The sequence below is a fragment of the Pelmatolapia mariae genome, linkage group LG10_11 (assembly GCF_036321145.2).
Source record: "Pelmatolapia mariae isolate MD_Pm_ZW linkage group LG10_11, Pm_UMD_F_2, whole genome shotgun sequence".
Lineage (NCBI taxonomy): Eukaryota > Metazoa > Chordata > Actinopteri > Cichliformes > Cichlidae > Pelmatolapia > Pelmatolapia mariae.
The window spans coordinates 61,627,952-61,700,040 of record NC_086236.1 but is presented as its reverse complement, the minus strand read 5'-3'; the positions used below and the strand labels follow the sequence as shown (position 1 = coordinate 61,700,040).

The 72,089-nt window shown below is 41.3% G+C and overlaps 2 protein-coding genes across 2 annotated transcripts; both read right to left on the bottom strand.

Annotated features, from left to right (window-relative positions):
- Nucleotides 1-36,250: 36,250 nt before the first annotated feature.
- LOC134636355 (oocyte zinc finger protein XlCOF6) lies at nucleotides 36,251-41,860 on the bottom strand. Its single transcript, XM_063486301.1, has 3 exons — nucleotides 41,744-41,860; nucleotides 41,023-41,492; nucleotides 36,251-38,772 (listed from the first exon to the last, which is right to left on the bottom strand). The coding sequence occupies exons 2-3, from the start codon at nucleotides 41,459-41,461 to the stop codon at nucleotides 37,388-37,390; spliced, it is 1,824 nt and encodes a 607-aa protein (XP_063342371.1). The 5' UTR covers nucleotides 41,462-41,492; nucleotides 41,744-41,860; the 3' UTR covers nucleotides 36,251-37,387.
- A 1,307-nt stretch (nucleotides 41,861-43,167) lies between these two features.
- megf8 (multiple EGF-like-domains 8) lies at nucleotides 43,168-65,679 on the bottom strand. Its single transcript, XM_063485307.1, has 44 exons — nucleotides 65,259-65,679; nucleotides 64,351-64,540; nucleotides 64,100-64,263; nucleotides 63,781-63,990; nucleotides 63,443-63,623; nucleotides 63,082-63,170; nucleotides 61,446-61,659; nucleotides 61,164-61,347; nucleotides 60,566-60,711; nucleotides 60,378-60,482; nucleotides 59,009-59,160; nucleotides 58,772-58,873; nucleotides 58,447-58,594; nucleotides 57,898-58,061; nucleotides 57,363-57,566; nucleotides 56,890-57,087; nucleotides 56,506-56,766; nucleotides 56,285-56,403; nucleotides 56,057-56,188; nucleotides 54,950-55,063; nucleotides 54,711-54,794; nucleotides 54,362-54,601; nucleotides 54,045-54,229; nucleotides 53,685-53,898; nucleotides 53,343-53,583; nucleotides 53,126-53,258; nucleotides 52,776-53,020; nucleotides 52,348-52,458; nucleotides 52,133-52,251; nucleotides 51,097-51,322; nucleotides 50,837-51,008; nucleotides 50,504-50,667; nucleotides 50,272-50,407; nucleotides 49,958-50,189; nucleotides 49,733-49,859; nucleotides 49,432-49,642; nucleotides 49,100-49,314; nucleotides 47,850-48,045; nucleotides 47,563-47,731; nucleotides 47,284-47,476; nucleotides 47,019-47,189; nucleotides 46,736-46,866; nucleotides 46,413-46,545; nucleotides 43,168-46,274 (listed from the first exon to the last, which is right to left on the bottom strand). The coding sequence occupies exons 1-44, from the start codon at nucleotides 65,280-65,282 to the stop codon at nucleotides 44,784-44,786; spliced, it is 8,640 nt and encodes a 2,879-aa protein (XP_063341377.1). The 5' UTR covers nucleotides 65,283-65,679; the 3' UTR covers nucleotides 43,168-44,783.
- Between the last annotated feature and the right edge of the window lie 6,410 nt (nucleotides 65,680-72,089).

Below are 72,089 nucleotides of genomic sequence, written 5' to 3'. Positions count from 1 at the left end.
GTGTTTTTGGGGCGTCTGCTTGGATCTTTCAGTGGAGTAGGTGACTGCACCTTTTTGGCATTTATTAGAAAACCTCTATGGATCCCTGTGCAATATGATGGCCTATAATCTAGCGTTTTATAACCAACAGGGGACAATGGAGTTTGCGGGTTTGAGACTTTAGACCAAAAGACAAACAGGTAGGCTCCATTCCTTTCCAACAAACTCCTTTTGTTGATTGACGGGGACCCTGGATTTGTGCAGCTCGTGACAAGACTGCCAGAGGAGTGGCATTATGTTGGACTTATAAGTCTTGAGCACGCCAATGCCAACTTTCCAAACGAACTGCACAACTATCAAAAGTTTCTCCATCATTGTCGTTGTGTCTTCTCTCACTCCTCTTTATATTTTTTTCCGCCTCAGAACTTCTCTCTGCTCGCACCCAAACCATTCAATTTCTATTTATTTCACCCCTCCACTCCTCAAGCTCTCCCACCCCCGCCACCCAACACCTCCCCCGTCTCCCTCATCCTCCTTCTCATCTCTCCCTTTTCACACCTCTCCGCATCTCCCCGCTCGCCATTAAAACCTATTCTTCCCCCTGTTGTCGCCCTAATTCTCCACCCCGCTGTCTTTTCCCTTTCCTTATACTTGCCTCCACCTCGTTATCTCCCCCATTTGGCTTTAATTAGTTAATGCATTAATTATCTACGCCCCAATACCTGCACCATTAACATAGCCTCTCCTTCCCGTGGCTCCATCACTGCCTCACCCCGAGGCCTCTGGGCTGGAGATGCCGTATGGACACACGGCTATACCCGCGCACACGCACAGACACACAAAACCGCTCTCTCTTTCTCTCCCTGTTCCTTTTTTACCCCATGCCTCTTTTTCACTCTATTTCTCGCTCTTCCACTCTTTGCCCCCTACCTATTTCCCCCCAAGTCATCTCTCTCCCCCCGTCTATCTTTCTTCTGCCCCCCTATACTCTCCCCTTTTTCTCTCTGTGCCTTGCAGTCGCCTCTGCCGGCTGGTCTCTCTCCCCGGCGACGGAATTATGAAAAATGCGCCCATCGACAGAGCGCCTCAGCTTCGATTAGCCGAGATGGGACATGACAGGCCGCGATCAATACTTATACCGTCCTATAACGTGTCAACTAATGAATCAATCTCGGCTAAATTTTCCATTTTTCAAAAGCCGACGCGAGAGACTGGAATATCCTCTTTTGTAAAGATATTATTATCGATTTCGTCGGCAATTTGACATCGGGGGTAGTTAATTCCACTCTAGAATAAAATTGAAAACACTTGAGATTGAAGTGAGAGAGGGAGAGAGAGTGAGAGAGGGAGTGAGCAAGAGAGAAGCGAGAGGAGGGAGGCAAGGGCAGGCAGGAGGGGAGGGGGAGACGGCTGTTGACTTGATAAAAGAGAATGGGAAGATGGAAGGAAGGGGAAAGGGGGTAGGAAGAAGAGATACTACTGGTGGTGTTGCAGAAACAGCAGCAGTCTATCTATCTATCTATCCATCTTTAAAAGCAGAAGATAAAGGCAGATCTACACAAAGGTGGATAAAATTAGACGTACAATCCACTTGAAATAAAAACTGCCATATTTGAGAATCTTATGTGTGTCTCTATTTTGTTAAAGATATGTTGAAATAGCTCTGTAGTTATTTTTGATGATGTTTCCTGTTATTTTCTCCCTGCCTAGATTTAGATGCTAGGGTAGATGGATGGTACACTGATTAAATGTTGTTTGGGGGTTTTTTTTGTGCATTTTAAAATGTTACGTGGTAAACTTTGCAGTGAGTCACCATCATTCAAGTAACGTGTATGGACTTAAGGATCACTACAAATGAGAAATACTCTTGGAAGTGGGAAGTTGCTATTCAGTGATCATTCATATGACAGTAGCTTAAAATCATTTCAACAGCACTCTTAACATGCGCATTTAATATAACATAAGCAAACTTGTGCGCATGCCATTCATGCCATTCATGTGCATAAATGTGTGTGTGTTTGTTTGTGTGTGTGTGTGTGTGTGTGTAAGCAGAGACATGAGAGAGGCAGAGAGTCAGCATGTGTGTCAGAGTGAAATATAGATGGAGGAGGCCGGTGTGTGTGAGGGTCAGCGAGGTGCAGTGTAACTGTCGACAATCACAGCCTTATTTACCTGTCAAAAACACTATCATCCCACACAGCCCCAGCCAAGCAATTTCTGCTGTCTCTTCCTCCCTCCTCTCCCTCACTCTCTTTCTCTCCCTCTGTCCCTCTCTCTACCTCCAATTACAACCTAGAGGGCTATTTCTCTCCAGGACAAAAACACTCCCCGCAAGCCCTCCCTCTACTTTCCGATAGCCCCCTTCTCTCTCCCCATCGTTTCTACCCTTCTCTCTTTTTTCCCACTCTCCCCCGTTCTTTTTCCTCTGCTGAGAGCTGGAGAGTGGAAATGAACAAGCTGTAAACACACACCACTTATCACAGTGTATGCTGTTGTGTATTTGTTGGTGAAGGCTGGAGAGGTGAAGGCTGTGGTATATGAGGCCAGAGGTGTCGGCTGCCTTAGCAGACGGACAGACGTGAAATAAAGATGCACAACAGGTTGAAAAGCAGTTTGATCAGTGCACTGCCGGTCACTCTTGACACCCTTTTGCTCTAAAACTGCAACTACCGCAATGTGCGTGGTTACAAGGAACGCTGAATATTTATACAGACGCTGTGGAATAAGGCTTGTGGTGTCTGCACTTTTATACTGTCTGTGAGCCTCGTCTGGCCTTAAAGGACGTACTTAGCTGTCAACGTTATGTGCGTTTCACACTTTTTACACATCACAACTAAAAGCTCAAAATATTAAAAAGACATTTTTAAAAAACACTTGTGTTCTTTAATGAGAGGTTTTTTGTTGTTTTTTAAAACTAGGTCCTGGTGATGTAAATATTGTTTCACGCATGTTAATCTGGAGTAAATGCGAGCTATATTTATTAAAATGGCAAAAGCATTACTAGCCTCAACCTTTAAATAGCTAAAAGCAACTGCATCATTACATTAAAGATACATTTCCCTGATCACATTACGAGGCACGTCATAATACTGTAAACACACTAGAAAAATTAGGATGTATGTACTGTTTCCACAGTTTATAGCATCCAGTTTTGGCCCCACAGCAATGACAGTTCTAAGTGGGATCATAGCACTACACCGCAGAGACGTAAACTCTAACTTATGTGATGCAGATTTGTTAAGTGACCTGGTTTGGGAAGTAATTTTGCTTTTAGAGGAAGAATGTATCAGACATATTCCTCAGTGCGATGGCAGGTTGAATGACAGTGACAGAAAAGAATAACCGTTCTGTGGCCTGACTGAAAAGCCACTCTGAGGAATTTTGTTGATACATGACTGGCAGATATTTGGGTGGTCTTTTATTTCCTGAACAGATGCCAGTGAGTGAAACATACACATTTACACGCACGAACACAGGAACGCACACGCACGAACAGATAGAAGGTCCCGTCTGTCTTTGTGAGTGGCTCTGTGAAAAGGCCATCTGACAAAGCCATTAACAGGGTGGTGTAATGCCTGTGTCTGTAGTGAGCTGAATGACACAGATAGACATTTATGGGCACTGCCATGACAGGAGAAGCACTGTGACATCTGACTGACTGAGTGAGTGGACTGCAAGCTGGTTGACAGATAAAGGCACACAGAGACACCGACACCACCGAAACAGCGATGGAGACAAGAGATGGGACATGGATCATGTCCGAGTAAGGGAAGAGTCACATGTTCTACAAGGCTACACATGGGATAGCAACACACAGGAATATGTCAACATAATTTTACTTATTGTATTGACACGCCAACTCCAAGTTTTTTCAAATCGATCAAAAAAAGAGTGGGCCAAGATTTCACACAGCTCGGGTCAAGTTTGAGCACACAAGGTTTCCAGTTAATGGATCACTGAGTGTTGTATCTTGAAATTTCACCACAAAATGAATTTTCATTATCAGTAAGTGTAGCACTTTGCTGTAAATTATGGGGAATTTCGTTGCCATTTTAGGATTCAGAGAGAATGGATTCGCCACCACAAAGAGTAAACCAGAGAAGGCTGTAGAGAGCGTTAGAGACAGTGAGACAAAGAGAAAGTCCAAACAAAAATGTAAAGTGGGAGACAGAGACAAAGCATGAGACTGAGAGAGAGAGAAAAAAGAATGATCTTGAATTTAGTGTGTGTGTGTTATAGTGTGTGCAGCCAGGGCAGCAGACAGAGGCAGCTAAGCAGAACCAGCCAGCCCTCACAAACCAATCAGGCCTTCATTAGGCTGGGCGGGAGGGATCGATGGCCAGCCCGCATCAATTAAACAGCACCCGCACCGCACTATATATACACACACACATATACCTATTCTATCTACTACCATCACCACCACATACAAACACACACACCTTCCACACACATGCCTTTTCTGTTACCGCAACACTCAACATAGGCGTGTGCACAAATACAGCATACACGCATATCAAAACTAACACAAAAAAAGCAAAATGCAAAAAATAAATGACTCTATCTCTAGTGATCTATATCTTTCATAGCTATGCTGGTTTGTTATATGTTCCCAGCGCAATTGATTTCTAAATATATACAAAAAAAGACTAACTGACTTTGAAATGTACCTGTTCTTAAGTCTTTTGTGTTATATGATAAATTAGTCATTGCCATGTTCCCACGCAAACAGAGCACAGAGTAAAGGTTACTGCTATTATTTCTAATCTGTTAACTGTAAGTTCAAGAAGATAATAAAATATTCCTTCCTGGAAAATATAAAAATATCCTTCCAACTATATATAAATAAAAATAAACTTTCGACTTTTCACACAGCAATCACACTGTAACCTGTCCATTTGGTCTTTCATCCCCGACATACTCTCACAACATCGATAACACCCAATTACACACAAGCTCACACATGGTGGGTCTTGAAAACACACAATTACACGCGCTCCGGACACACTTTTTATTAACACTCAATTACACACAAGCATAAATCACTGACGAACCGTGCACCCATGAGTCCCCACACAGACATTTGAGGGATGGATCATTTTCTTTTTCCATTCTTTTTTTCTTCTTCTTCTGCAGCTAGAAAAGAACAAAAATTTTCAGATGTATATACAGTAGAAGGAAGAGCACGGCTGTAGGCAAAGTTGGAATGGTGTGAGCTTACAAAGTATTTATTAAGTGCATTCTTGGTTTGAAAATACGAGACCATGTATATATAACATATGTAATAATATGTTATTTGTCTGGCAGTGTCCCAAAATCAAAGTTCCAGTGCAAACGAAGTTCACCTTCTAAATAAAAACAATTGTTGGATTTATCACCAAAATGACCTATAAACCTTTACGAAGGGAGGTTTTACTGACTCTCTGTCCCACTGTCTTCCTAAAATGCAAAGATATGGGGCTTAGATAAAAACAATATGGAAAAAATATGGAGTCACTGCAGATAGACTGGTTTGGGAATCAAAATGCTGTATCAAAATATTGTGTATAACATTACACCACGTACCTGATTTACAGAGTAAGCAGTCTATATACCTAGCATGCAGCAAGTTATGAAATGCAACATATGATGCCTCTTTGTTAGGCATGCCTATTTGTCTGCTCATTAATACATATATGTAATCAGCCAATCACATGGCAGAAACTCAGTGCATCTAGGCTTGTAGACATGGTCAAGAAAACCTGCTGAAGTGCAAGCCCAGCATCAGAATGGGGAAGAAAGGTAATTACAGTGACTTTAAGCGTCGTGTGGTTGTTGTTGTCAGATGGGGTGGAAAACTGAGGCTACAATCTGCTCAGGCTCACCATATTGAACAACAGAAGATTGGAAAAACATTACCTGATCTGATGAATCTCGATTTCTGCTGCAACAGAATTTGACGTAAACAGCATTAAAGCACAGATCATCCTGCCTTGTATCAGTGCCTCATATGGTGTAATGATTCTTAGCGCACTTCGAGCCCCTTAGCACCAAGTGAGGATTATTTAAACTCCACAGCCTACCAGGTATTTGTCCTTACCTGTCCATCCCATATTCTGATGGCTATACTTCCAGTAAGATAACACACCACGGCAGAAAGCACAAATCATCCGAAACTGGTTTCTAGAACATGATAATGTACTTAAATGCCCTCCACAGTTATTAATCCAATCCAACAGAGCACCTTTGGGAGAAGGGGCGTCAAGGTGATTCATATTGTAAAGTAAAAACCCTACAATAATAGAGCGAAAACCCCAACAATCAGACAATCCTCTATGAGCAAGCAATTGGTGACAAGGACAAGGAAATCTTCTTTTTAACATGAAGAAACCTCCGATAGAACCAGGTTCAGGAAACAGGAGCTATCTGGTGCAACTGGTTGGGGGTGAGGGGAGAGAGACAGGCCAAAAGTAGAGAGTCAGATTATTACCAATAATCACGTCAGTATGTGAGTACAAAACCAAAACCTCTGAGGAATGTTTTCAGCACCTTGCTGAAAAGGGGGTCCAACTCAGTACCAACATTAGTACCTAATAAAGTGTCCCATGAGTGTATATTGCACTACTTAATATTGAATGTGAAGAACTTTGCAAGACTCACCAACAAATATGATTTCTCAAACACCCCCAACAATCAATATTAAAGTATGAAATGTATCCTGTTACATGTTATCTTATCTGGTAGAGCACCAGCTGATAGTTTTAGGAGTTGATACTGCTTTTAAATCTTTGGATGGATAAGGTGAAAAGAACAAAAAATGATAGCGTCATTGTGTATAAACTTACTAAATTGCTGTGAAGACAACACTTTGCTCTATATCACCGTCTGTTCAGCTGTAATGCTACACTGCTACATGTGCTGCAGCCTGGGAATGTTGTAAACAATGAAATCAGGAGCCTAAGTAGACAAATTATGGGATGAGACCATTTTTAAATAATTACTCCACGGGTTATTTTTCTGCATTATGTATGTATGTAAGGAAAATGTTTGTATCTGTAAATAGCACTATCGCTATGTGTGTGATAATACTGTATATTAGTCCAGATTTAATACCGCCTGTTTCCTTCTGTACATGTTGTCATCTGCAGTGTTTAAACATACTAGGAGTGACACAATTTAACCAAAAACAGCACAGCCTTTTAAGGTCTTCTGATGCTGATGATGTTTTGCGTAAAATAACGGTATTAGCACTACATGAAAATCTAAAGAATCACAAAGATTTTGCTCTTTTTTTTCAGCAAAATCAGGCAGAATTCACCATTTGTGAATTTTTCAATCTAAAATACAATTACAGCAATATTTTACATTACAGGACCTAAAGTTGGGCGTTGGATTTTTATCAACATGAAAAAGCAAAAATGATAACCAGGCTGCTGCATTTCTTGATTCAAAAATTCAGTTTCAGACCTGTAAAATACAAATGTTGTTATAATTTCTGATACTCTATAAATCCTGTAGTTATTATAGTAATCTGCATTCACAGCACCACCTATGCACTGCAGAGAAATCACAGAGATTTCAATTTTAACCAGCTCAAGAAAACAGAAACCTATTTCAGAGCAGCTAAAAAGTTTATACCAGAAGGTGCTGTGCCTCATCCCTGGACAGGCTGACACAAGTTTCCCCACAAATACCTGCTGCGCTCCTGCAAAAGCAGCGTGGCGAAATATTCAACTCTAAAATAAATGTGTCTGTATTGGACGATTACCGGGCCACGCTTCCTGAGCCCCGCGCGTCACCTGCTCGCCGTGGCATTGACACGTCAGTCTCCCTCAGCTAACGCAATGTGACAGTGTTGAGATTATAATATCTGGCCCGTATTACCGGGCATTAACGCCATTATCGCGCTCCGCCCGCTCAGGTGGGCCACTCCGGGACCAAAAGAGAGAGATCAGGAAATTGAGAGAAGGCGCTGTGGAGAAGGAGGGAGGGTAACGATGAGATAGATGAATTTGAGAAAATGGGAGAAGCAGTTTAGATTCAGTAAAGGCCTCTACAGTTGTGCAGAGGAGGTATAAACATCTGACAATCAAATGGGGAAGATGGGGCGTTTGTCTGATTTTATGGCATTTGTGCAGGATGCGTTCAAAGAGGAACTGTGGCTTATTGTGATACTGCCTGTGGCAAGTAAACCATTTACTGAATAATGATGATGAAATCTGCCATCCCCATCGCCAGAGTACAAGTGTTTGGGAATGTGTGTGTGCTCCTCATGACTGAGGAGGGGCTGCCGTGTGGTATAATAACAAAGAAAAAGGGTAAGAGGGGGCAGCCCAATTGGATAAAGCTATTCTAATAATGAACAGCTGAACAAGCACCATCACTTCACATGATTTAATGTTTACACCATGCCACGCCTGGTTTCATATCGCTTTTCCAGGGCCTTCATTTGTTTCACCCAAAGAAAACACTTCTATTCCACAGCCTTGTTGTTTTAATTAGGGAAATTAATAAATAAGAATAAATTAATGTGGCCTCCTCGCCTCCTCCTGTACCCCCCAGAACAGTGGCAAGCACCATCCCTGCTCGCTCGCCTGCATGGGATGTATTTGCATGCCATAATTAACGCTTAATAAGTAAGTGATTCATTATGATTAGCGTGCGGATTCGCCGTAATGGCCCCTCTCTGTGCTAGCAATCAAACTCACTCTGTTTATCCACACATAAGCCCCCCTGATCCATCTCTGTCTGCGCTCCCCCCAATCTACATATCCGCCACTGTACTCCATTCTTCTGGTCCTGAAGCTGGGCCATTTATTGGGCTGCTGGTGGAGGTCTCTATCAATCTGAGTGTCATTAGGCAAGCTCAGAGGAGGAAGGGGCCCCACTGTCATCAGAAAGTGGGGGACTGTCAGCAGACAGGAGGATCACTCATTTTTGTGATGAGGTTTAGATGCGGAGGTCAAAGATTTGTTTATGTATGAAGGAATTAATATATTTACCAAGTGCAGCAATAAGTTGGTAGAAAGAAGACTTTGTGTGTCAAGGGATCACTCATCATCCCTCATCAAATCCACAACATAAACAAGAATGAGATTAATTCATTATGTTGTAATTTTAGGTGTGGGGTTTAATGGGGGAGCGCTCAAGGAGTGTGACTCTTGTAATGTGATGAAAACGAATTCATTTGAAGTCTCATGGGAGCAGTTTGTTTATCGTTTCGCATTCATGATGGAGGTGTTTAATACAACACTGATAGCTAAATTACATGAGCAATACTAGTGATACCACTCTGGGCCTTTGTTAGTAAAGACATATGTATAGTGAAAGACCCAGTTGCCATTGTGATCATTCTCACCTGAGTTCCCTTACTAGTGCAACTCCAGGGAAAATGCAGAAAATACTTGGAGGTAGAAGCAGCCGATGATAAAGATGTTCATAGCTTTTCCAAAAGGACCACAGTTAAAGGATCGTCAAACAAAAGAGCCACGATATGTTCAGATGGGGATAAAACTGCACACATGTGGACATGTTGGAAATAGCTTTTATGATGACTAAAAAGGGAGCAAAGTTAAAACCATGTAAGAGTCACAGCAAAAAGCTGTTGAGGTTATTGTATTTTCTTTAAAGAATAGCAAGTGCAGCATCACTGTTTGATGTCTGAAAGTAAATGGTAAGTGGACTAGTTCTTATACAGCACTCTTCTACTCTACCTGTGCACTCAAACAGCTAAAACATAGATTATATGGCAAATCAAAATTCATACTCCTTGGAATTTATAAAAATATAGCCTATAGTTCACCCAAAGCAAATATTTCAGCAGTGAGATTTCTCCCACATTTGCACTACATTAACAGGCATGTTTGCCCTGTCCTTCTGTGAAAAGAAAAGTTTTAACTGTTTCCACAAATTTAAACTCAGGCTTAACTTATTCTGTGCTTAAATAAACCTAAACCGCAGCAGTGTCCGTGGATTTATGTTGGGAAAAATGATCTGTAAAATTTCAGAAGGTGCTGACAATTCAGTTGTCACATGAGTTACAAAAGATAGATGCTATTTAATACCAAGGCTCTGCTGCAGTTTGGATGAGGTATCTGTTAATAGAAGACCCCACACAGTCTTTTTAGACATCACACCACCTGGTGTGTATATGTACTGTACATACACACACTTACACACATACATGCCCTAACAACCTGAGCTTGTTGGGGATCTACCTGAAGATACACTCATTGGGCTTTCTCACCAACAACTGCACTTGACAGCAGCTTGCTTGAGCCATTTTGTACCCTTTGAGAAAGGTTTGCACTTTCCCCCAGCGCTCCCCCCACCACCACCACCATACCTCCTAGAATGTTCATTGCCCAGAAAATAATTTCTCTAGTCATTTTAGTGCCTTTGTGAGCGGCAATCAATTTCTCTTCTCTTCATGATGGTCCCGCGTGTGGGCACAGAAGTTTGACCTTCTCTAAAAGATCTATCAATTTATCCGTCCATCCTGCAACCTATCCATTAATGTTTTCATCTTTCCCTGTTGTTTTTTTCCCCCCTTCTCTCTGGGTGCCGACTGTTGGGTAGTAAAGTGGCTTTAAGCTCATGTGCTCATCAAGACACAAGGTGTGTGTTTGTGCAATTATACCACAGTCTTAGAGCTGGACCAAAATCAGCTGTTGGAGAAAATTAGGGTCATTTTGACAGAGGAGAATATGCACTTGAGACAAAGGGAAGGGAAGCCCATTTGGAACATAGTGATGATGGTGAACCCTGGGAGGGGACAGGGTCAGGCTAAGGCTAAATGACATATCACATTACCAGCTAGGGGTCACCCAATTTCTCCCAATCTAGTAGCAGCATTTCTGTGGCAACAGCTCTGTTCAAAACTAATGTCTCGTTTATATGACTGTCTTTTAGTGTTCTTCTATTCTTCTGCCCATGAAATCATCTGATGTGCTATAAAAAATAAAAGCAGAGCATCTTTGGTCCGTAAAATGACTTATGAAAAAAAAGGTGTGAATATAATTGGTCTACTTTAGAGCAATTTTATACTTTACTGTAAATTTCTCTCACTAAAGACAAATCCTGCCAGTATCAGAAATACTGATGAAATTACCCAAAGATGGATATAATCGATGATCACATTATGTTGTTTGAAAAGCAGCACCTTACTTTGTGTCCGTTCCACCGGGAAAGCGCTGATAACATAAGGAGCTTCTAAGATGCCCGAGAAGGGTCATGAACCCAGGAAGTAAAACCAGACGACAACTGTTTCAAAACGTCCTGCCTGGAACTTAAAGCCAGACAACCAGGCATTTTTGACAAATAAATAAATGGAAGTGCCCAAAAGTTTGTTTTCACTAAAGAAGTTTCCAAAGAGACAAAACTGTCCTAATTGTTAAAGTGTTTTCTTGTTTAAAATAGAGATATAATCCCTTTAAAGATACAATTTAATCTGTGCATTTCCATTGAGCTGCAGGATAAATAAAACTTTTATTTTACAGAGCCTCCTCCTCTCTATGGGCCTATTCTGCTGCATCCTCTGCATCTCACCCATCTCCCCCCCGATCCCATCCACCTACCCTGAACCTTTCCATTCTCATCTCTCTCCCTCACTCGTTTTTTCTTTCCCTCATTCACACTCCTCGCTCTGTCCCTTCCAATCTCTCTCCTCCCCTTGCATCCCCCCCTCTCTAGCTCACAGGACAGTATTATATATTCCAGTCTCATGCTTTGCATGATTTGGGCAATAGATGAAGCCATATCCCTCTCTCCTCTTCAGGCTCTCCCCTCCCTCTCTCTCTCGCCTTGTTGTTTAATGTTTCAATTTGGAGGAAGCAAACATTCAATCAGACAGATTAACTGTTTAATGCATGTCATCAGTCAAACTGTCTACGAGAGGGGGGCCCCTCGGCCTGGCCTGCCTCTCCCCCCCCCCCCAACTGCCGCTACGTCCTTCTCACTCCCCTGCTCTCCTCGCGCACACTGTCTACTCTCATATACACAGGCCCATCCAGGCTTGAGCCCAGACGCGGGGGCATCTGTGCGCACACACACACGCATGCACACAAGTACAAAAACACACAGATTTACTCCTGCATTTACACACGCACGTTGGTAAACACAGACATATGCACGACACAATCGCATATGCACGGATGGACTCGCAGACATGCATATATATATGGAGACATACACATATGTATTCATGAAAAGCTCTCTCGCTGATATCAATATCAACTCTTTTTAAACAAAGCAGAAAATGCTTTGGGACATCTGCGAGCAAAATAAAAACGTGAGCGTGTGTGTTTCTGGGGTACATGGATTACACAAGACTTTCCATGTAATTCCAATGCCACGTCTACTGATGTGCTAAAGGACACATCCACTGATTCACTTACAATTGTGAAACTGCTTTACACAATTAAGTCTTGCTCTCTTAACACACAATACACATGCACACTCTTTCCTTCCTCTCTCTCTGACTCACTCACTCACTCACACACACACACGCCACAGGCCAGTGGATAGGGAAATCAAAGTGACATGGAGGTAGAGCAAGGGGGAGCGAGAGATTAGAGGAAATGAAAAGAGTAAAGAGGAAAGAGGGGAAGAGGGAATGGGAGGCCGAGCGTGTTGCAGATGGAGTAGACTGTAAAACAGGGAGTGACGCCCACATAGTTTATAAATGATACTTTATGAATTTACAATGACCACCGTAAACCATGATTTGGGATACCTCATACCGGATACATATCATTGTTTACCTCAGCGTACAACATGAATGTCTGTCAAATCAGTGTGAACAATAAATACATTACCAGCAATCATTATCTTTGGCTTTCACTTATTCTCAGTATTGGTTTCTTCTGTGTGGATGTGTTTCACTTTGGTTTGTCCACCAATAACAACAGAATCTCCAAACATTGACAAATATTTTATAATTTTTATTTATTTTTTTCTGACCGATCTTGCACATTTGGATTCTTAGACTGCATTACTCCAAGATTTTTAGCTTAACCAAAATATACATGTTTAAGTTCTTCAGATATACTTGAAGATTAAATTACATTTAGCCAATTTTCCAGTACTGATTTATTTCCATGAGACAACATCACAAAATATATGATTTTTAAGGTATTTTCATATATAAGAAAGATGAATGGGGGGGTGGGGGATTATTTGCGTTCAACGACTAAGTGAATCTAAGCTAACTGTAGTTTAGGTGAGCAAAAATACAGACTAGCCAATAGGAATCCAATCATTTGACCAATCATTAATAAGCAATATAACAGCCGTTTGACTTGTAACAGTAATTTTAAAATAAATATTGACTAAATGCAGCTGTCTGCCCATAAACTGGCTAAGTTAATTGCAGTTTTAATTATTTTAAAAATGGTCGATGTCATATTTCTTCATTACATTTTTATGTGCCAGACATAGTCTGCTGCAGGGTAAGAAGATGTAGAGTTACAGTTTGCCACCAAAGTGTAACAGCCTTATAAGGTTGCTGACCAGCTGTTTCACACACAGCCTCACCCTGTCATTTTCTTTGCCATCGCTCTTTGTTTTACTCTCCCTCACATTCATTTTTATTTTATCTCCCGGTGCTGTGGAGCATCTCGTGTATCTCCCTCTCTCCCCGACTCTCTGACCACAGCGCAGAGGGTGGCCAAACCTGGTAAGTATTGACAGGGAGCTCCAGTGACACGGAGAGAGCCAGTCAATGCCCAGACACCCAGGGCAGGGGGTCAATGACAAAAGGTAGGCCGCCTGGAAAGAGGGAACACAGAAAGGAGGGAGAAAGCTGAGGGGATAGGAGGGGAAGAAGGTTCAGAGATAGGGAGGCACAAGATATGCACTGAGATAATACAGCTGAAGCAAAAGACGTAAAAGGTGAAAGACAAAAGAAACAAATGGGAAGATGGCAGACAGAGGAAAGGAAGAGAAACATGAAGTAGAGATGGCAAAATAATGAAATGTAAGCTCATAGCTCAAAGGTGTCAAGACCAAACAAGACAATATTTAGTGATGGTTCAGACTGTAGTAAAATGTTGTGATTTGACTATTTTTATTGCCAAAAAGATTTGAGCAGGAGGCAACAAATGATGAAAATTTTGTTTTGCCGGGTCTTTTCTTTAAATTCAAGGTGGCAATGTGGAAGTTTGAGTAGGAACTGAAGAGCAGGGATCAAGCAAGGCTGACATGAAGGTTCTTGGAGAGTCTGGATGGGACAGCGATGAGATAGGATGCTAGACTAAGATTAACATACCTATACCAGCGCGCGCACACACACAGTGTGTATTGACACACAGAGAGAGTGTCAGCATGTATCGAACGGCGGGCGGTAAGTGAGCCCTCCTCTCCCGCCCATTCTCTCCTCCATGCTCCTTCTTTCTATCGGATATCAGTCCCTTCTCCTCTAATCATTTCCTTCCTTTTGGCCCTCTCTTCTTTCTAATGCAATTATCCCTCATTCATTCTTTCCTACCTCTTTCCCTCTCTTTATACGACTTCTATCCTTCTCCTCCAGGTGCTACTCAGATTCACTTTCTGAGATTTTCTTTTCTTTTTTTTTAGTGTCTCTTTCCTCTTTTTCTTTGTCTCTCCAGTCATGTTCTGCTAACAACACCGTGTCTACCATTGTCAGTTGTACTTATTGTTCCTGGTTGTTTGCTCTTACCTGGCTCTCTTCTTTGTTTTGATCTTTAGTGATCAGTCTCCCGTATCCTCTGTGTGTGACAACAAGGTTCTCATTAATCAATATCACTCTCCAAATGTGATAACATTCTTCTCTGAGCCTCTGCAATCTGGCCAAGAAAAAAAACAAAACAAAAAACATACATTACACTTGTGAACAAATGTAGAGGTGAGAAAAACAACCACCAATTTACTACTCAAGATTTAGCACCGAAAAGGTATGCTACTTTAGGATACATGACCATCTGCAGTGTCTGCTAGGTCTATATAAATATATTCATCACATCCCTTTGTTAAATAAGTAATTATTTGATGCTATTTGTCCAGATTTTAAGTTGTTTCTGAAGCGGTTAAATCATTTTGCAGTTTTGTTGACTGAAATGCTTTTTTTTTTTTTTCACAGATAGCCTGACTTTTCTGTTAGCTGCCTCGTGTTTCTTTGAAAACTCACAGATCACAGCGTTAATTGCCAGACCTGTTTTTGGCTGAGGATATCTGCTAATTGGCATTGTACCTGCAATGATTGTTGCAGCATTTGTAATTGTGATTAAGCTATTTACAGGTTGTGTGTATTTAAAGTCTGTTTCATTATAAGTTTGCACTGTTTTATCTAAACCCTGTCATTTATAGGTTTAAAAAGAAATCTAATTTTCATGTTTTTTTTTCCTAATTCTGCTTAAAAAAATCTGTACAGTTTAAAACAAGAGCACTGTGTGAATTCTGTATGTGGTAATTTGAATTATTTAATTAAAAAAGCAGCAAATACAACAATGAAATCCATTCACAGCACATCACATAGGAATAATGTGTTCTGTTGAATATACATTAATAGGCACTGCACGCTTTGACCTCAGGCTACGGACCTGTTAACACTTTCCACTCACTGTTAAAGTGTCTGTAGGTTACTTTGGTCTCAGGTGACACTTCTGCAGGGCACAATCAACCCGAGTAGAAAAAAACTTGCCTCCTAAAGAGAGAATGAACAAATTTTCCTGGATTAGTCCCAAATCCAGCAACAGAATGCAAAAGAGATGAGGACACAAAGGCTTTATTGCTGTATGCTGAAACAAGCATGTTATTAGTCATCTTGTTGCTGACAGTACTCTCCGTATGTGCGTAAGCAGATCCACAGAGCAGAAACATGGATCATATGTTTCTTGCATTGATGGACTGGATGTTGCAAATGAGGGGACTTCATTTGAAGTGGATTTATGCCCATGTGTAATATCGTTAGCAACCTAGGATTTGCCCTAACACCTGTTCTGTGTTTGCCTGGAGGAAGCCAAACTGCCATTAACAGGTTAGTTGCTCACGACTGTATGCAGTCATCTACTCTGTAATATACTGCACTGTGCTTTCACCCTCTCTCCTCCTGCAGAGTTATTAGGCCGATGCTCTGTTCTGCAGCACTTCATTGCTCCTGTTAGGTTTATAACAAGACTGATAAGAATTCAAGGGGAGGGGTATTTCTCAACAAGCACATTGGCAGACAACCACCCTTTCCTCGCAAATTTGTGAGCCTTGCTTCCTGTATGCCTCGCGCCCGGCGCTCTCCCGGAAACAGATGGTTCCCGGAATGTCCTCGAGCAGACTTCAGAGGAGCTGCGACTAGCCCCCGAGGCGCGTGAAGGAGGGAGGGAGCGCAATGTCTCTCAGACAAACTTAACTTCTCGTGTCTCTCTCTCTCTGTAGCTCTCCATCTTCCCGCTCCATTAGGATACTTAATAATAGTTCAATGTGATTATGTTGCCACGCAGTGAGCTCTTAAAGCAGATTCAGTTCACTGTTATCTTACTCACTTTACCTTATCATCTAACCTAATAGAACACCATTGTTGTTTAGACTACAAACAGTGATATGCAGAGCTGTAGTGGAAGCACCTACACAACATTTTCCCAACTCATAAAATCTGGGAAAAAGACCCCCCCCCCCCCCCCCCCCCAATCTACATGTCAGCACCAGCAGTTGAGCTATCCTGCCACCAGTTCACCACCCCTTTGTGCTATCATCACTTAAAAACAACCTCAAGAGTCACTACCATGGGGCCAAAAGAGTGAGAAGTCTGTCAGTTGGCCTGCAAATGGAGGGCCTAAAGTTATCGTTCAGTTTATCATTGGTGTCGCTGCTGTGTTGGCACATCTGCAGCTCCACGATACAGCCACATTTGAAAACTTTCTTTTATTTTGATGCAGTGATTGAAGAAATTGTGGGATGGGAAACAGAAAAGATTTTTTTAAATGCAACAGTAGAAACAGAAACAGTAACCTGGCAGAAGACAAAACCCAAAAGTCTTGATCAAAAGACACCACTTATTTTCTTTCTATAAATCACGGCTAAGCTCACTCATTCTTCAAGTCTATGAGTATTTTTTTTATTCTGGTATATTGCAAACAGCCCCAAACAGAGGTAGCTATATTATGTCTTAGACTGGGAATGATAAGCCACTCTGTCAGGTTAAGTTTACCAGTTTTTATTTCACCACTGCATCCCCGCTGATATGAACTGCAGCATGACAGATTTCAGCAGGAAGCATGTCTTGTTTCATGGGTCGCTGATATGACAAAGCTAGAGAAGCTTGGAGTTAAATGACGTGACCTCTTCAAGGTGAGATGTGGTTTCCGGGTACTTGGTTACAGATGGGTATTTATTGGTTGTTTTAGTCTAACCTTTTTTTGTTATTAAAAAAACAACCCTGGGGAGATAAACTGGCATTCTTCATCTGCGTCGAACTCAAAAGGTGGCTAAAAGAAGAAAAGAAGGCGAGAGTTTGAACTTGAAGAGTGTGTGCTGCGGTGGTTTCAGCACCTCGGACAGCAAACTTTATGTTCACGGTGGGGTCGGCAAATTCAGCACCGTGGACAGCGAAGCGAAAAACACCGATAAGTGCTGACCTTGGTGAGGTAATCACAGTACTGAAGTTGTGTCATTTACGGACAGAGGCGAACTAAATACAGGAGAGCGACGATTGAATGATTGCGTGTCAGACAGAGTGATGCCACTGTAACAAGACAAATCACAGTAAAACGAGAGAATTAAAAAACAAAATCTGTTAAAAAAAAAAACCGAATCCAGGTATATTAAATATCATTTTAGATACATTTTCACTCAACAGAGCATTTTACGACGTGGTAATTCCACTAAAGAGTTTCAGCACTTCGTCCACAATTGCCTGCAAATCACCAAACGCTTATGCTGCGAAATGCAGCATATTTCCGGACCCTTATTCAAAATCTTTGCAAAAGGAAAAGAAACATCAACAATTAAGGAACCCTGATCCATATAAGAGTACCAGCAAAGGGAAAGTACCCTCTCCAATTAGCCCCCTATAATCCACAGCTCATCCCTGTCTTATGGCAGCCTTGTTTTACAACCAGTACTTTGATCCGAACTTTGAGGTACCTGACGATCAGGCCCTTTGTTACACAGCACGCCGGGGGTAATCTCACTGACCCGGCGCAACCTTGACCACCCACTCCCCCCAGCATTGTGCCTGGTTCATCGCCGCCCCGGACACACAAGCTTCCCAGGAGAGACAAAAGAGCCCGCTTGATCGTTTCATCAAATGCGTCCCCGCTTAAGCGCAAGTGCGCGCCGCCGACCTCCCACACGTCCCAGCAGCGGGGAGAAGGGGGGGTCGATGCAACATAGTCAATGATCCATAAACAGGAGCCAATAGGCGAGCGGGTAATGAGGGACTTTATTTGAACTTTATATAACAATAAGAAGCTATATTTGGCTTGCTGGGAGAATGAGGCAGATATGGAGCTGCTTGATGGATAGACAAGTAAAGATCCAGAGTCTGCTTTAAGATATAAAGACTAGTGTCACTGTAGACTCGCAGCTTATAAAACAAACAAAACAGGCGTACGAATGTATAAATAATAATAATAATAACAATTTCAGGACATATGCTTTTGCTCTAGCGATGGACAATAAAATGCACACAACACTTTAACTCAAACAGAGAGAGAAAGAGAGGAGTGAAGCACCTTTCACCCCCCCCCCCCCCTCCTCTCCTCCTCCGTCTCCCCTCTATCTCTCGTTTTCGCCCCCCTCCTCCTCTCCCCCAACTCCCTCTCTCTTTCTCTCTGGAAAAAAAACGGCAAGGAGGCGCGACTCGCAGGGCCGCACATAGCTGATCAATATTCGATTTAGTTGCTAATTTAGGGCCTTTCTATAGCTGTCATCCCGTGATGTATGAGTCCTAACCCGAGGTCGCCGCGGAAAAGAAGAAGAAGAAAAAAAAATAAGAAAAAAATCAAACACCAGTCAACTTTTCACTTAACAATAGAGGGACTTGAATATTATTTATGGGCGAAAGACCCACTTTATGGGTGAATTGCTCCTATCGCTGGTGGGATGATGAAGCGCCTTGTAAGTACATGCCACACAGGCTTTGACACCGGGGTAAACAGACATGCAGGCCGGGGAGAAACATGTAAACACGCGGGGAAGCGCGCCGCTTTTAAAACAGGCGCAAACAGGGAAATATTCATATCAGCAGACGTCAATATTTCAGTCTGGCGGAGTTCACGGCGCAATTTGAACGCACGCATTTGATTAATGGCGTTCGCGTGATAAAGAGATGCCTCCGCCCCGCACTCAGTCACCCGCGTGCATGTGCGCGTGCACGGCGCGCGGTTTCGCACGCGCACGCAGGCAAGTTTAGAATGACACAGAAGATATCCTCTTTGACACGCGGACTAATATTATGTATTATGGGCCTAATTGTTTTTGCACATTGCTTTGCGCGCGCACGCAAGGACACCCATCACATCTGAATGCTGCTGCTTTATTTTGCCACTTAATGTCTTCCCGATCGATCACTGTACTAAGGATGTTATCAATAATTTGAAAGCTTGATTAACTTCAACGTTTCCATAACAATCCTACCACGTTTATTCTCTCTCTCGAATTTTTAATTAACGCTTGCTTAATTAGTTCGAGATCGTTTGAGAGTGAGATACTTTGTTTTGGGGGGGAGGGGGAGGAAATTAACATAAAAATCTCTGCTGATAAATTGATATATTATCAGGAAAGAAATGTTGTAGGAATTTCTAGGCGGAACGAGTCATAAACAGACATCCATCAAAACAAGACAGCTTGAGACAATGTATAATTCTTTGGCAGTATAATTTAATTATTTAATGACTATACCATTCTAATTTCTTCAAATAATGAGGTTGTATGTTCTTTCTGCCTGAATTACTCATAGACAAAGAGAACAATGCAGCATAAACAGGAAACTAACTTCCTCAGGTGACAAATTATTTTTAGGAAAAGCCAGCCAGTGGCAACATTCACGCTTCATGTTGTCCTGGCCTGCTACTCGCTTGAACCAGCATCATCTCACTTAATTAAATAGTGAATTGCAAAACAAGGGTACAAACAAACAAAAAAATCTGTACAAATGCAGAGCTTTACCAAAAAAAAACAAACAAACCACCAGGCAGACAAGCAGACACTGAAATTGTTGACAGAAATTTCTGTATATCTGAGTGGCAATTGATCTTTAAATGCAAGCAGTAGGCTGGCATGTAAACCACTGAATGAATAAAAGGCATTTTAATTAGAGTGATTAGTTAAGGAATCAATGAGCTGGCACTAGCAGAGCTCACGGGGAGACCTGGGATCAGTTAATGGAGCAGTAGAACTCCAAAGTAAGCTTTTACACCCCTGCTCTGACTACAAACTCCTTTTGTTATTGGCTCGTTTCTGCAAGCGTAACCTCCCGATCCAGAAAGCAAGGGATGTTTTAAAAAGCCACTCAAGTGCCAAATAAAACTTCCAATAAATATTAACAATAATGGATGAAGCCCTGGATGCATTTGGGTTCCCTTCTCCGGTGTGTTTGAGAAACAGAACCAGTGGCTGTTTCTGGCAGAGGAGCCACATATCATTTTTTACATAGTCTATACATAGCAGATCAAGTGTGTTTACCAATCTCTTTGCATATAAACTAGAATATGGAGAGTGGGAGTGTGCTTATTGGCTGTTGCCAGCTGCCATGCAGCCTCCTTGTTGTTTGGTGAAAGTGAGAGTGTGATTTCCCCAGACCCTGCTCCCCAGGGATGCCTGGCTCCCACTGCCATCTCCCCAGAACCCCACCGGTTAAACGGACAGGTCATTGATACACACAGGCGCACACACACCCCCTCTCTGCCTATCTTTCAATCTCCCTTCCCCTAGATAGGCCCCCACTCCCACATAAAGGCCACATTTCCCTGGTCATTACTAGTGAGTCAAAGAGAATCTCTCACCTCACTGTATGCACAATAATCAGATCAAACCTGGGATTACCATCATTAGAAATATTGCAGGAGGCGAATCATAAGGAAAAGACTCCGTGAATAATAACCAACACTGCCAATGAGAGTTGTAATTGTAAATCTGATTCTACCCCTAAACCACACGCTGTAATGAACACCCGGCATTTTTTAAATGACTCAAATTAAATTGATGCCGATTCACCAAGCATGAATGACAGCTCATATGAAGATGTGTGCTGGGAATGAGATATGATGGGGGATCTGAGAATGTGGGTGTGTGGATTTCGGTTGTGTGCGATAGCGCGTGCGGATAGTGGTGGCCCTTGAATGGGGTGTTTAACAGTGGTATTAATAATCTCCATGATCTATGAGCTCGTCTGATGTCAGTCAGCCATTAGAGAGACAGACTCTCTGTGTTCTCCACACCTCGTTTCCTCCCCCTCGCCCGTGTCGCCGCCCCCCCCCCCAGAATAATTGTGTGTTAATGGGTGAGAAGGGTGGGCGTGAGGGGGATTAGAGCCTGGGGAGGGAGGAATAGAAGGATTATCAGGGAGATGGGTCATTGTTAACAGACGAGATGATTAGGTGCAATGAGTGGCCCTTCCTGGTCACAGAAACAGTGGAAGAGTTGTTTGGCAATAATTAGAGGTCAAACTCTGCACCAGAACTGGAAAAAATGACAAAGGTGAGTACAAGGCATATCTGAGGCTGTGATAATGAGGGAGTAAAAGGTAATAGTTTGCTTGTGTTCCTGTGAAATGGGGAAATCCAAAGCCAGGTGAGGTAGCCTAAAGCCATTTACAGGTCCTAATCTGGGTGGAATGAGCCGTGAGAGGAAGAAGGAACTAAAGTACACCGACTAACAGGTCTCCCCTGACCCTTCTCCAACTCCCGCTCTCCCAACTCTACTTTTCCTCTTCCTCATTTCCTCTCTCCTTCCAAGCCTCCTTTCCACCAATAACATCTACAAAACAAAGTTGCCTGGCATTGACGGGACCCGAGAGGCTGTCAGCAGGGAAAGGAGGGACTCACCCCCAGCCAAGAGAAAGAGGTAAGAAAGGAAATGAGTGTGTGTGTGTGAGAGCGAGGGGGGAGAGATGGGAAAGGGGGGTGAGGAGACTGAAGCGTTTCTAATTTAAATAAACCCTTTGGCAGACTGAAACTGGCAGCGAGCTTCCCCTTTGCTTGCAAGGAAAAGATGGAGAAGAAAGCAAAAAGGGAAAAAAGGGAGGGCAAAAGGAAAGGAGCGATAGATAGATGGATATTGAGATGTCTCTGTGCTGGTTTGCTTATCCGCATGGGATCGTTAGAGGCCAGAGGAGAGGAAAGGAGAGTGGAGGAATATATAGACTGAAGTGGAATAAGATAGGGAGCTAGAAGGAGCAGAGATAGGACACAAATAATGGGGAAAAACACTGACAAGATACACAGGTTAAGGGAGAGGAGAATAGGAAAGAGCGGTGAAAGTTAGGTAATAGAGGTGTGTGTGTGTGAATAGATAGAGGTACGATCCATCTGTTGGGAAGAGTTCATCCATCCTCCCCCTATTGAAGAAACAGAGAGAAACAAAGAGAAAGAAAGAAAGTAAAACAGGGTTTCTCAGCAGTGGGTCCCATCAGTCTCATCTCATCAAAACTTGGCTGAAGTTTTTTGGATGGCTCCCAGCTCCAATCTACTCAAGGCGCCACACTCTTCTCCGTCACACTGTCTCCCCCTGTCTGTCCCTTTGGCTCGTCACAGCAGTGGCCTGCTTACTGGGCTATACGCTCCTAATCAGCTGCCACAGAGAGAGGAGCTGCAGCAATACAGGCTATAATCGAAAGTCTCACTTCTGAACGGCAGAGGATCCCCGTGTTAGTTTGTCTGCTGTTTGTTGTTGTGTTGGACGAGAAATATGTGGCAATAGGAAATCTGCACAGGCAGTGGATGAGAAGGAGAAATGAAAGATCTGAAAACACAGAAAAGGAGCAAAAACAACAATTCAAAGCAGCAAATCAAGTGTTGGCAACATTTTCTGTTCTGATCTAATGGGATAAGAAAAACACACTTATCCACAAAAAAAAGTTTTTTCTTAAATAAAGAAAATGTGGTTGTTTTTTTTCTAATGCCCGACTTACTGTTTATAGTTTACCTTACATCATCTGAAGGTCATCTAGATCCTTTTTTTATTTCCCACCACATCACTTAACATAATGTTTGATTAAGGAGCATGCTCATATGCATATAGACTGGCTATTACAGGTATATTACTTGACATGAATGACTTGACATGAATGTTGACAATATATGACAAGATGCGATTACACAGTCCCTGGATTAAAGATGCAGTGTGTGTGTGTCTGTGTGTGTGTGTGTGTGTGTGTGCGTGTTTGTGTGTGTAGGCCCACAGGTAGGGGCAAAGTCTACAGGATAGATGGAAAGGAAGGAGAGAGAAAGAAGGGGAGAGAGACTCCCGACCCCCTCCTTCAAACATACACACCGAGAACTGGCTCCAGCTCCGGCTTCGCTGGAGTGGAGAACCATAAATCTTCATATAGCGGCTGTTTTGATTAATGCAGCCGAGTCGAGCTAGGGGGCTGGACCTATCCCATTACGGCCTAATGGAAGATGGAGCGGCGCTGTCTCCACCACTAGGCCCCTGTCATTTGTTCCACTTTGCAGTCCATTTGGCCGAGAGACTACAAGCCACTCCATCAAAAATATTTTCAGAGTTAATTTCCGCCCGCTTAATTCGCCTTGATTCGGATTGCGTATCGAATGGCAGGATCGATTTTCGCCTGGCGTCTAAATTAAATAAAAGAGAGGGGGGTATACTTTAAGTCTGCATTTTCTTTCTTTTCTCTTTTCCATTCCATTCTTCCACCTCTTTTCCAGCCATCCTTTACCGTGGGCCCGCTCATTCCTTTTTTACGATGCATCTCATTTCCTCTTTTCTCTTAGATTTTGATAGACCTGCGTTTGCGAAGCTGGAGGCGGCGTGGATCTGACTGTAGTTACAGATGAAGGTAGGATGAGTTAGGTTGGATGGATTTACAGGTTTTCCATTCATGGGAAATTCATTTAAGAAAGAAAGAAAGAAAGAAAAAAGAACGAACGAAAGAAAGAAAGACTCAATGATGTCTCCACAATGTGTAGATCCTGAAGAAGATTTGGAAAACATGAAGTGAAGAAGAATTGGACAGGCCTGCATGAGAAAAGTGGGGTAAATTAGGGGCATCGGGGTATAGAGGGGGTGAAAAATAATAGGGGGGCAAAGTATCAAAAAAGAAATGAAAAGAGGCAAAAAGCACAGTGACAAATTGGTCGAGTGTGTCGTGAATTCCCTTTTAGATTTAAAGCCGCGTGTAGCCTATCGTCATATCTTTCCAGAGTAATTTATTTTCTCATTTCTCTCTCTCTCCCCTCACTACCCTTCTCCCTCTCTGTGTGAATTTATCTGGTAGTCACGTGGCCAGAGGAGGGGGGAAAAAGTCAATAAAAGTCTCTGGCGACAACTGTTTCCCCCCTTGGTCTCTCGTCTCCTTCTTGCATTATCTCTCTTGCTTTGCTTTCTATTTGTTTATTCACTGAAGGTGCATTGCTCCTCCCTATTTCCTCATCCTTCGCCTGCGTTTCCTGTTTCGGATCCTCTCTCATATCATAGGAGTACAAGCCTATACCTATTCCTCTCAAGAGAGGCCTATTGATTTTATTCTTCCACTAACAGCAAGCCCCACACTTTGAAATTACAAAATCAGGAAGCTGTAGAATCCATCTCTCGTATCCACCTCAGAAATATTTCGATAATCATCAGAAAGTTCTCAAAGGCTTACAGGTTGGAGATGAAGGCCAGTAAGTTTTGTCTCGGAGAAATGAATCCACTTTCCGATCCACTTTTATATCAACAAAGTAATTAATGTTGAACTAATTTGATTTTATTACACTGATAAATTTAGGAGTTCATTTATAGCCCTGAAAGGCAATCTATGGCCAGGCAAAGGGACCACAGTTACCAGTACTTTGATATATCGCAAAATAATTGTCATTCAGCTAAAACATCATCAATCCTTGATTAAAGATCCAAAATCATGTATAAACAGCATATTCATTCATTTATATTTATAGACAGATTTTTATGGCAGTTCTTGGTGAAAGTGAAGTTCATTTGAGATGTAACTGAGTCATTTAAAAACTGTGACACGATTAAACTGTTCACTCACTTTATATTATCTTTAAAATGTGTTAAAGCTCAACTCTTATTAAAAATGTGTGTTTCTCTTTATAAAAGGTGCACTGGCAGATACATTTGTATGAGAATATTTTAAATTCAAACACCAACTTCAAAGAAATCTGGTCCATATCAGTCTTGCTTCATAGTTATTGTGTTAAAATACATTTGATCTTTTGCTCAGACTCTTAATATAATATATTATTGACTATAACTGCCAAATACATGTATTAAAAGTCCAATATGTGGCTATGAAGGGAGTAAATCAGTCTATAACAGAAAATTAAATAATTGTAAAACATGCAGGTTCTATGTTATAATGATACACTGCTACATTAAGTTCAAACTAAAGCATTTATGCATGGAAACTACTGTAGGACAAGATGTCCAGAAGCTTAAGGCTCGTGCTACTGATGAGCTGAAAGGCTTGATAAGATGGAAAGGTCTCTGTACTCTGGATATCCTCGGGGGCTTTGCACTTCCACAGCAAACAGGACTGATGGCCGACCCACCCAATATGACTTGCTCACTCAGCCCCTCCAATATCGCTGTCTCTATTTCAGTCGCCACATCTGTTATTGTCTGATTCTTAAGAAAAAAGTGGCTGAGCAGAGGATAATGAAATCAAAGCCCAACACACACAGTCAACAAGCCCCAAGAAACACAATGTGTCAATATTAATCTCCCTGACAGAAAGTCGAAATATGGCATCTGTCACACATCATCTTCCCTCTCTCCTGTCTTTCTTTGGAGTGGAAAAAGATGGAAAGGAGGTGGTGCTGGTGAGAGTGAAGACGGGGAAGTTGTTGGAAATTGCAGACATGGACCGGAAAGGGCAAAGGACTATATGGGGTTTCCAAGAAATATTTTGTTTGAGGCATATAAAGTACTGGGAGTGCTTTATGCATGACTTACTGACAAAAATAAAACCTGGAGCATTGTTAGCCTTAAACTTTAAAAACATGAAATTTAGATATAGACAGCTAGTACATTCTCCTGACTGAGGCCTAACTGGAAATATACTCATAATATGGATGAAAAAAAAAATCATTGTTTCCAGTGATGAAATATGACCTAATATCCAAGCGCATACACAATGTTTGTCAACCCTTTAATATTTTCTATATTTCTGCAAAGATATAACCTAAAGCATCCTTAAAGTACAACAAACGAGAAAACCAGAATGTCAGTGATGTAGTGGCTCACCCTGCTCATGATCCATCACAATTCACAGGTTTGTAATTTGTGGACTACAGAAAGAAAGTTATAAGTTTAGTTATCACTAGTTTGCTGAATTGTTCAAAATGATGAGAATTAAAATCCACTGAGAAGTGAAGGAGGCTCACAAACAGTCATTTCTGTAGTAGGAGTAGCAATTCTTGTGAAACTCCAAATGTGACTTTCCCCTTTAAGTGCAGTTTGGGTGAAGACCCAAACTATGTGAGAAGAAGTGATTCCTGTGAATTGTAGAGATGATGGCAGATGGATACATTGTCATTGCATAATCTTAGTCTTCAAGAATGAAATATAGCATATCTGTGTGGGGGGAAAAGATATTTCAGTACCTTTGTGAAGCAATAAATGCATTTAAATATCTGTTAGTCAGCCCTGGATATAAGACAGCCTTTATGGTTGTTGTGCTCTCATGGACTGCTTACTTCAAATATTTTCAAAAGTCCAAATCTTTCAGCTAGATTACTGTCAGGACTTTGATTTTACATTTCCAAAGCATTATCTTCATTAAAAGCACTAAGGTAAAACACTGTCTTTCTACATGACCAACTTTTTTCTTTTTAGTTAAAAGACATTTTCCATTAAAAGGTGCTGGTATATTTCACAATTCATTACTCCACCATGATACTACAACCACCCCATTTCACAGATGAGATAAGGTATTTACCTTCCTCCCAACAGAATGTTTCTTATTGGTCTCATTCATTAACATAGTTAAAACAACCCTCCAATTTATTCCTCTGATATTTAGCAAGATGCAGATGGCCAATGATGTTCTTTTCTGCTCAGACTGACTTTATCTTTGAAGCTCATTGTTGTTTAGGGTTCTCCTGATGGGTCACCATAAGCATGATCAAATATGACAGAGGACTTCAGTGGCTTGAATTAGCCTTGTTCCTTTAGTGACCTCTAAAACTATTACACAAGGATCACATACTTCAATCTAATAACTTTTTTTTTTTTTTTTGGGGGGGGGGGGGGGGGGGCATGTTTATGCAGAAATTAATACACTCACTATGTAGTACAACTACATATTTAAGGTAAAAAAGGCTAAAAACAACAAGTCTGTGTGAGACGCAAGCTATCTGACTGCAGGGCAGAAAAACTAATATTTCTGTTGTAACAAGATGCTTAAGGGCACCGATCACAACACAAGATCTCTTGGTGATGAGATATAAAATGTCCTCCTATATTTCATCAGTTTTCCCATGCTTGAGGTTTCTCCTCCCTTGCACATCCTTTCCTCCATCCTTTATTTATCCTTCAATCATCCAAGACACTCTCTTCTTTTTCAGCCTGTTATCCCTTTCTCCCACTCACTTCTCCCAGAACACTTTCCTTTCTTTCATTCTCTCTCCATCTGCTTCCTATTCCTCCCACCTCTCCTCTTCCTCCCTCTGTCTTTCTGTCTTTTGGACACTTCTTTTGGTCCTTTCGGTATCCCTCCACCCTGCCTCTACACCCTCTTTCCCCCCTCTTTCCCCTGTGATGAATGAGTCTGTCTGCTGGGTGCAGTTCATATTTACTGAGCAGGGGAGCGCACACTGTCAGTCTCTCTTGCCCTCCACATCTCTATTCCTCCACTAAAGAGACAGAGAGAGCAAGAGGTTACAGTGGGATGAGAGGAGGAGGGAGGCCAATGCAAAGAGATCCACTTCAGCAGTCAGCACGATAGCAGCTGGCCTGGTGGGGACCACGTTAGTATGGACTAGCATAGTTTGTCAATGCTAGCGTTTGGCGTCGGAGTGAGAGAGAAATCCCGCGTACCTCTCGACCAAGCTGTCAATGTGGTGATGCTAATAGGGAATAAACAGCGTCTTTCCATCCTTTTATGTGTAACTCGGCAGCCCACTCTCAGTTTTCTCTCTCCTTCCTTTGTGTGAGCCATGCTTTTAGGCAAAGTGGACTTGAGAGGGAGAGAAATAAGAGCCGCTACCAGCAGCAGCTTACCAAAGGCCCACAAAATACCTGGTTTCATCTACGCCCACATGTAGCAGTGTGTTGCAGCGAGTCAAACTGTGTGTTTTGACCCGTGTGTTGACCCCTTCATGAATGAGAGGAATGGATGTGGGCCTACCAGAGCCCAAAGGGACAGGCCAAGAGCCGCCGCAAAGCCCTGCAGAGCCACCATCTCTTCCCACACACTGACCTCGGAGGCCAACCAACACCAAAACCACTGTAGCATGACGACATCAGTGACACGCAGCGCCAACGCGCGCAATGTGTTCCTCTGCCAAATTGACAAAAATATAGACAGTAAATACAAGGAAAATTGGATAGCTCAAATTACATCACAAAAAGAAAATCCTCTCAACTGGACTTTTATAAGATTCAATATGGGGTAATTTAATTCTCAGTCTGCAACCTAAAACACTACCAAGTGTCTGTCAAAGGTGGCTGATTGAAAATGTTTTTTGCCATTTGGCTTTCAGACGGGGAAACCTAAATAAATGTAAGGTTTTACGTTGTCAATTTGTTGATGATTTGCAGTAGATTCTTGGCCATTTTAGTGCTTCTATATCTTCCCTGATAAAATGTAATGTCACTGTAAACATTGAAATAATACAGCTGTATGTTAGAATCCAAGAAGGACAGTGAAAGAGAATGAAGGGAAAATAGAAGCAGGAGAGGAAAAGAGCAGAACGCTGAGAGGGGGGGGAAGGAAAGCATCATGCCATAATCATCTGAATATTAGGGAAAATTGGACATAGGAAAGGCGAAAATTGGATATGGGAAAGATTTCTGAAGAGCAGAGGAAAGCCTGAATGCATCAAATGTGAAAACAATGACGGATATCAAAACGGATGGAAACAAATGCGGGCCCCTGTGGATAAATCACTGCTGTAAAATCTCTTTTAGAGATCCTAAAAGCCATCTTCAGCCGACAAATGACAAGGTCAGAGGTCTTTCACGGAGAGCGCTGTAAGATGAAGCAGCACTGTTTATGATGAGGGAGGAGGTAAAATGTTGCTTTACAATGAAACATAAAACATATTTTCTACATACAGTGCCAACCACAAGCTCATTCCATACGGTAGTTCAAACAAATGGCCTAAACTTCTGAGCAGGAGACATTTCCTGAGCTCACTCATTCCCCGAAGCATCCTTTCCACAGCTATCCATTTCCCCCTGGTGTCTCAAGAGAGGAACTACTGCCATTTCAAAAGGTGGTCTCTTTGGGGAGAAATCTTCAGCCAGCTTGCCCGGTCTAAGACTGGTGTAGGCCTCGAACTGTGACGCATCCAGCTGTCACTCAACTGGGGATAAGATACGCATAACACTGTATGGAAAGGGTAAACAGTAACACCATTATTTATCAGGACCCATTCTCTCCCATCCTGTGTTTGTGTGCTGCATCGCTCCCCCCACCACCTTCTCATCCCTGGATCATATTTGTCCATCTGCCTGCCACGCCGATGGAACATTCCAAAAATGGCTGCTGTGCAATCTATCTCAATTTTCCAAATCTATTAACTTTCTTTGTGTGGCCTGCCTCTCCTCGAGCCCGATCTTTAAAAACCGTGGTTGTTCAACAATTATGATAACTGCAACAGGGGGAATTAGAGAATCCACCCATTCATCTCTCTGCCCCTCCCCCACACAGACATGACGCGGCTAAATGAAAAATGGACACGCTTTAAGAAGTATTGATTCCAGCTTTAAACAAAGGTACAGTCAATATTATTTACTCCTAAATATATCTTTGTTATCTGTGCTGGAATCGTAGTTACTACTCTGTCCCTGTAATTGCGGACATAAAAATAATAGACCAATTCCCACTGAATTGACCGAGACAGGTTTGGTTGTGGCCCGTGTCCTAGTGATGCATATCCTGGGTGTAAATGAACGTGAACAAGGTTTTCCTCTGATGACTACCTTACTAGAGGTAGATATACAAACATATTTATATATATAACAATCCAAATAAGAAGTAAAGTGAAAAAGACACAAAGCAATGCATTTTACACATCTGAAAGATATAAATGGAGCTTTTCTTTTCTATGCATTGTTTTCAGAATATGTTTCCCTCTCACAGAGCTTTGTCATTTATTAAGTTTATCATTTATTTTTTTTCCTACTAAACATTTCATTAGGCCCACTGGGGTTTCTTTTCTCATGTTCAAAATATACTTTTGTTTTGGGCTTTTAAATCAGATGTCTTTGTGCCCTATAATAATCTAACATTTCTAACTGGCAAAACAGGCCTTTATTATGCTAGTCTGTTAATCTTTTGCAGATATAATTATCATAATCAAACCCTTTGCATTCAATGACTGCCTGAACTTGAGACCCATGGACAACATCAAATTCTACATTTCCTACTGTGAGATGCTCAACTGGGCCTTTAATGCAGTTACACCTTTAGGTCTGTCACCATCCGTGTGCCGTCTTACCACTGCGTCACCTCACAGATTGAATAAATCCCACAGCCTGTCATGCACCTTGCAGTGATAAGGCCTTTTCTCTGGTATTTTCATGCAAATATACTTTCAACTCCTGCACCTTTCTATCATTTTTTGTAAACACACTCATGAGGTTTGTGTCACCAGGAACTATAGATATTACCTGTACAATGGGAGCAGTGTAGTTACCACTATTCCCAATATCATGCTATACCTGGTGACAGCAACACCTCAAAACAAACTGGGCATGTGTGATTTCCCAGAAACGACATGAAAACGGGAAACATTCTTCTTCTTGTTTCTTATAGCCTGTTGATCTGTTTTTACATGCTGGTCAGCGCCTTTCTGGTTTCCTACACAACAAACATCAAATATCAGTGCTGGCATTTAGTCCTTTGGTATTTGCAAAAATAAAAACCCTCTTTCATTTCAGGAAACTGATTTTTTTCTCTTAGGTGTTTTTATTTTAGATGAAAGTTAAAACCTTGTGATGGTGAAGTTATAAAGAACTGCTTGAAGACTGAACATTTTAATAATTCAGCTCTGCTTTTTATTGTAGTGCAACAATAGTGGCAGCATTAGGAGTTTTCTCCTCAATCTGGGTCTGAGAGACCAGACAAATTACAGCATTCAAATCTTACTGTTCAGAAAATAATAACTTTGTGTTGACCAGCACAATCCAACTACTCTGTTTGAAAAGGGATTTAGATGAGGAGTTGCATGAGTGTATATGGTTTACTTGTAATGAATGGTTTGAAAAGGTATCAAATGTGATTGTATGAGTTCTCCTGAACTTCATCTACAGTCAGCAGTAGGGATTGACTGTTTGCTACAGCAGGAAATATAACACAAAATAAGCAGAAATGGCAAAACAAAAGCTGAATCTTCAAAACGACCCTGCTCTGATCTGAACAAATAAAAAAAAAAGATATTCCAATGAGAGTTCCAATTGTTTAAAGCTTAAAATACCTTATCATACATCTAGCTGAAAGACAAGGATCAGTAAAAGATTATGTATGAAGCAACTTACCAATGTTGCTTTCCACTGCCTCAGCTTGTGGTGTCACCTCATAGAGTCCAGTTAAGCATGCATCAGTATCTTCCTTAACAAATGCCTCCAAGCCTTTAAATTCCCAATACCCAAACTTTGTTAAAAGGCACGTTTCATGCATCTCGGTTTCTGCTGGCACCTCTTTGAATTGTTTACAGTTAACATTATTCCAGCCTGAGCTCTCTTGTTCACTCCTCAGCTCTCCTTTATATTTTGTACAATGTGATTCTAGCTCATTTTGCAGACTTGACCAAGTTGTTATTAATGGTGTGTACTTCACTGCACTGTAAAGTATTCTTTTCAGTGCAAGATAATGTCTGTCATTCTTCCAAAGCGTGTAATGTTTTTTTTAGAACTGCTTGGAGGCAATCCTGGTCAACATACCTCAGTTTTTGTGGGATTGAAAACTGTAGTTTTGGTTTTGGGTCAAAAAATGATTTTGGGGAACAGAGTCTGGCCAAAGATCTGCCTCATCTCCTGCAGTCTCAGGCTTATAATGGCAGTCTTGTATGTCTTTGAATTCTGCATGGTGTTTGCAATCTGTCTGACTGCAGATCTGTCTTAGCAGGCTTGGTCATCTTACCAGCTGCCTTCTCATCAGTGTAGACAAAACTAACTGCAGTGTACAGAAATTTAATGTCATATATTAACTTAAAAAGGGATTTTATTATTATGTCATTGTAATGTAAAGTAAATGCTTACATTATTACAAAGAGTAGTACTGAGGTATGTCATAAACAGGACCGACTCAAACTGAACTTCTGTGGCTTGTTACTTAATGCTTAAATCCCATGAGGTTTCAGTCTCTGAGGTTTTTGTTTGCTGAGATTATTTTCAGTGTTTCTACATCATCTGTGTAGTTATGAAAGCAGAAGTGTGAACTAAAAACATATCAAATGAAAATGTGTCACATCCCCTCGCTTCATTTTAAGTACAAAGGGAAAGTTATTGATTATATGACAAACTGAAGAGGCCAATTTAAGCATATGATGCTCAACAGCACAATCTTGGACATGTCTTGGAGGCAATCCTGGCCGGCATACCTTTTTTTCACAGCTGACAATCTGACATATCATAGCAGGAAAAGCACAGGTGTATTAACAGTGGTGCATGCCACTTAATGGGTAGCCGTGGTTTATGCATACTAGATTAAGGTCATTTTAAGGACCTAACGCAAATGCCTACTTCAAATGCCTGTACTGTGAAAAAGTCTTGAGCCATCCCTGATTTCTAGATAGTCTGCTTTCAAGGAGCCAGACTTTGTGAGTTTTTTAAAAGTGGCCTCGATTTATAGTTCTCCAGGCTTTCTACGGGTCCTTTAATGTTGGTCTTTGGATTTGGTTGCTTTTTCACTCATTTTCAGTTGACTCCTTGCACCTGACCATTTTCCGAGGAATGTCTTGTTTGTTAAGCCACTTAATGCTGACATATTCAAGCATATATTTAGGGCTGAACAAGGTAACCCTGGATTCTCCCTCTGCACTAGGCCAAGACTGGGGCCTTCCTACCTACCTTTTTCACTCACTATGTGCTTACACACCACTCTGCATGTAATCATTAGTCATTATTAATCTTGGGCTCTCTTCCATAGTGTGTATTTGGGCCTGTCTTTCTCCCCTAGCCCTCAACCAGTCGTGGCAAATGTCTGCCTCTCTCTGAGCCTGGTTCTGCTGAAGGTTTCTTCCTGTTAAAAGTGAGTTTTTCCCTCCCACTGTCATTAAGTGCTTGCTCAAAGGGGGTCATTTGATTGTTGGGGTTACAATATAAAGCCCCTTGACTGCTGTTGTGATTGACACTAAATAAAAAGAAAATAAAACGACATCTAACTCAAGGGATGAACGAGTATTTTGTCTATGCATAACAGACAACCTAGCAAAGAACCAAAAATGCCAAAGACAACACAGAAAAATGCTTAAAGAAGCATTTTCTCTGCCATACTTGAGAAAATGCTCCAGTATGCCGAATCACACTAGAACTGGACTGAAAATTAGTGGCAATAGGTCTTATGGAGTGATTAATCCAATTTTGAAAAATTATGGTTTAAATCATCTGAAGTCCAGAGAAAGTGGGGAGAAAAGTACAACAGCCATCTAGTGTCTACAGCGAGCCCGTTCTCAGGCATCTATTACTTTACATGGACGTGTCTTCAGCTAACGTTAGCCTATAAAAGCCAGCTTGTCTGTTTGTCCATCTATCAATTTTGCAATACATAACACATTTGGTTATGAAAATATTTTTTTCTGCTTACTAATTTTTATATTTTGTTTTTATTTTAAATTAGATTATATGGATAGAAAGGTAATTAAAGGTATTAAATGCTACTTTCCTCAGCAATAAAACTGATAGACTTAACTTCACTTGTTGATAAAAACTAAACCCACTTAACTGACCTACTGCGTCATTCACTATATTGCTTATTACTCCGGACTTGGTTTTTTTTTGGTGTTCCTTGAAGCTTTAATGATGGGTGCAGTACTTCGTACATACCTAAAATGAACTCGCATCTGGACACGGTTTTCTTGAGCCTGGTTATTAATGAAGCTGGAATATCTCGGAAGGAGCGTCATTTCACTTGTAAGCTACACTGGCTTGTGTTATTGTATTTTATCCAAACTCTACCTGCCGGAGCTCTCGGCTAAGCGGAAAAGGAAGCGGTCGTTTTAAATTCCCTCCAGCACCGCAGAGGCGTGGCGTTTATGTTGAACGCTTGAAGGTTGGTGGAGAAAAGCACAAACTTAGTTTAGTTTCACATTATATGAGAAGATTATAGAGATTAATGACAGAAAAAAACATTATGACGCATAAACTTGCACACGAAAACCCTTAAATATGAGTTATTTACTGAGCATTTTACTGATTGCTGTGGATCGGTCTTCCAGGCAGCTACGTTTGTGATGGACAGATGCTATAAGATAAAAAAAACAATATTAACCGAAAATAACATTATGTTATGCAATGTATTCCGGAGAAGTGCGGATTTTAATGCAGGGTGGATTTGTGGTGTAACACTTATTCACCTGTTTTCACTTTGGTAAATAAAAATAACAAAAGTTCATCTGCACTAAATCCTGCCTCTGCCCCTCTTAAAGTGCCTCTATAATGTACTTTAAAAACAGCGAGCACTGACCAAAGTGCTGAACATAAAATAAGAAAAAATATCAAAACAAATCTAAATACTAAAAATAAAAATACAGTAAACAAATAGAACACTAACATCAAAAATAACACCCAAAAAAATTTAACATTTCTATACTGGGTTAAAAGGCAAACTGAAAAGGTGGGTCTTTGATCGCTTGAGGAGGCCTTTCTAATTTGTAATGGCAGTGCGTTCCACAATTTGGGAGACGCAACTGTGAAAGCCCGATCCGCCGGTGCTTCTGATGCGTCTTCGGCACATCCAATAACAACTGCTCAGCTGATCGAAGAGACCACGAGGGGGTGTGCAGGTGCTGTAGCTCAGAGAGATAGTGAGAAAAATCAAATAAAAGAATTTTAGAATGAACTCTAAAATGGAAAGGCAGCCAGTCTAGTGAGGATAAAATAGGAGTAATATGCTCCCTTCAACATGTACCAGCTGAAGACGTGACAAGGATGACTGGCTAATACCAAGGTACCATGAGTTACAGTAATCCAGCTGAGTCGGATGGATTACTTAGCATGGATTACTGTTCTGAAATCATCTTTTGACAAGATGTGCTAGAGGGCCCATGTCCACAAGAAAGAACCCACCAGTGACACCTGACCCAAAGAGCCAACCAAGCTTTCACTTCCTCAAGACAGTCAAGGACATTATTTTCATTTAAAAAGGTTTTCAGCTGATTATATGTAATTTTCTCCAGAATTTTAGAGAAAAAGGAAGCTTGGAAATAGGCCTAAAATTTGATAAAACAGAGGGATCCAGGCTAGTTTTCTAAAGCAGAGGTTGAACTGTAGCGCTTCAAAAATTTAGGAAAAATACCAGATGAGAAACTGGTAATAACAATAACAAGAATGAACAGCCCAAGAGTAGAAACGACCTCTTTAAATAATTGAAGTAGAACAACATCAGTAGGGGAACCTGAGGGCTTCAGATGACTAACAACCTCATAGAATAAAGAGAAAGTTACAGGCTTAAACTGGTAGAAAACAGCAGAGCAAGAAACAGGGACTGAAGGGTCAAGAGCAGGTGGTGTTTTCTGAGCCCTGGCGTTATTCACCTTTTCCACAAAGAAATTCAGAAATTTCTTACATACCTCAGAGGAAGCTTCAATACCGTCAGACTGAGGAACATTAAACTAAAACCAAAAAAATGTCTTAAAAAAAACTTTAGCACAACAAATTATTCTCAAAATTCTTTCAATTTTATTAAGATTGGTGGGACAAGTGGCTGCCCACACAACATTGCAGTATAAGGATAAAAGAAACTGTAATAAGGCATTAAAATGCAAGACTGATTTAATAATAATCCAACTGTACAGGAAGAATATCCAGAATTTTTGGATGTGTCCTACACGTGCAATAAGTTTTCAAGAATACAATCATCTCCCAAAATAATTACACAATTTTGGCCAATGAATTAGCCAGCTACTAAAAAAATAACAGTCTACACTCTTACTTCTACTTCTGCTTATTATTTTTAAGATGGTGAAGTAATTACTGTAGATTCCTTTTTTTTCAGTGCAAAAAATAAAAACCAAAACAAAAAAAACAAACCTAATGTAACCCATTTACTGCCAAGTCGGGGGGGGGGGGAGGCAAAACACCAATCATAAGCTAATTCTGCATTTGTAAGATGATCTGTTCTGCGTGTGTTAGGTTGATGCTAGATCTCACACGTGACTCAGTGTTAATGCGTTCGTCACATAAACTGACTCAACTTCACTTTATTTACACACAAACATTCAGACAAACATGCAGCTTAAAGCGCTTCACACAGCAAAACCAAAACGACACAGAATGACATTAAAACCATTCACAACATTAATTATATAAATTAAAGACAATAAAACATAATACTAAAAATAAATATATAAAAGCAATAAATACAGGGATACACCTTGCACTTCAAACTTTCATTGATGTATTACAGATAATTTAGTAATCAACAAGTGGAAGAACAAAAACAATCCATTAGCAGAATTTCATATGATTTGTTCAAGCTATCTTTATAGTGTTTTGCAAAAACAGATTATTGTTGCGACAGTGCTGTTAAAAGAAAAACTACTGGCAACCGCCAGTTCTACCCATCAGCCTCCTTGTAGATGGACCTATGGCATACATTTGAAAATACTAGATGATTTTCAGAAATGCTGACCGCTGACCTTTACATTGAGCTCACTGAGATTTGAACTCAGATTTTTACACAAACTTGGTTCCCCACGCCGCTCCGCTGCCTGCACGGCAGCGTGAAGACAGCTTTTTACTTTTGATGGGTAAAAAATTTCATGCATTACATTTACAGTTAAGAGTTTGTTTTAACACATTCATTTAAAAAAAAAGTAAAAAAACAAACAAACAAAAACAGACTGGGTAGTGTACTTTTACTTGCAACTTAAAGTCAGCACTGTCCTATTTACAATCTTCTCATTGAAGCTTAGCGGCATTTGGCAACGTGACCGGAAAGATGGTGAGAGCGGGCAAACCTGCGGAGGCATTTAGGGCAAGAATACGGCTTCTCGCCCGTGTGAGTTAACATGTGAGTTTTCAAATGGCCCGACAGGCGAAAGCTTTTCCCACATTCTTGACATGTGTAGGGGCGCAGGTTAGTGTGACTCCTCCTGTGCTTCCCCAGATCACCAGATGAAGTGTAACAGCGGTGGCACTCGGGACATTCAAAGGGCTTTTCCCCAGAGTGTATCCGTTTGTGTTTCACCAAGTCGCCGGACTGTGTGAAACTCTTATCGCATTCAGTACATTTGTAGGGTCTCTCACCAGTGTGGGTGCGTTGGTGATTTCTTAAATGGGCAAGGCGAATGAACCTACTGCCGCAGACAGTGCAGTGGTAAGGCCTTTCACCAGTGTGTGTTCGTAAGTGTATTTTTAAAGCGCCGAGATCTCCGATCTTCAACCCGCAGTCTCCGCACTGATGAGCTTTCTCGTTGGTGTGAAGTTTAGTGTGAACCCTCAGGTTTCTCTGAGTGTTAAAATTTTTCCCGCACACATTGCAGTGGAAGGGTCTTTCACTTGAATGTGTCCTCAGGTGTAGATCCAGGCTAGACTTCAATCCAAACTCCTTTCCACATTCCGAGCAGGAATATTCCTTCTTGCCAGAGTGTGTGGTTAAATGGCACTTAAGATGGTGGGACCTTAAAAAGGCTTTCTCACACACCTGACATTTGTAGGGCTTCTCCCCTGTGTGTATTTTCATGTGTTGTCGCCAGCCGCTGCGCTCTACAAACCTCCTGCCGCAATCCTTGCAGACAAACGGCCGGTCGCCTGTGTGGGTGCGCATGTGGTCTTCCAGGCTTTGAGGTGTGCGCACTTTCTTACCACATTCTGGACACTCCACACCAGTGTCCAGACAGATTGGTTTATCTTCAGGCTCTGTGCTATCTAGTTCATGACACAAATGAGGTCCTTGACCCCAGGTAGTTTTGAAACTCTTCCCACAATCAGCACAACTGAGATATCCTCCTCTAGTAACCACAGACATGTTGTGCCAGCGCTGACAGTGATTTTTTAGGTTCTTCAGGTACTGGAAGCTGCGAGCACAGGTTGGGCAAGGGTGAAGCCTGCGGGGAGGGGCAGAAGGGTGGACTTCACGTACATGGACCCTGAGGTGTACTTTAGAGTTAAAGGTACTGCTGCATGCACCGCAGCTGTATTTGGGGATGAGATTTAGTGTGCGGCTTGAGAAGCATGTGTTGAGTTTTGCAAGGTATTGTTTCTGATGGACCCACTTAACATGCTTCTCCAGGAAGTCCAAGTCAGTAAAGGAGACAGTGCAGTGCGGACATGGAAAAAACTCAGATGATGACTCTACATAGGAGTGAAAAAAAAAAAACAGACAGGAGTCACATCAAGCAAAGGTAAGAATGTATGATTAGACTTTTCCTGTTACAGTAATTGGAAACTCTCTTGATTTATAATAAAGACAATTAAGCTGTATCACCCAATTTGCACCCAAGTTTTGTTTTTAAAGTTATTAAAGATGTATGCTGTACAACAATTCCACTCTGGAAAAAGAACAGTTCAAATAAATCATTAAAAGCCCCAAATTCATGCCCATGATGAGACTATGTAAACTTCTGACCATAACTACAGTGGCTTGCAAAAGTATTCGGCCCCCTTGAACTTTTCCACATTTTGTCACATTACAGCCACAAACATGAATCAATTTTATTGGAATTCCACGTGAAAGACCAATACAAAGTGGTGTACACGTGAGAAGTGGAATGAAAATCATACATGATTCTAAACATTTTTTACAAATAAATAACTGAAAAGTGGGGTGTGCGTAATTATTCAGCCCCCTGAGTCAATACTTTGTAGAACCACCTTTTGCTGCAATTCCAGCTGCCAGTCTTTTAGGGTATGTCTCTACAAGCGTTGCACATCTAGAGACTGAAATCCTTGCCCATTCTTCTTTGTAAAACAGCTCCGGCTCAGTCAGATTAGATGGACAGCGTTTGTGAACAGCAGTTTTCAGATCTTGCCACAGATTCTCGATTGGATTTAGATCTGGACTTTGACTGGGCCATTCTAACACATGGATATGTTTTGTTTTAAACCACTCCATTGTTGCCCTGGCTTTATGTTTAGGGTCGTTGTCCTGCTGGAAGGTGAACCTCTGCCCCAGTCTCAAGTCTTTTGCAGACTCCAAGAGGTTTTCTTCCAAGATTGCCCTGTATTTGGCTCCATCCATCTTCCCATCAACTCTGACCAGCTTCCCTGTCCCTGCTGAAGAGAAGCACCCCCAGAGCATGATGCTGCCACCACCATATTTGACAGTGGGGATGGTGTGTTCAGAGTGATGTGCAGTGTTAGTTTTCCGCCACACATAGCATTTTGCATTTTGGCCAAAAAGTTCCATTTTGGTCTCATCTGACCAGAGCACCTTCTTCCACATGTTTGCTGTGTCCCCCACATGGCTTGTGGCAAACTGCAAACGGGACTTCTTATGGTTTTCTGTTAACAATGGCTTTCTTCTTGCCACTCTTCCATAAGGGCCAACTTTGTGCAGTGCACGACTAATAGTTGTCCTATGGACAGATTCCCCCACCTGAGCTGTAGATCTCTGCAGCTCGTCCAGAGTCACCATGGGCCTCTTGGCTGCATTTCTGATCAGCGCTCTCCTTGTTCGGCCTGTGAGTTTAGGTGGACGGCCTTGTCTTGGTAGGTTTACAGTTGTGCCATACTCCTTCCATTTCTGAATGATCGCTTGAACAGTGCTCCGTGGGATGTTCAAGGCTTGGGAAATCTTTTTGTAGCCCAAGCCTGCTTTAAATTTCTCAATAACTTTATCCCTGACCTGTCTGGTGTGTTCTTTGGACTTCATGGTGTTGTTCCTCCCAATATTCTCTTAGACAACCTCTGAGGCCGTCACAGGGCAGTTGTGGAGCTGTTTTGCAAAGAAGAATGGGCAAGGATTTCAGTCTGTAGATGTGCAAAGCTGGTAGAGACATATCCTAAAAGACTGGGAGCTGTAATTGCAGCAAAAGGTGGTTCTACAAAGTTTTGACTCAGGGGGCTGAATAATTACGCACACCCCACTTTTCAGTTATTTATTTGTAAAAAATGTTTGGAATCATGTATGATTTTCGTTCCACTTCTCACGTGTACACCACTTTGTATTGGTCTTTCACGTGGAATTCCAATAAAATTGATTCATGTTTGTGGCTGTAATGTGACAAAATGTGGAAAAGTTCAAGGGGGCCGAATACTTTTGCAAGCCACTGTATATATTGAGTGGCTGGATCTGGATTTTTCAATACAATCTTTTGGTCAGAATCTTTCCATTTTCTTGTCTTGCTATTCCCTTCAATGATGTTCTCTTGCTTAAGGATTACTAGCAGTACTCCTGTTATTTCTTAACTTTTTAAAAACGTATGTATTTAACTCTCAGCTGATTAAAAAAATGCAGATGCAGATACACCTCTAGAGCTTGCATTAATGTATTTCTTATACATACTTTTCAAGCTAAAACTGGCTACATTGTAAAATTTGGAAAAGGTGAATAACAACTAAAAGCAAAAAGAGAAAACACCCAGACTTAAGGCCGGTCTCTACCTCTGCAAGCCTCCTCCTCTCCCTCTTCAAACCCCTCTGGGGCGCTGCTTGCATCCTCCACCTCTTCTTCACTCTCTCTCTCTTCTTTAACCCACGACTCCGGCTCCTCCTTGACAGCAGCTTCAGTGAATTCATAATGTGGTGAATGGTAGGAGTCAAACTCCTCCTTTATGTGTCCTTGTGAAATATAAGCATCTGTAATAGTGTCAGGTTTAGTGTCTAAACGGTCTTCTGTGTCTCCACTGTGCTCCTCGCTGATCTCCTGCGAATGTGGCTCCTCCTTTATCTGGATATTGAGGCCGTGCCCATTAGTGTATACTTCACTGAAGCCTTCCTCGCCATCACTCCCCTGCTCTAATTTATGCTCTACTTTAATAGTGACCGCATCGCTTTGTGTCTCTTCTATCTTTGCCTCCCCTTTTGTGGATTTCATCTTCATGTAATCACCATTAGGGTTTCGTCGTGGCGTGCTGTGGAGCAGAGGAAAACACCGTTATGTCGAATGTCTCGATGGACACTTAGATTAAAAAAACCAGTCCGAGAAACACAGGGAACAGAAGCAAGCGTCATCTAAATGCTCCCTGATTCTGGTTATCTGATCTTTGTTAGCTCACATTAGCTAAGAAGCATTAGCCTAGCAATAGGCTAACGCCGTTTACTTTCCTACAGCTGTGCAACTGTCACCGTTTCGCTTATATTCCGCCACAAAGAAGAGACTCACAATGTTAAATCGGGCGCTTAAGCCGCAGCAGCTTCTTCGCATTTAAGCGACCATTTACTGGCAGCCTGCATCAGTTATAAATGGATAAAAACACAGGAAGAGCACCGCACACTTCCTCTGGTGCTAGCCAACCAGAGCACATCAGCCTTGTTTACCTTGAACCCGCTTTTAAAGTGACAGCTACAAAAAAAAACAAGCATCACAACAAATCACGCCATCCTGCATCATGTTATCTGTGATGCTATACGTGATGTAGATGGGTTAAGAAAGATAAAAAAAAAACCTACAAAAAGAAAAATATCCTCAGTTTTAACAAATTCTCACTGGTCAATTCATTAAGTTCACCTTGATAATACTGCGTTACAACCTCCTTTGTCCTAATTATTCATGGTATAGAGTCAACAAAGTTTTGGAAACATTACATATTGACATGAGAGCATTACACAGTTGCTGTAGATTTGTCAGATACATATCCTCGATGCCAAGTGGTTATTTGATTTGCTGTTGCCTTGAATGCCAAAGCAGGGCCAGGGAAGGTAAAGATGCAGAGGCTTTGCAGGCCAGTCTCTGCAGGCACTGAAGTGTCTGGGCACTAGAGGACTCCAAAACCATAGAGCAATCAAGAACGCAACAGACGCAGCAGAAAAGGTGCCAAGCAGCCTATGGATCAAGCGGACCAATCCATGGATGACAATTGCTACTTGGACAGCCAGGGCCTGGGTTGCACGGGTGAGGGTGTATGATGTTGAACGACCCGAAACACTCACTGGAACCAGATTGCATCACTGTTGTGTTGCATCAGAAGATGTATGCAAGAACTTGAAATACTCAGGCTTCTCAATTAGAAGCACATTAGTCTGTACCAGGTATAAATATGTTGTAGGGTTTTCCAGCTGTCCTCCAAAATATCGTATTGGGCCAGGGGCGTAATCCCCCCCCAATAAAAAGACCCAACCAATATAACCCCCCCAATAAAATTATGAATTATCTTGCATAAATAGGCTGTTTTCTTTACTCATTTCAGGTATTAACAGCAAATTAGTTGCATGTTTAATCATCTAGGAATTTACCCAGGTTATTTATTTATTTAGACAGATCTTGACACCCCCCCCCCCCCCAAAAAAAAATGTTCAGCACAAAGTTACATCGATGTATTAGGCAGTACCTTCTGGGCAAGTCATTTGCAATTTTGAACTCATAACTGTCAGATTTAAAAATTTTAAATCACTGTAAATTACTTTTACCTCAACATTAAAACGTTACCATTACAGCATGCTTATTTTTACTAAAATTTCAGTTGTAAGCCATTGCTAGGTTTCTTGTCCTCAACGTGACAAGATTAATGTCTGAGCCACAAACACCAGAATTTTACAGCTTTTAAATATTAAAGTATTTTTACTTGTAACAGGAAAAAAAGCGCATAATCATGTTCCACAGACTTTATTTCAGCTGACTCAAGACACAGACTCCTCACACAATCCTCTGTACAACACTATTCCCTTCTTTGAAAACGAAAATACAAACACAATAAAAGTTATGTACAAAAATAAAGCATGTTAAAAAAAATTACACAGAGATACAAGACAACAATTTTAATGCTCATTTGGGCATGGCTGCTATAAATAATGACAGTATTCATATGAGCTTTATTTTGCTGAACTATGCTGAACTACCCAAAAAAAATGGAAAAAAAGAAAAGAAGAAAAAAAGCAAAAAAACAAAAAACGCCAGTAGCACCATTCTGAGTTCGTCCACGACAATGTTTGCCATCCGAGCATGGATGACACCCCGCTCTTGTGTTTCACATGAATTTTAAAGCCCCATGGCTCCGTGCAGTGCAAAAAAGTAAATCAAAATACTCCCGTTAACACAAACCAGTGAACATGTAAATCAATTAAAATAATGCTGCAAAACCTTTCCAAACCTCTCACCAGGAGAACTTTCTAATGTAACACTTTCCACTGTTAATGAAATGTAACTGTTCATACTGTATTTATTTATTTTTAGTTAGACCATAGTTTGATTGGTGCATACAATCACCTAAGAAGGCAAGCTGCCATAAAAAAAAAGGCAGCTTAATGAACCATCTCAACACCAACACACATTTAATGTGAACAAAAAATAATCATAAAAAGGACAATTTCTTCATTTTAATGGACGAGTTCTGTTAAGTTACTGTAGTGTCGTGAGTGCAAAAACGATACTGAAAACATTATCCTTCACAACTTCTCAATTCAAAACAACTCATGAAAGAAAATTCTAAATGTCACTTTTACATCTTCCAGGAGCTGCACCAAACACATTTCCATTAACACAAGTATTCAGTGTAAGCCATCTGACTCACAGACAAGGCAAGAAGTGAAGGCAGACGAGCAAAAAGATGTGTAACGTAACAGAGCAGGTGAATGCATATGCGGAAACATACTGAGTCTGTTTAACATAAACGTGTAGCTTAGAAGCCTGCCATATACTTAGCTACAATTAATAAATCATTCATATCGACTATGATATAAAAACCATCTCACGAGTAACTCAGACTTTTTTCCTGCGCTGACAATCAAGTCTTTTGTTCTCAATGGCAATTCTGATTGTCACTTTTTTGGGAAGGGGGGTATAAAGCACATGTTGGTTCCAAAACAAGCACATGGTTTTACACCTCTGTTGGTCAATGAGAATAATTTTAACACTAGTCCAGCTTCAGTCTTCAGTCGCATAATCTGTCGAGTGCACTCATACCTCTTTAGTGATCACAGACACGATGTGATGCATTTTGCTGATACGTATAGCAGTTGTAGTGCATTCTAGAGACAGCTGGCTTGGTCATGTGAAGCACTGAAATACAGTATAGCAACACATAATAGAATAAAAGACACTTTAAATTCATTATACAGTATATGTACATCTCTTCAAAATGCTCAAGTTGCTCTTACTTTTGGATGTTGTCATTGCCTTGTGGCTGTGTTTCTTTCAAAATTAATTTATTATATACCAAACACTTTAAAGACTTATTCTATCTCTCATAAAAATGTTACTTGTTTCTCTACATAGCCATAGTGGTCAGGTGCTGATGCCCCAGCAGCCCCTTGCGGCCCGCACCCGCTCCTGGATGCCCGCCTCCATTGCCGTGGCCACAGTATTCCTGCAGGTTCTGTCGCAAAGTAACCAGTGCGGAGCCCAGACAGGCGCGGTTTGGAGCCAAGACACCCCCCGGCAGCTGGAAGAGGACTGTAGCCACTCCAGCCATACCATCATCTGTGGGCTCCAGGGTAATGGGCCCCACCTTGAAGGAGGAATAGGAAAAGCCCATAAGCTGAGAGAGGAAAGGGTCAGGACGGCAAAAGTGCTGGTAAGCGCTGTATGTGGATGGGTGGTGATGATGTGAGGCTGGGTTGCCAGCTGTGGTACTGGCATAATGATGGGTGTTCAAGTAGTGCAGTGGTAAATGCTGGCCGCTGTTGCCTCCTCCACCCAAGGTGAGGTGATGGTGGTGATGGGCTGTGGTTCCGGAGGATGGGTCATGTTTATAGGAGACAGGTCCTGCTCTGCCCCTCTGGCCAACCACCACTCCACTTAACTTGCTTGTGCGGGCATGAGCAAGCGACACAGTGCTGCCCCCTACCCCTCCACCAGATGAAGGCAAGTAGATGAGCTGAGGCTCCTCCGGCTCAAGGTATATAGTGAGCTTAGCAAAAGGCCTTGATGCCATCTTTGTCATCTCCTGAATGTGGCGACGCTGCTCCCGACGGAAGTCCAGGAACTGCTTAACCTTCCACAGGAGGACGCAGACAGACAGGAAGAGGAAAAAGCAGGAGAAGAAGACAGAGAAGAAGACAAAAAGGTCAATGTGGGCTTGGTCCTGTCGCAGAAACAGCAGGCCCTGGGACTCTCCTTGTCTCTCTTCAGTTCCCACACCTCTCAGAGCGATGTAAAAGCGACTAGATTTCAAGGAGTGCACCTCATGGGGGAAGGTGATCACTACGCGATCTCGAACACCACGGACAATCAGCACCGTCTGGGGTTTCCACACGGTGATATAGGTGATGAGTCCTTCAGCACGTTCCTCTCTAATTTCCCTTTCCGCTCCTGGAGGTTTTGCTTGCAGGCTTTGGGAGAGCACAGAACCTGCAAAGTTGGATGAGGTGTTGGCAAACACCTTTATAGGGGACGGAGGTGAATCCTTTTCTGTCCCGGCAGTTTTCCCTGGAACTACAGATTCCTCCTCGATCTTGATGGTGTGAATCCCTGTGTATCGATCTACGTTCACAATGAAGGTGTCATGAGAGTTGGACACGTACACCTCCACCTCACCAAAAGTGACATCAATGGTGACCCGAATGTCCACATTGGTGAACTTTGGCTGGGCAGCAAAGAATACAGTGCGCCCCTTGGGCAGGTTGCGAATGGTGGGATCGTGAAAGCAGTTGGTCTGCGATGTGGGGTCAAAGCAGCACTCTGTGTCCACATTAAACTGACGGTAGCACTGACGCCCATTCACTGGTGTGCCATTGAAAGAATCCTTGCACTTTGCACACTAAATGAAACAGTAAAACACAGAATTTAAGCATGTTTCATTCACTGACAAAAAAAAAAAAAAAAAAAAAGAAAAATGTGGATTTCAACAAGTCAAAACTATAAAAAGTGGAAACCGTGAACTCCAGCATGCACATACCTGTTGTCTGTAGCAATCTTTGCGATCACTCTGGGGGCTGCTGAGGCAGGAGGAGGTCTCTGTGTTGTTTTGGCAGGGGCAGCCTGTGCCATCGTGTTCATTGCATGTGTCTGCATGGCCATTACATTGACACCTGTGATGAAGAGGAGAAATTAACATTCACTACAACTGTGCATGTATAAGCATTTCTCTTAATAGTAAAACACACATCTGCTGATTATAACTGACCAGGTACTGAGTAATCAAAATCACACATTAAAACTTTATATAATAACTTTATATAATAACACTCCAGTGACAGCTCAGCAGCAGATTTTACTCACTTCTCACACTTCCCCTGCAGCAGGAAGTAGCCGCTAAGGCAGCTCTCACACCGATCCCCTACGCTGTTGTTCTGACAATTTACACATACAGCATTCTCCTCTGTAGGACCCTCAGACACCCAGGACTGAATCTAATAGAAGGACAAAAAGTGATAGAACTTTAAAACTAAAGTGTTTTGTGTTTGGGTTTTTATATATATATATATATATATATATATATATATATATATACACATATATATACATACATACACACACACCCTCACCTATTTCAGTTACTTACGCTGTTAGGGTCAAGAGGAAATAAGTGTGGAGTATCCTGTGCCTTCTTAAGTTCATCCCGGGATAGACACACAGCGCTGTTTCCCTTGCAAAATTCCCGACATGGATGGCAAGTGCCACCCCCCTTGGCAGAGCCCACAAACAGAGGCTTACACTTCTCACAATGTTTACCCTAGATTTGGGGCATAGAGGAAACAAAGTGGATTACTGAATATGAAAAAAAAAATGTTTAAGGCACGTGAATGTAGATTATTATAAGCACTTACCATGGTGTTATTGTGACACTCCAAACAAACATCTGGTTTGTTAACACCAGCACAGTTGCTGTGTTTGTTGCAGCTGCACTGAGAGGAGCAGTTATCCCCTACAAAGCCAAAGTGACACTGGCAAACTCCGGGGGATGTGCATGTCCCATTCACACAGCCTTGTGCACACACTGGCTCACACTGACCAGAAATACTGCACAGAAGGAAGCAAAAAGCGGAGATTTCAGTGAACCTCTTCAGTCACTATACAATAAAGTTCACACTATCCTCTTATATTACCTGCTAAGTATGTAACCCTGTTTGCAGGTGCAGTGGTATCCTTGTGGCAGATCGTGGCAGTCCTGAGTGCTGTTACAGTTGTGATGACCGTTGGCGCATTCATCCTCCTCTGGACAATGGAGGAAAGACCAACTGCTGTTTGTCAAAGGGCAGACACCCTCACTCACACCTGTGGGGGGGAGAGAGAGAAAGAAACAGAGGTATGCTGATAAATAACAAAACAATCCACTCATAACATGCTAAGATGCTCAGCTTCTTCAAAACCATAAATTTAACATTGTTCTCACCATCAAGTCCTCCCTGTAGGCAGCGTCCAGCCCCATTGCCACCGCGAGAAGAACACCAACCACACTGAGGCCTAGCAATGCACTGGGAGCACTGAGTGAGCTGGGAGCACTGGGGAGAGCAGGAGTCTCCCCTAGAAAGCAGTCGACCGCACTGGCCTGCCTCACACCGGAGGGGCACAAAAGATGGGCTCATGCACTACAGGAAGAGGAAAGAGATTTGCTCAGTTAAATTAAAAAAGAAAATAAATTAACTTAAAGTCCAACATTCCAATCAGGGGTGGGTGATACAGCCTCAAAATTATGTCACAATATTTGAGAAAACTTATGTTCTAATGATAACACTACAACATAAAAAAATATAGGAACATTTTAGTGATGGTTGCACACAGCAACATTTATAAGTGTAAGTAAATGCACTGCATTTTCTATCCTTCCTTCCAATGAGCTACTATCACTGATGCTAACCTTACCAATCTACTAAAACAAGGTGCCAGTGGTAGCAGCAACATAGTACAATAGTAGTGACATAGCACCACAAACAGTGAGAGTAAAGTCAAACGTAAGCACAAAAATTTAGCTTAGCTAGTGTTAAATAATGCATGATCAGAGCTAATTTAACTGCTCCCTCACTTACAAGGAGTCGCCACAGTGGCTCATCATGTTTGATCTGGTAGATTTTTTACATTAGACACTCTTCCTGATGCAACCATAAAACTATCCACCCAGAATTGGGATAGGGATCTGCTACTTGTTAGGAGAAAATGTAAACCACTACTTTGTTACATGAGAAACTGAAAAATGTTTTCTACATCTATCATTTCTTGAGTAAACTGTTGACCAGCTGGTCAAAGCCCTTTTCACCACAATCTATATTGGCGTCATATCTTTACCCAAATAATAGCTCACTACATCCACTGTTTGGTCTTTCTGTCATATGCAACCTGCGAGTGAAATTAGCGAGTGCTACGGCGACACTGGGTAGAGTGGTTCTTTCACACTTTGACAGCACAACACCAATCGCTAATATTGCCTCCTTCATATCCTGTTTGTACTTGTTAGTGTTTTTTTGCTTCAACTGGTCGTTTCCACCTTCAGTTGGAACTATTTTCTTGCATATTGAGCTTTGTTGGAGGTTGTTGAAGTAGCTCCTTTTTAAGTTATTTTTTAATTGCATTGCTATAGCAGTGATATTGTGACATGACATTTTATATCATGCAGGAATTCATACTTTTGAATTCATCAAATCTTACCCGCTGCAGGGCCATGCTCCACACACAGTGCTGCCAGCCCCCATCAGAGCCATTGGAGCTCAGACAAAGGCTGCAGTTGTGGAGACTGTGGCATGGCGGAGGGCACGGCAGAGGAGGGGATGACTCCACCTGCATGGGTGAGACGTTGAGCAGAGCGTAGCTGAAACATGTCCAGTCATAAGTGGGATTCACACTCAAGATGCGCCTCGTTTCGCCTGGAGGTGAGGGAAAAAAAGAAAAAGAGAAGGGGGTCGACTTTTCTTATTGAAAAAGATTTATTAATCATAAAATTCATTTTCTGTAACACAAACACATCATCTGAACCTCGGTACCTGTGCGTTTGAACTGGCGAGTCCACATGCATTTTCCAGAAGCTGTACACTTGGGGCAGTCAGAAGCCTCACAGCTAGTCTCTGTGCAGTTGCTGGACAGGAAGATCTCTCTCTGGTTGATTCGACAGTCATGTACAGCTGTACAGCTGAGAGAGCTGCTGATACAAGCCCCCTCTGGACAATTTGTGCACCACTTGCACTGTAAAACAGGCTGGGAATTTATTAAGAACAGACTTTAGTTCACAGCAACAGTCTCTCTTTGAGTGAATAACTGTGTTTGAGATGGGGCATTACATGTTACCTGGGATGGACTGGAAAATGTTTTAGGGTGTCGTGCAAGGCATTCACTGCATGTCTTGAGTCTGCGACATTGGTCTGGCTCACGAGGGGTTGGAGAACAGGGAGACTGTCCAGTGAAGCATCCCATTCTGATGGAAAACAAGGAACAGAAGTGAATGTCATATGCATTTTATTTCATAGCTGCACATAACTTCAAGCTCAGAGTTGCTGTCAAACAACGTGTTACCTCTCAGCAGTGTCAGAAGAAGCACAGCTCCCTCTACACCATATGCAGCTGCCTGTGGTGGTGTTGCAAGCCTCTGGTGTGGGAAGAAGGGCGCAGGGGTCAGAGGGCACAGACAGGGTTAGGAGTCTGCCAAGGGTGACGCCATTGAAGCCTCCTGACAGGAAGAGACGACCGCCCCAGCTCGTCATGGCAAGGGACACCGAACCATTAACCGGATCTCCAACAGCTGACACTAAAACAAAAACATGAGAAGAGGTTAGCCTATGATGTTTTATGATTTACAAATTAATCTGCAGCTAGAAATGTACAGTTACCTGGTTGTATCCAGGTGTTACAGTTGATCTGGTACAGAGAGACAGAGTTACTGTAGTCTTCTGCTTCTGTCCTGCCGCCTACAATCACCATAGTGTCTTTAATCAGTGCAGCAGCGTGGAAGAAACGGGACAGGGGCTACACAGGAGAGAGATGACACAGCAAGAATACAGAAGTTATCTTTCTGAAGTGGATTGATGGATGTCAACTGCTTGGATTTTCCCAACTTCTTACCTTAATACCCTGAGAGGTGGCCAGCAAAGACCAGGTGAGGTTGGGGTAATACAGGCTGTAGAGCTCAGCAGATGGCTCTACACTTTCCACGTGAAAGCGGTAGCCTCCAAAGACATAGATGGCATCAGTCTGTTCATGGTAGACTGCCGTGTGGCCATACAAACCTGATTCAAGAACAAAGCAAGCAAAAAAGGCTTATGTGCAATGAAAAGAGTGTTTAAAGCTGTATTTGTCTTAAAAAAAAAAAAAACATTTTCACAATGTGATTCTGTATTGTTATAACAATAAGCGGTGCATCAGTGAGTTATTGACATTATGAAAGGCTTCAAAAACCTGTAGGTGGTGTGCCAGTGTGGGGGGCAATGGTCCAGTTTCCAGACTGAGGGCTGAACTCAAGTAAATGGTGATTGAAACCATTTTCAGGAGAGTAACCGCCAATCAACAGCACAGAGCAGTCTCGCCGTACAGTTAAAGTGTGACCTGCCACTGGAGGAAGCACTGTGCTCTGTAAGCAGAAGAAAATTAATTTGTTAAAGAAAAAAAAAAAAGATTTTTCACATATTCTTTATTTCCATATCAAGTCAGATACCAACCTTGTGCTCTCTCCAGACTAAACTGCTGAGATTGAGAGTCCAGGTATCCATGGAAACGCCATCTTGAGTGACCCCACCTACTACCAACATAAAGTTGTGATTGGCTCCAGAGCCAGACTCATGACTCAGCATTGCAGAGGCGTGATGGTAGCGAGGGTTTGGCATCGACCCTTCTTCCACAGAGCTTGTCAACATTTGGGTCCAACGACGCTCCAACACAGAATATCTAAGCCAACCAGAAGGAATTATTACACACATACAGAGGCAACACTGCACTACGTGACTGTGAGATTACCCAACCAGCTTGTTACTGGACGCCTACGCCAAGATATATGCAAGAGGGTTATGTAAGTTTTATTGTTCTTATGCTACAGTCTGAGAATATTATTATTATTGTTGTTGTTGTTGTTGTTGTTGTTGTTGTTGTTGTTATTATTATTATTATTATTGTTATGCCAATAAAGGTGATTGTGATAGATTAAAATGTTGAAGATTATATTTTAAAAGGTTTAAGATGCTGCTGCAAAGAAAGCAATTCCATTAAACCAAAATCAAAATGTAACTTATTCGGATCCAAAGCTGTACAAAGGTTTGTCCCAAATATGAACAAATTCCTTCAAGGAGTTAAACACACAACACTTTCACAGTAATAAGACAGAAGGTTTTCAGTAGTTTTCACAAATGGATGGGCTTGTTGCCTGATTGGCATTTTTCAACTCTGAGCACTCCAAATGTATTTCTACTAACATACCCAAATGTGTGTGTTTGAATGGGTGACATTCAAACACACACACATTTGAGTGCATATAACCTAGCATTCATACACACTCACTCTGATGGATTCATCAAGTTCAACTTGGGCTTCAGTATTTTACCCAAAGATACTTTGACATGAAGACTAGAGTAGTCAGGTATCTAATCTCTCACCTTCCAATAGACAACCTACTCTAGCTCCTGAGCCACATGTGCCCCAACCTGAAACATGAATACTACTGCTTAGTCTAAGCATTTATAGCCTGTTGTTGCACTTTCATACCTATAGACATTTCCCAGAATTCCCTCTGTCAGAGAAAGCCCTCCATACATCCAGAGGTTGCCCTGTGGTCCAGACACCAGAGAATGTCCCATCCTGTGGAGGAACCGGTGGGCCTGGTTCTGTTGGGGGGGAAGCAAAATGTTTATTTGTGTGCTGCGTTGTGTCAGCCATGCACACTTCAGTATTCTTCTGGTTCATTTTTCTTTGGTCCTTACCACAGTCATCTGTGTGTCTAGTAAGGTTTCCCACACCAAGCTGTTGAAGTCTCGAGGAATAGAGCAGTCTGACCCAACCCAGCTCTCTGTGCACATGCACACTCCCAGAGACTAACACAAACAGAGTTATGCTGGTTAACTGTCTGTGTTTTATTTTATAATTTTTTTTTAAAACTGACTTCCTAAACAAACCCCCCCCCCCCCCAAAACAACCAACCAACCAACCAACCAAACAAACAAAAAAGTCCTGGTTAACAAAAAACCACCAAAATGATCAAGTACACAACTAGAAATATGTTTTTATGGGCGTTACAAAGGCACTAAATAAAAATGTCACAGTATATTTAATTAAGTTTTACTTTTGACAAAAGAGACACTTGGAAATTTAAGAAAAGTAAACTTTAAAAAAAACTGTTCACAGCTCTTACTATATTACAAGTTCCTCTTCCTTCTGCTATTCCACAATCCTGAGGGCACACTAGCCGGTCACAGTGTGGTCCCCCATATCCTTGAGGGCACTGGCAGAGCCCACCCTGGCACTGGGCTCCACCTGGACATACAGATCCATCTTCATCCTCAGAGCTCTGCTGACACCGTCGTACCCAGAAAGATGCATTGAAGCCTTGAGGTCTGTCTGAAGTGACGTTGGCTTCAAAGTAGACTGAGATCACACCTGGAGGTAGAAGAGACGATTATACGATGCTGAGTGATTGTGTATATGTAAATTGGTTTTGTAGTTTAAACAGTGTATTTATTAATCAATGAGTTAAGGATAAACCTGAAGTGGCCTCCACTGTGATAGGCTGAGTCCTCGTGGTGCCACAAAATGCTCCAATTAGATTGTGATCAGAATGTACAACTCCGTTACCCAGAAAACGAGGCAGGCCATCGAACACATAGACATACGAACTCTGAAAAATAAAGCATCCTGAATGTCATTAACACAGTTTGAGGAACAGTGAGCTGTTAAATAATTTGTGTTTATTTGAACTCACTTTACAATGTGTATGAGAGTCTGGGTGTAGCGTGAGAGCTACTGGGGGACAAAACTGTCTGGGCAGACAAGGTGCCAAGTTCTCGGTCACAGAGAGGACCCACAGGCAATGAGAAAGTCCACCTTTCCCCTCTGTGCCACTCCGCCACCCCAAAGAAGAGGACAGGGGAATGGTGGTGGAGGAAGTGGAGGACAGCAGGACAGAGCGGCCCTGGCACTGGCGGTAACATGTTCCATTGTTTCTAAATGGTACAGGATAGTATAGACAAGTCACGATCACAGAATACACTAAAAATCATCCAAGGAAATTATTCCTACTGAGCAAAATATTGAAGATCTTTACCTGGGATCTCCATAGTAACCAGGCAGACAGGACTCGCAGTGTGGTCCCTGAGTGTTGTGGGTGCAGTAGCACTGGCCTGTCTGGTTGTGACAGTATCCCTGGAGAGGGTCGCCGTGTCCGTTACACTCACAGGGAACACAGCCACTACCACCAGCCAGGGCTGAGCCAAAGCTACCTGGACGGCAGTGCTCACAGTGCGGCCCTGTAGTCCAGTCTGAAAGTGAAGCAAGTGAATATTAACCAATAAACAACACGATAGCCTTTATCTATCAAACACCAAAATGCCTCCCACAGTTTCAGTTTTGTGAATAGTGACTGAACTCAAATCAAATCACTATAATCCATCTATCAAAATCTGACCTTGGCATTCATCACAGATCCCTGGAGCAGTAATACATGTGGAGTGGAAGTTGCAGCCACAGTCAACATCACATTCTACACCACTCAAAACCAGAGTAGCGGGATCAGATGTCCAGCCCAGGGCGCATTCACACTCAAACCGTGGGCTGCCGCTACACTGGCCCTCACGACACTCATTGTAACAGCTGTGGGACGAAGGAAGATTATGATGCGTTTATATATGTACAAAGATAACTCAATGAGCAAGACGAATAAAAAGATTTTATTAAGAGATTTAAAGAAGGAATTCATGGATTACTGTATTTTAATGCACTTACGTTTGGTTGCAGTGCAGTGTGCCATCCCCTGTGAATCCTCTCTCACAATGGCACTCATATGAAGTGGGAGTGTTGATGCAGGTGGCAGAGGGGTGACAGTTGTGGAGGCCCAGCCTGCATTCCTCTACATCAGGACAAGTGGGATAGGCCCAGATTGCATCTTGCTCTTCATCACTCAAATGCTCCAACTCCATCTCCATTTCTAGGGGACGTGGTGGGGCTGAAGTTTGGGGTTCAGGGCTAGAGAAGCAAGAAAGACAAATGTAAACTTGGACTAAAATACTAAACACATCTGGCTATGAGTTTGTTCAGGATATATGTACAAGAAACATGATGAGAGATATCTCACTTTGCAGCCCGAGCTTCAGCCACAGCCACACTACAGTTATACACTGATGGATCATCCATTCCTGCCCAGTCTCCCCTCAAACATCTGAAAAGAAGGGCAGAAAATATGAAATATATACAGAAATCACAATGAGTGTTAACTTATCAGCAACCCGATAATATAAAGAATGCATTTGCCTTATATGCAATTCTGGGAATCTGTATACTTTCTTTGTGTTGTTATGGGTTTGCCGTACTTACTTTCCAATTGTGGGATTATTGTAGTCACCACACCAGCCACACTGGAAAGTCCTCAGGCACTCTGTACATGTGTTTAAAGCTGAACACTGCTTACACTGGGGAACTGAGTGAACACTGACAAACAAAAAAAAAGTATTTTATTATTGATTGCCATTAAAGGGTCAATTCAACTGTCTGGCAAAATCTAAATGTGTTGTTTCTTGTGTTTTTGTTCATCTAATGCGAGTATATTACTGCATGTGAAAGCATTTGGAAAGTAAAGAAACAAAATTCTCTCTTCAGGGCTGACGCTTCAGTACCTTCCATTTTTAATCAAATACTGGACACTGCTTTTGATACCAAATCCAAAATTCTTGTTTTAAATTGAGTTTACATGAATACAGTGACCAAATGAAAGGGTTCTTTCTGCTATCAGCAGAAATTACATTCACAGCTGATTATGAGGTGAAAGTTGTAATTTAAATTGAAGTGGAGTTGTTAGTCTGTGTTGACCTGGCCATGCAAGGGAAATACTACTACTACTACTAGTACTACAACTCATAATAATAAGGCTCAGAAAAAGCAATATGAACTTATTTTCCATTAGTTACAGTAAGAAGTAAATTATAAATAAGACAGGTACAAGCAGGAGCCCTGACTAGCAGTAGTCTTAGGGATGAGCATAAGAACATAACTTGAATTTTTAGAGGCAGTCAAACGCATTTCATCATTTCACAGGATAAAAATACAGTTTTGAAATGTCAGAGCCAATTATGTAATCTCAGTCCAACTGTACAGTTGCTGACGCCCAGAAAAAGGCAAGGAAACCCTTCGACAAACAAAGTGGCTGCAGTGAAGAGATGAGAGCGCGTAAGCAGGGAAATCGCTTAAATGCCGATGGCTATGGGTTTTTCACAAAATATTTAATATGATGATTTTACTGAATTTAGGTATTCGTGAGTCATTTGATTATATTAAGCATGGCTTTACATTTAAAATGTGAAAAAGAAAGTGATTATAGTCATTACAGCATTATAGACATAATGACTATATTATTATAGTATTTATAATGATTATAAATAAAACAAAAGGAAAAACTGAAAAATCTTAACAATGTTCTCTGCTTACCTGTCATACCAATCCCTACACTCTCCATAGGGGTACTTTGTGAGGTAGGCAGCAAAATAGAAGCAGGCTTGAGCCGATTCACACCACGCACACTGGCTGGAGTTGGAAAGGCATTCACCACACGTCTTTCTCCTGTAAAAGAAAGTGAAAGTACAGTAGAAAAGATGAGCTGCAGATGTTTGTATGACCTAAAATAATATCTAAAATTAAAATTATTTTTCAACTCACTGGTTGCACACTTTAGGACACCCCCTTGGATCACGTATGGATCCATCTACTCTTCCCCGCCGACTGCACTGGTAGTCGCCTTTCTTGCTGGAGTTTATCTGCCACTCACAATAAGGGTCCTACAATCAAAGTTAGCACAGCATGAGTCAACAATACAGTTATGGTATACAAGTCAGCATAATGACAGATAATGTCAATTTTTATGTACAACTGTGTTGTACCTGAGTACAAGCAGAGCAGTCTCTGTATTCTTCACACATGGTGCAGTGCTGGGGTGCTAACAGCAGATGGCGCTGACCTTCCATCTTCCCGTCACCGTTCTGCCCCTCAGGGCAGGGTTCCAGGTCTGGGGTGTCACGCAGCAGACAGCGGGACAAAGACGGGCACCAGCCACAAGACTGGTCTGACAGACAGGCCAGACAGGACATGTACCCTGAGCAGGAACCTGAGCGGTACGGCTCCGAGAATAGGAAGGAGATCTCCTAGAAGGAGATATGACAAGATGTAAAGGAAAGGGTATTAACACTATGCTTTTGTTTCATGATCTAAGAAAAATCACAACGGAATTCTGCATAAATTAGTTTTGCTGCTGAAGTTAAACTCACACTTCCTCCAGGCAACGTTCTGTTCCAGATCAAGGCCATCTCACTTGTCTGTCCTGAGCCCGAGTTGTTCAGGTAGCCCTCCGCCTGAACAAGGTAATGGTTTCCCCGAGTGAGGTTAGAGAAAAGTCGACTCCCATCTGGTCGAGCCAGGAGCTTCAGCTCCTTTTCCTGCTGAGCTGCCCAGCGACCCACCACCTCCTGATCAGCAAATGGGTTCACAATGCATACAAAATTGGACATGAAGAAAATATGGATAAAACAGTAAATAACATTCAATCACGACATTCAGCCCTGCAGACAAGGATATTGGTTTTCACCGACAATTCTTAAGCCTTCCAACAGTTCCAATGTTTGTCCATATGAAAGTGAAATTATTTTAATTTATTATCAAATCTACTACAAATAATCCTCTAAAGAATTATGCTGTAAAGAAAGAGACAAAGGAATTACAGCTGACATGCACTTCTCCTCACCATCTGGCTGGAGTTGGGTCCTGTTGCCATTCGAGCCTCAAAGTGAAGCCTCTGGATGCGAGCCCACATGGAGACAGTCTCTGTAGGAGGGGGTGCAGGTGGAGGCCCGCCCCACAATGGGTGGACAAACCCCCTAAACTGTAAGGCTACGTCCATTTCTGTGGTGGGGCCAAGCATGATGGTGGCGCTGCGGAGGATGGTTACCTAATGTGAGGGGTGATGAGGATGGAGGACAGTGGAGGATGATGGAAGTGGAAACACATCAACAGAGGCACTATTCTCTACTAACTGCTCCACAAAGTTTCACAAACTACTTGAACAAAAATATCCTTTCTACCCAAAACAAACAGAGAGAAAGAAAAAGAGACATGACGAGGTTAAAAAGCATAAAGCACAAAGAAAAAAACAACAAAAAGAGAATCATTATATCCAAGCTCGAATGCAATATTGGTGGCAGGAAGGAGGAGTAAGTATAAGCAGAGAGGGAAGTAGTTACAGGCTCAACTGGTAAAATCAATACATTTGGACTCCGTACCTGGTCAGGCTGGGAGTCGTTGCGGGGGTGCTGGAAGGTGAGCAGGTGCAGTCCCGGGACATAGTTCTCGGTGCGACAGGAGTGGAGGGAGGTTAGGAAAAGGGTACGCTCCCCCCACCAGCCGTACGCCCCTGAGATCTGGTCCACACGGCACGCACTTCGCTCTGTGAGACCGAGAGGGAAAGGTCAGCACATACACAAAAACCCCAAAATACCCCCACACATCGGGCCTCTTAAATCTCATATTACAGCAGCTTTCTACTGTGCACTACTGTACTGAAATGAATGTAATTGGTGACTCTTGTTTGACGTGTGTTCTGAAGGAGTAAAATGACCTCACTGCACCAGAAGTATGTGACTAGACAGGCGAGTCAAACTGTGGTTTGAGGAACCTGTCCAGTCTCAGCTGGGTGTAGCCAAGTCACTGTACTTCACCTCTGAAACACACCAAACACGAGTCAATTACGTCCCTCCCATGTCAACTCCCAACATCATTTTCCAGTCTTGACCCTTTTCTTCTGCCCTCATTCCTCCCTCCCTGGGTCTCACCTGACACTGGCAGGCAGGATTCATTCTGAACACACCAGCCAAATTCACCAGGGGCACGGGCCAGAGAAGCTGGAGTGCCACTGAACACCAGACAGGACTGGCAGTCAGACAGGAAGCGAGCAAGGCCCAAGCAACCAGTACTTCCACACTGCGACCAGAAAACAGAATATGCACTTTAGCTATACCTAAACAAACAGTCTGAAAAGGAAAGGATTAGATTTCTGAAAATGTGAAAATGGATCTCCCCCCCCCCCCCCAAAAAAAAACTAAAACAAAAAAAACAGGCATTGTTACAATTAAACAAAAAGTCTGAGAGAAGTGTTACCGGGTTAGTGGGCTGGTACTCTCGACAGCGGCCTTCACACCAGCTGCACTCTGGGTTCTTCAGGCACATATTTTCATCTACTGCCTCAGCACAAACAGCATCCTGATGATGAAACAAACAAACACAACAATTTCATTACCATTAGATGCTCTTAGTCAACATAATTTTCAGCCACTGACATTCTTCCAGCCACAGACAATCTTCCAAATACTATTGGTTTACAGTGCTTTCACTCACCCTGTCACCTTGGTCGCTACTGACAAAAAGGGGAACTTTGTAAGCCACAAGGTCTCCACGCGCAACGCCACTGTAACCTCCAGCAACCAGCAACACTCGTCCCTCCATCACTGCAGCAACATGTGAGTAACGCCCCCTCATAGCATCTCCACCTTCGAAAAAAATGAAACTCTGTGACCACTTCACATGCACAGGTAACAATCACTAAGATGAATGGTGTTTAAAATGGACCTTAAATAAATAAACAAATGTAAAACAACAACAACAAAAACCGCAACTGCATGTGCCTTCGAATTTCAGAGTTCTGACAAGAGGCTACCCACTCAGGAAAAAACTGAAGATGGTGAAAATAAAAAAAGTTGAAAAGGTTTAAAATAGTTTGAGAAGTGAAAATAAACGTGTGCACCTGTGCAACCTGCTCAGATCTCAAACAGATTTTAGCCCCAAATCTTCTGATTGTCCTTACAAATATGTTCACCGTGGAGCACAAAGACATTTAGTGTTTATTTCATCTACATATACAAAGTGGACTTTATTTGGCTGTCTAATTAGGGCTGTTCGATATAACGATATATATCGGATGACGATATAAAAACGTCTATCATTTCATTTTACGCTATCGTTTGTTTTGTGGTGTCGCAAAATAAACTGTTTATGGCAATATTTTTTCATCGTTTTGATGGTCACTGTAGTGGCTATATTAATTTCTTAAAGTTCTCTCTTTCTCTTATATTTAATATAACCACACTACAGAGGGACAAGCGCCTGTTTTTATGCATTGTCGTTAGCAACAACGACGGTAAAACCATCGCGTGTCCGCTGGTTTAGTTTCCACATAAACCTTTCACAATAAAGCTCAAGATCCTGTTGAGACTTTTCAAAATAAACTAAATCACGTGAAAGAGTATGCAGAGTGTTTACGGATGAGAAGCCAAAAAGAGCCGTCAGGTGCTAAAAAATAAACCTTAGACTCAAATGTTAGAACAGGCTTTCCCCTGCAGCACAATGCGTAATAAATACTCACAAAGAAAACGGCGGCCGTTACAACTTGTGTCTAAAAATGTATAGTTTCATGCATCCGTTAAAACACTCAACCCCAGGTACACAACGCCCAGCTGGAAACACTTCACGCAAGTCGAGCTGCCCGTGATTCACAGAATTTACAGAAAATGTTAAATTTTTGTGATTTATATGATTATTGGGATGATAGATGTCTTATATCGGGATATGAGATTTTGGTCATATCGCACAGCCCTATGTCTAATCACAACCATTTCAAGCCCAAATAAAATATAATGTCTTAGAAAAATAAATAAAACAAGTAAGGTGCAATCTATAAGTCGGCTGTTTTGTTCACTTTCATACTCACTGAGTTTCTCCTTTGCCGAGACCCACTGGTGACAACCCAGATGGTAGAAAAAGATTTCCTCATCATAGCACTTTTCCTCTTGGTAATGAATGTGCACATTCCCTCCTGCAAGACAAACAAATAGAGATAAATATAAACATGGCTGGACTGATTATGAAACAAACTCTGCTAATTATCTCAGGACTCACCGTAGACAACCATGTAGTTTCCGATGACAGTGGCTGAATGGAAAGCTCGCTCTCTTGGGCCAGTTGCAGCGAAACGCGAACGGAAGGATGTCCAAAATCGTCGATCCACATGGAACACGTCTGTTTTGTTCACCCTGACACTAAACCTAAGAAACATATAGAGTATGTATATTTCTATTGTCTATAAAGATGCCGTTTTTTAAAAATCCCCACTTCCTGGATTTTTCTGAAGCATTTAACTATCTTTGTGTAGCAAATTATCACAAAAGAATTTTGAATCTTGGGATAAAATATATCTTATTATGTTGGGATCCACTGATGAGATATTGGTCCAATACGGACTTAAAAAGCTAAAATGGACATCAGTGACAATGAGCCAGTCTAGGGAACAGATTGTGTGTTGCTTACACCAAATGTCAGCAGCAGTGCATCACTAGCAGGAGGGATTGATAACATAACATTAACTAATATAATCGTATAATTAATAAACTTAGGAAAGCAATGTTCAAGTAGAGTGTGATTCAGATTAATACTCAACATCAGTAGATACCTAAAACCAATGTATTGTCATTACTGTAATGTATGAGAAGGTACATACCTGGCAGTGGTAGGCCTGTGCCCTCCATAGACAAGCAATGTCCTGGAAGGGCTGTGGAAGACCATGGAGTGCCCAGCAGTGGCAGGTGGCTTCCCACCTGTGGGCTGAACCGTCTCCCACCGTCCAGAGCCATGCAGGCCGAACCGATACAGAGTTGAGGAAAACATATCCTCCTCAGTACGACCTGGGAAACAATTTTGGGTTTGTTCATTTCTTAGTGGATTAAAAATGCTGATATAAAAACAGACAAAGTGCAACGTGACATTATACATGCGAACCCACCTCCAAACACATAGAGATAACTGTCTACTATAGCCGCAGCGTGATTAGCCAGTTTAGGAGCACCACGTGAAGTGGAAAGGCCAAGTTGTTGCCAGTCATCATTGAGAGGCCGGTACATCCACACATCATTGGCCAGGGAGCCGTTGGCTAGCTCTCCTCCAAAGATAACCATTTTACCCATATACTCTACTGCTGTGTGGGAATGACGAGCCACCTGACAGAGTAGGAGAGCCAAAGAGGGCACGAAGGAAAGGAATACGATTGAGATGTTAAACAAAAAAATGAGAATGATAGAATTCACATCGACTATGTTTACATGTGCAAACAAATAGGATATATAATTTTTTTTAAAAAGTGAGTGAACAGAGTATACACTGCAATAAAGTGATTTCTATGAAAGCTAAAAATTCACATTTGGTAAACATGTTTGATAAATTAAAAAATAAATTCTTAAACAGTTACAACATTATTTACAAAGAAATTAAGCAAATATTCTTGACTTAATCCATTTACCCTTGTTTTTAACAAGCAACCAGTAGAATGTAATACTCTATCACCACAAAGTGGTATTAAATAAATATGGCCACTGAACAACAACAAAAAATAAATAAATAGAAGAAAACAAGAAAGGCATCTTAAAAGTTTTGATATCCACAAGTATGCTAAGATCTACTTAAATCCAAGTGATGGAAATTTCAACACTAGATGGTGATCTTAAGGATTCGTGCAGATGTCTGCGTGCCTGCCAGTCTTTTGTGACTGGATGAACGCATCTATGGAAACACTGCATCACAGAGCACTAGCTACCATGTGCCCTTCAGGCACACTTCAAATAAGTCTAAGAGACAGGACTTGTCCATCCATGCTATCTGGAGCTGTCTGTGTCCTTGATAACTGCTAACTGTCAAAAACTGGTTAAACAGTTGTGCTATGGTGAGATTAGGTCGTATGTTTGGACAGTAACTATGGACAGTAACAGGAGAGCAGAATTTTCTTTTTGAAAAATTGTGGAGAATGGACTGCATTGACTGAGTTGTTGGAGTGAAAACAATAAGCATCTGTGTTAGAACTTCACAAATTATATTACACAGCTGTATAGACCAACTTTGTGTGACTGGTATATTTCTGTTTTAGTTAGTTAGACATCTCTGTATTTTAAGATTTTGCATTTAGGCTACTGTAATAAATGGCCATAACTAATGTATATTAGATGATCCACCAAAGGAAAAAAAAAAAACAGTATGAAGTTATAAGTTATAGTAATAGGTTTTGCCTTCAATCCTATTACTATAGTTGTACTATTGTCTTTCAAGTTATTTTTATATATGTAAAATAGAACAGAAACAATACGCTTAATGTATCTTTAAAGAAAATCCTGATTCTGGAGTTGTTCCTGAGTTCCTGGTTGTCAAAGGATAAGCTGGGGCCTGACAAGTCGTTGAGAGAAAATCTTGGAGCGGATATCTTTGAATCCATTCTCCTGATTAAGAAAACTAGATTTCTTGCCTACATGACATTTTGAGGATCAATTTACTGTAAAGTGCTGACAGTAACTTGGACACATAGAGAATGACAAAGCAAATGCAATAACAGAAGGAAAGAAAAACAGCACATGTTTGAGTGTATGTTCACTTACAGGTGAATGACCATAAGACCTGCTTTCCCATTGGTTGGATGTGAAATTGTATTTGATCAAGTCACCAAGAGCTCTGTTCAGATCAAATCCTGCAAAGAAGATAAGCAAAATATTATTCAAACAAGGCCAATAATGAGATATGAGACTGATGACTCAGACGTGAACATTCAGCTATAACAAAGACATCAATATCACTGATGGTTAATATGTAACACAGCAACAAATTGTGTTGAGTTATGATTTATTAACATATACCAAAGAATCAGAGTCAAAAACCTTGCCGTTGTCTTGTGTGTTAAAAATTTTGTTTTCTAAACAGAAAAAATTGTATCAGTGGAATTTAACTGTATGTTGCCCTTACCGCCAAACAGGTACATGGCTCCTGTGGAGGAGAGGTACACGCCTGCAGAACCTGTCCTGGGAGGTGTGTAGGGGTTTTCTTCACTCACACGCCACCACTTCCCTGCACCGCTGTCATTATAGAGACCAAGCTGGCAGCTTTGACCCACGAAGCCTGGCTTACACAGACAACGCTCTCCTTTCTGAAAAAAATAAATACATGAATGAAGGCAAATATGAAAAGTTTCATCACAGCACACAAATGAATAACCTAATCAGGTTGAGAAAAGCGTTACTGTGCAGCTATAGTATATATTTTTTTGTGTGTGTTCATTTAATCGTCCCTATCCCTACTCTTACCTTGTCACACTGGCCGTTCACAGAACAAGCTTGAGTGCACAGAGGGGTTGTACATGAGGGCCCACCCCAACCCTGATGACAATGGCACTTTGATGTAGAGGAATCACAACGACCATGACCGCCACACGCTCCAGGGCACAAAGAGAAGGTGTAAGTTGCATTGAACCCCAGGAGGTTGTAATTAGCGTCACTGAAGAGATGAAGCAGCATCTGGAACAAACACAGTTTAACAGTGAACACAAATTAAGTTAGAATTCAATGCTAATGGAGTGTCAAGAATCACCCTGGCCTTTCAGCTGTGGTATCTTTTCTTGGTTACCTTGCCAGACTTTGCTTCAATGGGCTGGGGCACCGTGTTGCCACTCAGACTGGCTAGCAGTGGGCTTTGGTAGGAGTCCCCATCATACACAAAAAGGTAGTCATAAGTGCACTCTGTGTCCATGAAGGTGAAATTCAAGACAATGCGGTGACTGTTGTTGGGAGCTGGAAGATATGAAGAATTAGATAAATATCACTTTGAACAATCACAGAAAACAACAAACAATAATGACAAAAAAACATTTTCTCCACCTTTGATGAGCCACTCGCAATTCCCATTGACAGAGTAGTTTCCTGCTCCATCTGTCACATAGCCAGGTGGTCCCCTCAAAACCTGCCTGTGGCCCTTGCAGTCCCCTGCCTGGCACACAGGTGACTTGGCCAACAGGAGAACCACCAGGATGAAGGAGACAGGGAGGGGGGAGGCCATCACTGGCACTGCCTGAAGGATGGAAAGGGAAAGAGCAAGGTGGGAATCGGTTGGTGTTGGTCTCCTAATAACAAACCTTAAACATTTGCAGCACATATGAAGACCAATCTCTTAAGTATCGTTTATCGACCACATATAACAACTAAACTATGGTAACTGGATACATGGGAATGTCCCTTATGGACATCAAAGCGCAATCTTAGTCCCCTGGTAGTTCTCACTTCTCGCTATGCAGTCTTATGCCACTGAAAGGGTCCAATTTAAAGCGCTATGAGTCATATGTCAACTGCGATGCCTTTCACCCTGCAGCATCAACCCATCAGGCTTAATGATCAGATTACAAGGATTACTACAAACTGCCAGACTCAAGAAAAGCCTCTGCAAAAATTCTTATGCTGATGTTGCTAACAAGTGATAGCCCTATGTGCACAGGGAAGTAGCTCGCAAACACTACGAGTCCAGCAATCATACAATACAAACATAAGGTGAAACGAGGATACTCCACATCTGTAGTGTTACATTAAAATAGCACACAAACAGTTTAACTTTTATTAACTGCGTTTCTTAGAACCAACTAGCCAATGGATGAACCGACGACAATTAGCAGCAAGGGTCTCTGCAGGCTATCACAACAAAGCTAACGAAAGGGTAGCTAAGCTAAGGGAGCTAACGGAATACAGTACAGTTGATCTGAGCTCATCAGTTGGTATGGATTCAAGATAACACTTACCATTTCCCGTCTCTTTGTTTGCATGGTGGTTTACATTTTCGGCAGGCCTTTAAACGTCAGCTACTGCACGACCTAACTAGTGAGGGCTGCAAACTGACAGCTGGCTAAATTATCCAGTCGATTGGATTCACTGCAGAGGAGAGCGCTACAGCATTCTGCTTTGCTAGCCTGTCCGCTAGCTAGTGGTAGCGGCTCGGCCAAATCCAGATGCGCAATCGTTGGTTGCTGCAGACCCTAACAGAATCAGTCATTCTTGAGAGTAATTCTTCATTATGTAATAACAAAATGATGGCTCAACAACTACGATGGTACACCTCGGGGAACTGCTTGCAGCGATCAGCGGCACGTTTTTAAAGCATCGACGCTACTCCTGCGGACCATGTTATGGTGAGAAGCCAGTGTGTTTTGGTGCTTTTTGGCAGGCGAGCAATAGCCAACGGTGACCAACACAAAGACAGTGCAGCGAATAACCCATCCCACTACTACCACCCAGCGGAGACAATCAAGGTTTACACTTGGCTGTTGTGTAAGCCATAAACGGCAGGTTGTTTATTAAATATTTTGTTTATTAGTGTGAATGCTTGTAAAAGCATTCACAGTATTGTTGTTGTAATCTTTATTAGTGTGAATGCTTGTAAAAGCATTCACAGTATTGTTGTTGTAATCTTTCTTATTATCTATTATTCCATATTCCGTACGTTTTTTGGCATCTAACTCATTCAAAACCATTCAACTTAGAAAAACCATTCAAACACCGTTAGATTCCTCTTCTTTTGGACATGACTGCTTCTACTTTTCTCATTTTTAACATTTATATTTTTAATTTTATTCAACTTTTTTCAACAAAAATTTCCCATGTATTTCAATGGGGAGACCCTTCAAATCCTCATTCAACTTACTCATTTTCAAACTGTATCTACTTCCACATACACTGACATAGAGCCACCATTCAAACTTTAAAACGAAGACAAGACATTCAACTATTCAACTTGTATTTATCTTTTCAATATCTGTTATACTTTTTCTTCAGTTCCAGTTTAAGCTTCATGATGTTTTTTCACCCGTTTCAGAGTTTATAATGGGTGTGTATGGGACGGAATGTTGGGGCTAGAGTGAGACAGCTCAACTGGCAGAGTGAGAGAAGCAAAATAATTAATCTTAAAATCTTTTTTAAAACTGCTGCTGTGTCCGCGGCGTTTGCTCTACAGGTATGATTTTACCCTCAAAACGTAGCCATCGCTGTCCTCTTTCATCCAATGTGTTTACTATTGTACTAGGTCTTATGGTTCTTTCATAAATGTCACCAATGCGCAGCCTCCTCCTTCCAAATCCTCCATAGACTCTAATGTTAAAATGGCTCAGAAGGTTCGTTTGAAAATCAGAAGAGCATGGTGTCTTTCCACTGTCACCACGTCCATATAATAAACTCCACAGGCATGAAAACTGAGAATTCGGTAGACTAGACATTGCTGGCGCTCACGGTGAAAGAATTTTGTCAATACGACCTGTACTTTTCATTTGGGAACGATTTGTTTTGGGCTGACTTTTCTGTTCATTTTAAGCAGCAAAAGTGAGGTGCATGTCTGTGTGCGTGTGTACTGAGCCATTGGGTGCAGTCACTATAGCAACCAGGCTCACACCTGCCTGCCTAACGAGCTCTCTCTCACTGTGCCAAGATTCATCTTAAACACTTCTCTTTCAACTGCTGCTGTGTCCACAGTGTTTGCTCTACAGCCATCATTTTACCCTCAAAACGCTGCCATCGTTCTTCTCTTTCCAACACCGTGTCTTTCAAAGCTCAGACATTTAAACTTTTTAAACTGTGCGGATCCAAGTGGAGGGATGACATTTTAGTCATTCAGTGATTCAAAGAATATGAACTTTAGTTATTCATTCAGCTGTTTTCTGACTATAAATTTTCTTTTCTCATTTCTTATGTTTTTCTAATTTACATTTAAAACATTTTCAGCTATTTTCCAACTTCTTCTTTGTGGACGTCAGCTTTTAGCAGTTCAGCACTTTTGTTTTCAGGTGCAAATGTCTGTATTTTTCATCTCATTCAACATTTATAACTTAAAATTCAGTAATTAATTCATTTCAGTGCATACATTCAGATTCAAGCATTCACACTGCAGTTTCTTCAGAAAATGCACTTTCTAGTTATTCTATTTTATTATCTATTCCGTACGTTTTTTGTACTCCTACTCCTTCAAAACCGTTCAACTTAGAAAAACCATTCAAACACCGTTAGATTCCTCTTCTTTTGGAATGGTGTGCTTCTATTTTTCTCATTTTTAACATTTATATTTTTAATTTTATTTAACTTTTTTCAACAAAAATTTCCCATGTATTTCAATGGGGAGACCCTTCAAATTCTACTTCAACTCACTCATTTTTAAACTCTTACTACTTCCACATACGTTGACATAGAGCCACCATTCAAACTTTAAAACGAAGCCGAGACATTCAATTATTAGTGTGAATGCTTGTAAAAGCATTCACAGTATTGTTCTTCTAATCTTTATTATTAGTGTGAATGCTTGTAAAAGCATTCACAGTATTGTTCTTCTAATCTTTATTATTCTATTTTATTATTATCTATTCCGTACGTTTTTTGTACTCCTACTCCTTCAAAACCGTTCAACTTAGAAAAACCATTCAAACACCGTTAGATTCCTCTTCTTTTGGACATGACTGCTTGTATTTTTCTCATTTTTAACATTTATATTTTTAAAATTATTCAACTTTTTTCAACAAAAATTTCCCATGTATTTCAATGGGGAGACCCTTCAAATCCTCATTCAACTTACTCATTTTTAAACTCCTACTACTTCTACATACGTTGACGTAGAGCCACCATTCAAACTTTAAAACGAAGACAAGACATTCAACTATTCAACTTGTATTTATCTTTTCAATATCTATTATACTTTTTCTTCAGTTCCAGTTTAAGTTTCATGATGTTTTTTCACCCGTTTCAGAGTTTATAATGGGTGTGTATGGGACGGAATGTTGGGGCTAGAGTGAGACAGCTTAACTGCTAGAGTGGAAGCAGGTCAAAAATTAATCTTAAAATCTTTTTTAAAACTGCTGTTGTGTCCGTGGCGTTTGCTCTACAGGCATGATTTTACCCTCAAAACGTAGCCATCGCTGTCCTCTTTCACACAATGTGTTTACTATTGTACTAGGTGTTATGGTTCTTTCATAAATGTCACCAATGCACAGCCTCCTCCCTCCAACTCTTCCACAGACTCTAATGTTAAAAGGGCTCAGAAGGTTCGTTTGAAAATCAGAAGAGCATGGTGTCTTTACACTGTCACCACGTCCATATAATAAACTCCACAGGCATGAAAACTGAGAATTCAGTAGACTAGACATTGCTGGTGCTCACGGTGAAAGAATTTTGTCAATACGACTTGTACTTTTCATTTGGGAACGATTTGTTTCGGCCTGACTTTTCTGTTCATTTTAAGCAGCAAAAGTGAGGTGCATGTCTGTGTCCGTGTGTATGGAGCCATTGGGTGCAGTCACTATAGCAACCAGGCTCACACCTGGCTGCCTAACGAGCTCTGTCTCTCACTCTGCCAAGATTCATCTTAAACACTTCTCTTTAAACTGCTGCTGTGTCCACAGTGTTTGGTCTATAGCCATCATTTTACCCTCAAAACGTCGCCATCGTTCTTCTCTTTCCAACACTGTGTCTTTCAAAGCTCAGACATTTAAACTTTTTAAACTGTGCGGATCCAAGTGGAGGGATGACATTTTAGTCATTCAGTGATTCAAAGAATATGAACTTTAGTTATTCATTCAGCTGTTTTCTGACTATAAATTTTCTTTTCTCATTTCTTATGTTTTTCTAATTTACATTTAAAACATTTTCAGCTATTTTCCAACTTCTTCTTTGTGGACGTCAGCTTTTAGCAGTTCAGCACTTTTGTTTTCAGGTGCAAATGTCTGTATTTTTCATCTCATTCAACATTTATAACTTAAAATTCAGTAATTAATTCATTTCAGTGCATACATTCAGATTCAAGCATTCACACTGCAGTTTCTTCAGAAAATGCACTTTCTAGTTATTCTATTTTATTATCTATTCCGTACGTTTTTTGTACTCCTACTCCTTCAAAACCGTTCAACTTAGAAAAACCATTCAAACACCGTTAGATTCCTCTTCTTTTGGAATGGTGTGCTTCTATTTTTCTCATTTTTAACATTTATATTTTTAATTTTATTTAACTTTTTTCAACAAAAATTTCCCATGTATTTCAATGGGGAGACCCTTCAAATTCTACTTCAACTCACTCATTTTTAAACTCTTACTACTTCCACATACGTTGACATAGAGCCACCATTCAAACTTTAAAACGAAGCCGAGACATTCAATTATTAGTGTGAATGCTTGTAAAAGCATTCACAGTATTGTTCTTCTAATCTTTATTATTAGTGTGAATGCTTGTAAAAGCATTCACAGTATTGTTCTTCTAATCTTTATTATTCTATTTTATTATTATCTATTCCGTACGTTTTTTGTACTCCTACTCCTTCAAAACCGTTCAACTTAGAAAAACCATTCAAACACCGTTAGATTCCTCTTCTTTTGGACATGACTGCTTGTATTTTTCTCATTTTTAACATTTATATTTTTAAAATTATTCAACTTTTTTCAACAAAAATTTCCCATGTATTTCAATGGGGAGACCCTTCAAATCCTCATTCAACTTACTCATTTTTAAACTCCTACTACTTCTACATACGTTGACGTAGAGCCACCATTCAAACTTTAAAACGAAGACAAGACATTCAACTATTCAACTTGTATTTATCTTTTCAATATCTATTATACTTTTTCTTCAGTTCCAGTTTAAGTTTCATGATGTTTTTTCACCCGTTTCAGAGTTTATAATGGGTGTGTATGGGACGGAATGTTGGGGCTAGAGTGAGACAGCTTAACTGCTAGAGTGGAAGCAGGTCAAAAATTAATCTTAAAATCTTTTTTAAAACTGCTGTTGTGTCCGTGGCGTTTGCTCTACAGGCATGATTTTACCCTCAAAACGTAGCCATCGCTGTCCTCTTTCACACAATGTGTTTACTATTGTACTAGGTGTTATGGTTCTTTCATAAATGTCACCAATGCACAGCCTCCTCCCTCCAACTCTTCCACAGACTCTAATGTTAAAAGGGCTCAGAAGGTTCGTTTGAAAATCAGAAGAGCATGGTGTCTTTACACTGTCACCACGTCCATATAATAAACTCCACAGGCATGAAAACTGAGAATTCAGTAGACTAGACATTGCTGGTGCTCACGGTGAAAGAATTTTGTCAATACGACTTGTACTTTTCATTTGGGAACGATTTGTTTCGGCCTGACTTTTCTGTTCATTTTAAGCAGCAAAAGTGAGGTGCATGTCTGTGTCCGTGTGTATGGAGCCATTGGGTGCAGTCACTATAGCAACCAGGCTCACACCTGGCTGCCTAACGAGCTCTGTCTCTCACTCTGCCAAGATTCATCTTAAACACTTCTCTTTAAACTGCTGCTGTGTCCACAGTGTTTGGTCTATAGCCATCATTTTACCCTCAAAACGTCGCCATCGTTCTTCTCTTTCCAACACTGTGTCTTTCAAAGCTCAGAGATGTAAAGTTTTTAAACTTTGTGGATCCAAGTGGAAGGATCAGATTTTAGTCATTCAGTGATTCAAAGAATATGAACTTTTAATATTTATTCAGATGTTTTCTGACTCTAAATTTTCTTTTCTCATTAGTTAGGTTTTTCTAATTTACATTTAAAACATTTTCAGCTCTTTTCCAACTTCTTCTCTGTGCTTGTCAGCTTTTAGCAGTTCAGCACTTTTGTTTTCAGGTGCAAATTTCTGTATTTTTCATCTCATTCAACATTTTTAACTTAAAATTCAGCAATTAATTCATTTCAGTGCATACTTTCAGATTCAAGCATTCACACTGCAGTTTCTTCAGAAAATGCACTTTCTAGTTCTATTTTATTATTATTATCTATTCCGTACGTTTTTTGTAGTCCTACTACTTCAAAACCGTTCAACTTAGAAAAACCATTCAAACACCGTTAGATTCCTCTTCTTTTGGACATGACTGCTTCTATTTTTCTCATTTTTAACATTTATATTTTTAATTTTATTCAACTTTTTTCAACAAAAATTTCCCATGTATTTCAATGGGGAGACCCTTCAAATCCTCATTCAACTCACTCATTTTTAAACTCCTACTACTTCTACATACGTTGACATAGAGCCACCATTCAAACTTTAAAACGAAGACAAGACATTCAACTATTCAACTTGTATTTATCTTTTCAATATCTTTTATACTTTTTCTTCAGTTCCAGTTTAAGTTTCATGATGTTTTTTCAGCCGTTTCAGAGTTTATAATGGGTGTGTATGGGACGGAATGTTGCCCCCAGAGTGAGACAGCTCAACTGCTAGAGTGGAAGCAGGTCGAAAATTAATCTTAAAATCTTTTTTAAAACTGCTGCTGTGTCTGCGGCGTTTGCTCTACAGGTATGATTTTACCCTCAAAACGTAGCCATCGCTGTCCTCTTTCATCCAATGTGTTTATTATTGTACTAGATGTTATGGTTCTGTCATAAATGTCACCAATGTGCAGCCTCCTCCCTCCAACTCTTCCATAGACTCTAATGTTAAAATGGCTCAGAAGGTTCGTTTGAAAATCAGAAGAGCATGGTGTCTTTCCACTGTCACCACGTCCATATAATAAACTCCACCGCCATGAAAACCGAGAATTAGGTAGACTAGACGTTGCCGTCGCTCACGGTGAAAGAATTTTGTCAATACGACTTGTACT

Coding starts and splice junctions, on each gene's coding strand:
- megf8 (XM_063485307.1), bottom strand. CDS start 65,282: ATGCAAACAAAGAGACGGGAAATG. Junction 59,161..60,377: donor CTCGGCAAAGGAGAAACTCA/GTGAGTATGAAA, acceptor TTTTTTTCGAAG/GTGGAGATGCTATGAGGGGG. Junction 58,595..58,771: donor AGTACCAGCCCACTAACCCG/GTAACACTTCTC, acceptor TTCTGGTCGCAG/TGTGGAAGTACTGGTTGCTT.
- LOC134636355 (XM_063486301.1), bottom strand. CDS start 41,461: ATGAAGATGAAATCCACAAAAGGGGAGGCAAAGATAGAAGAGACACAA. Junction 38,773..41,022: donor AGAGGAGGAGGCTTGCAGAG/GTAGAGACCGGC, acceptor ACTCCTATGTAG/AGTCATCATCTGAGTTTTTT.